At 36.4% G+C, this 72089-nt stretch overlaps 5 protein-coding genes across 6 annotated transcripts in view; 3 read left to right on the top strand and 2 right to left on the bottom strand.

Moving 5' to 3' along the window:
• LOC130717777 (methionine gamma-lyase) overlaps nucleotides 1-430 on the top strand; it is a 3992-nt gene extending 3562 nt beyond the window's left edge. Inside the window, exon 2 of the mRNA XM_057568139.1 lies at nucleotides 1-430. This exon is cut by the window's left edge and continues 273 nt beyond it. Coding sequence (XP_057424122.1) covers nucleotides 1-305 — 305 coding nt within the window. The 3' untranslated portion in view covers nucleotides 306-430.
• A 26080-nt stretch (nucleotides 431-26510) lies between these two features.
• Nucleotides 26511-30869, top strand: LOC130720654 (probable lysophospholipase BODYGUARD 3). The gene is made up of 4 exons (XM_057571331.1): nucleotides 26511-27595; nucleotides 27689-28017; nucleotides 28199-28401; nucleotides 30291-30869. Exons 1-4 carry the CDS (start codon nucleotides 26980-26982, stop codon nucleotides 30619-30621), a joined length of 1479 nt encoding a protein of 492 aa, XP_057427314.1. The 5' UTR covers nucleotides 26511-26979; the 3' UTR covers nucleotides 30622-30869.
• Nucleotides 30870-32078: 1209 nt separating this feature from the next.
• LOC130721451 (uncharacterized) lies at nucleotides 32079-39909 on the bottom strand. Of its 2 annotated transcripts, XM_057572246.1 has the most exons (8): nucleotides 38615-39906; nucleotides 37705-38069; nucleotides 35532-36665; nucleotides 35260-35418; nucleotides 34783-35131; nucleotides 34297-34367; nucleotides 34069-34191; nucleotides 32079-32760 (listed from the first exon to the last, which is right to left on the bottom strand). In XM_057572246.1, the coding sequence occupies exons 1-8, from the start codon at nucleotides 39588-39590 to the stop codon at nucleotides 32419-32421; spliced, it is 3519 nt and encodes a 1172-aa protein (XP_057428229.1). In that variant the 5' UTR covers nucleotides 39591-39906; the 3' UTR covers nucleotides 32079-32418. The 2 variants fall into 2 exon arrangements, 1 of the variants encoding a protein (XP_057428229.1); XR_009013451.1 differs by lacking the exon at nucleotides 32079-32760 and having other exon boundaries at nucleotides 34806-35131; nucleotides 38615-39909.
• Nucleotides 39910-52491: 12582 nt separating this feature from the next.
• LOC130716856 (ubiquitin carboxyl-terminal hydrolase 9-like) lies at nucleotides 52492-63596 on the top strand. The gene is made up of 14 exons (XM_057566874.1): nucleotides 52492-52688; nucleotides 52776-52961; nucleotides 54458-54712; nucleotides 55173-55317; nucleotides 56872-56931; nucleotides 57043-57138; nucleotides 57393-57779; nucleotides 57903-58043; nucleotides 60102-60272; nucleotides 60700-60957; nucleotides 61046-61191; nucleotides 61904-62452; nucleotides 62555-62825; nucleotides 62941-63596. The coding sequence occupies exons 2-14, from the start codon at nucleotides 52810-52812 to the stop codon at nucleotides 63055-63057; spliced, it is 2748 nt and encodes a 915-aa protein (XP_057422857.1). The 5' UTR covers nucleotides 52492-52688; nucleotides 52776-52809; the 3' UTR covers nucleotides 63058-63596.
• Nucleotides 63597-65543: 1947 nt separating this feature from the next.
• On the bottom strand, nucleotides 65544-67063 carry LOC130718563 (metacaspase-6-like). Its single transcript, XM_057569169.1, has 2 exons — nucleotides 66581-67063; nucleotides 65544-66394 (listed from the first exon to the last, which is right to left on the bottom strand). The coding sequence occupies exons 1-2, from the start codon at nucleotides 67011-67013 to the stop codon at nucleotides 65796-65798; spliced, it is 1032 nt and encodes a 343-aa protein (XP_057425152.1). The 5' UTR covers nucleotides 67014-67063; the 3' UTR covers nucleotides 65544-65795.
• Nucleotides 67064-72089: the final 5026 nt, after the last annotated feature.

The raw sequence follows: 72089 nt of genomic DNA on the forward strand, positions 1-72089 counted from the left end.
ATGGCGGCATCCTCTGCATTGACATGGAGACGGAGGAGAGGGCGAACAGGCTGATGAACCACCTGCAGAACTACGCGCAGTTCGGGCTCATGGCGGTTAGCTTGGGATACTATGAGACACTCATGTCGTGCTCTGGAAGTAGCACCAGCAGTGAGATGAATGAAGAGGAGAAGGCATTAGCTGGGATCTCACCTGGTTTGGTGAGGATGTCGGTTGGGTATATTGGGACTTTGGAGCAGAAATGGGGTCAGCTGGAGAAGGCACTTACCAGGCTTCAGGAACATGGGTTCCCTAACAGGAAGTGATGATGATTGGTCAATTTGTGGAAATGCTAGATTGTGTTGTTGTTGTTGCTGATGATGATGTGTAGTAGTTGTTACTGTTTGGATTATTTAATAATCTATGTTTTGGATCAGTATGTTTTAGTTTACATGTTGATCTTAATGAATATTAAGGACATTGAAAGAAAAAAAGCTCTGGATTTTTTTGTTTGTTCATTAGGGGGAATTTATGGTTGATATTACCATAAGTTGCAGTAAAAGATTTGAACAGAGGGAAATAAATGAGCCTAAATGAAATTTTAAACTCAAATTTATCAAATTTTAAATTGTGGTTGTGGTGCGGTAATTGCGGAAAATTGTGCATAAATGAAGTTGTTGATTTTGGACTTCCCCAACCCAACCTACGTGTCTCTTAATTCTTACTACTGGAGCTATCATTCCGGAGTAATTTAGTAATTATTTTCAATCTAATAAAACGCTTTTTTTAATCAATAAAACACTTGAAACATGATTCAGCCAAGATATTTTCGTTTTTGGTCAACAGCTAAAGCATTAAGTCTAAACATGTTTTCCCATTTTTTAAAGAATGGGCCCGAAGAGGCCCAACCTTTATGTATTTTTATATAAAAGAAAAAGCTTTCTTCTTTTTATTTCTCGAACCTCAAGTGAGAAATTGGGTTACAACTTACAAGGCCCAATTGTTCAGCAAGAACTCTATTTTTAATGGTATTAGTGTTGTTTGACAAAAAAATAAAATAGTATTATTGTTGACCAAAATATAAACGTAAAAACAGAGTATTATTATTTTGATAAAAAAAACAAAGTGCTATTAATAATTCCTAATAATCATGAGCGGATCTACATTGAGGCTAGGTGTGGCTTTAGCCACACCAATTTTTTTTTTTTTTTATTTAGAAAAAATTTATATACCATTGAGTGTAGTGTTGCAAAATAACAAACCCAAATTCTATGTCACTGGAATTGGACCAAAAAGGCTATTAAAGCTCAGATCCAATCGTTCTAATGTCTCCAATTTACCAATACTTGCAGGAACTGCTCCACTTAAGTGATTTTTTTCAACGCGAGAAAGCTAAGCTTCCTTAACTTTCCCAGTTCAGTAGGTACACTCCCAATAAGCTCGTTATAACTAAGCTGCAAAACTGTATCACTTAACATATTAGAACAATTTTGAGCTATCTAATCTATAAAACAAAGAAATGAAGAAAGAAGTTAAGACTGTACTTTTACAACTTGCAAAAAATGAGACAATCGAATATTCACATGACAAGAACAAATAGTAATGCATCAAACTAGAGCTTAAAACAATGGTAAATGAAAATAATTATTAATACACATTGAAAAGGGGAAGAACATGAGAATTTGGGTTTGTTATTTTGTTATTAATTATTTTTCACTTTGCTTCTTTTGTTATATTTCGTTGTAAGCCTAGTCCTTCTTGGACTGTAAACTCTTATATTTCTATGAGAAACTTTCTCTCATGGTTTTATTTATAATATTTCTATTTTTTGAAAAAATATATTTTCAATACATTTTAGTCTATAATTTATTTTATGTTTAGCCACACTGATATAAGGTCTGGATCCGCCCCTGCTAATAATAATTGTTTTTAATGACAAATCCTAATACTTGTATAGCGTTTGAAATCAAAACTAAATCCTAGACTTACATCTTCTGAAAACGTCAGGAAAATATGTGAAACATTCTACTGCTATTATGAAATTTCACATTTATTTGATGTAGTTGTCATGCTTTAGTGACTTTAATATTAATCACGGTTGAAAATTAAAACTTTTATTATTGATAAAAACAAGCGAAAAAAAAGTATTATTTTACTATCCACCCTCTATATATTTAATTCGAGTATTTAATCTTGAATCCCATGAAATCATGTCATCAATTTTCTCCTCATGAAAGTGAGGCATATATTTCATATTTAAATATAAATCAAATCAATTTTATTATTTTTAAATATATATTCAATAAATCAAAATTATTAGAGCATCTACATCCATCATACTCACTAAAATATCTACATTTCATTTTTCATAATTCCCCATAATGCCACATCATCTACACCACTTTACTAACTTTTTCCTCCAACCCAACAACTCTTAAAAGTTTCTATAGTGGAACTCATCATCAACATCACATTTGTATTTTTATTATTTATCTTCATTTTAATTAATTATATAATCTAATTATATTAATTGTAAGTGCTTGTAATAAATACAAGCACACTTTTCAAGTCTAGTGTAGAGTATCTATTCCCACATACTCATCTTTGCCATGTTGGAATTGAATATGTACTCCAATGGTAATAGATACTCAAATGAGTATGTATTTAACATTAGATACTACCATTGAAGATGCTCTTAGCAATACTTAATTTTTAAATGATTATACAATCACACTTAAATTAATATTAAATTTTGTTTTTGGTACATCGGAAAGATAAATTTTGTAACACCCTCTAAACCCCACGTAATTTTTATAACATAAATCAGAGTAAAATGCATAACACAGAGGGTGTCACACTTATTCTCCAAAAACATAAATCAAAACACATGTCATGCTCAAAATAAATATATAAATTTCCAACTTTAGTGTCATAACATCTTATGCATAACACATCGGATTTATTTTTCAACTCCAAGATAAAACATCATCCAAAGAGAGTTCATAAAATAACTCTTTACATCAAGGTACAAAACTAAACATTTTCCCCGGTGTTACATAACAGAGCATGACTCCCCTAACTAAACCATAAATGAAAGACTAGCTCCTCCAACTAACCCTCGCGAGAAGCTCCACTATCCTCAGTACCTGAGCGATGTCGCATAGAACATCATTCCAACAGAAGGGTGAGAACTCATATCATATGGATAAGCATAATAATAAATAATGTAAAAGCTTATCTATGTTCCACATAAATTCTCCACACTTTACTAACAAATAATAAATTATGTAATTTAATATAATCAATCAATCTCACAGTTATGACAATACTCCATAATTCATAGCATCAAGTAAGCAAATATTATTGTCTCCAATTACCACAACATCAAATCTCAAAAAATATCACAACTATCATTAATTAGCATCAACTGCTCTCTAAGGCCTAACATAGCAATTTTACAATAACAAATATGACTCCAGTGAGACCCGTGCAAATGCCTTTGGTACCAAAGTTGTTATCCTTAGCGGTAACACCGCGTCCACTCCAGACAGATAACCACCAATAAAGTCCTCGCTCTAGGCTTCAAAACCACTCCAGTTTTGGGACAAGTCACCAGCCTCCACGAGAACTAGCAAACATTGTCTCTTGACAACTATGCAGTGTATTGTGCAAAACTCAACTAACATATGCATATGCAGACCATCTCCAAGTCTTAATTATTTTAGCATATTCATCACCAGCTCAACAATTCACATCATCTCCAATTTCACAAAACACACACTTACATGTTATCAATCACACAACTTGCAATCACAGTAACTTAGCAAATTAACGCATAACATCAATTCAGAAACAACATCATATAATGAACTATTAAACAGATGTAAATTAAACATAATTCATATATAACAGGTTCTGCAACTATTATACAAAAACTGGATTCTTCCTAATTTTCCCTAAAAACTCGTCATCTCCCTGCACCATCCCCCTCATGCACGCGCTACCGCGCGCCCCACTACCTACATGCGCCACCTCCCTCGCGCGCAATCCTCGCCATGGCCGCGCGCCACCATGCCTTGCACATCACCACGCGCGCGCACCACATCTGTTTTCGAAAACAACATTTGTACCTAAAATGACTCATTTTGTTCAAAACGGTTATATAAATTGTACAGCAACCTAGGCGAATTTTTAAGTACCTCAAATACACTAAGAAAAATCCAATAATTTTATCATGGTTCCCTATACACGTTTTGTAAATCCCTGTAAATTTTCAAGTCGAAATTCTAAGTACAAAATTCAGGAAAAATCTAACACTAACAGCAATTCGTGAGAAACGGGACATCTTAACCTATCCTCACTAAAACGCATATAGCTCGAGTTACAGACGTCGGAATGACGTGAAACCAGCGGCAAAAGTTTTATAACAGAAAGGGCTACATGTTTTATGAAGACTACTTCTTCATATTCGGTCATTAACACAACTCGAAATAGGGTTCAATAGCTCGTAAATTTCTACAGTCTCATGCGCGACGCGCTACTTCTCTCTTCCACCCACAATTCATAACCCAAAATTCAACTATCCACCTTCAGTTTAGAAAAAAATGCATCTTAGGGTTCCTAAATCAAGCTTTCTATCATTATCCCCTATCATACCAATCTAAATAACATGAATTCAAACCCTTACCTCTTGAAGATCAAAGTCTAGGTTTTCTTCAATTTTCTCCCCTTCTCTCTTTCACGCTTCTTTTCTTCTGCTCTGCTAACTTCTCCGATTCTCAAATTCGGATTTCTCTCTTTCTAATTCACTCCTAACCCTTAAATAGTCTTACAATGGGCACCACTCCCAACTACTCACTTAAAACCTAAAACCCTTATTTATCTAAATCTTATACTATATCACATAAGATTTAAATAATAATCACATATACCACTCATATACAATTTAAATAATTTACTCACTCCATATATCACATAATCACTTAATTATCTAATAAAATCATATAATTCATCAAATTACCATATATCATAATAATAATTAGGCTAAAAAGCATTTTTGACCCCTGAAGTTTTAAGTTTGTGCAAATTATGCCCCTACTCTATTTTTGTCGATGTTTCTACCCCTCATGTTTTCAAACAGTGCACTGTCTACCCCTCCGTCAGTCAGGCTTTCTCAGGAGAGGTCCCTTAGTGGATTGGAGAGATGAAGAGGCGTATATGAAGTTAATGATGATCAAGGAAATGATATAAATTAAATTTGCTTGATGTATATATCAATTATGTATGTAATTGAACTGGTTAAATGCATGTTTTGCTACTTACAGGCCTTGAGTTTGAATCTCTCTTGCCCATTTTTTCCAATTTCACTTGTAATTTCCACGTGACAGGTCAAAAAAATATATATAAAAAGCCACATCAGCTCATTCCGTTAGTTTTTTAACGTCTGACCGATGGAGGGGTAGACGGTGCACTGTTTGAAAACATGAGGGGTAGAAACATCGATAAAAATAGAGTAGGGGCAGAATTTGCACAAGCTTGAAACATCAAGGGCCAAAAGTGCTTTTTAGCCTAATAATTAAAATAAATTAATAAATGACCTAATAATGGAAAATGGGGTGTTACAAATTTCAACATCTATGGATTGATCCCTGGACCTCCTCCACCCAACCTATCTATCATTAAAAAATATTATATTTTAAAACTTAAAATTAAATTAGAAAAATTTATGTATTTCAATTTAATTTTTGAACGATATTTTTTTTTATGAAAGATTTTTGAACGATATTAACATGGAGTGTATTGTAATTTGCAAATGAGTGGACCATTATTTTATGGATAAATTTTAGTATGCACTATGCAGTTTCAAAAATTTAAGCAATTTTTTTTGTTAATAATCAATGGTAATTCATTAAAAAGTTGGGTCAAGCCCAATGGTGTAGAAGAAACCCAATGACTATTTTAGCAAAAAAACAATGAACGGGTTGGACCCTTCATCACTTAACAAAGCGGAAGGTGAAAACTATACAATTTGCTAGTTAACACAAACTTGGCAGGTGCCGTTCGGTAATCCTAAGAACATAGAGTTGTTCAAAAAAAAAGAACATAGAGCACCCTAAATTAGGCTATGTTTGGCATGTCATTTCAGCTAGCTTATAGCTTATTTGACTAGCTTAAAAGCTCTTCAAAAGTGTTTGGTGAAGGAGCTTATTTTAGTGGCTTAAAGCTTTAAGCTATAAGCTATCTCAGGTAGCTTAAAGCTTATAGCTTATTAAATTTATTCTCATTTTTATTCTTATTATTTTATTAAAATTCTACCATTACCCTTATATATTTATAAAAACACTAAACTTATTTTCCCCTCACACTTGCGTATGCAGTTTCCGCCACCATTCCTGCCACACCGCTGCGCACCACAAGTATTATAAATATTATATTAATAAAAATAAATATTATATTTTTAAGATGATATATAACTGTAGCTAATAAAAATATTTAAAGTGATAATAATTTTAATATTAATATCATATTGGTATTAATGTGAAAATAAAGTAATGTTAAATATAAAAATAATTATACAAGTATGTCCTTTTATGTCATTTTACAATTTCAGCTTGTTTAACAGCTAGTTCTACCAAACACTTTTGTTTCAATCACGTAGCTTTTCAGCTTTCAGCTAGCTTATCAGTTTTCAGCTATCAGCTAGCTTATAAGCTTTCAGCTAGTTTTTCAGCTTTCAGCTAGCTTATCAGCTAAACATGTCAAACATAGCCTAGTCTTTTGTAAACTGGGTTCTTGAAGAAAAAAAAACTTAAAATGTGGGTTGATAATAATATCCTTCCTACCCAGCTCACCAAAATTATAGAGCAAGGTAGATGCATGTTTATTTTGTCAACCTTAATTGAATAATTCTAAACTTTCCTATTTATTCCTCTTAATAAGTACTCCTCCTATTGAAGTAATGAAAAGAATTATTAGATGCTCTCTATATTTGATTATTTTTTATAAACTGATAGAAATGTCTTTAGGAGGACTTATAGAAGGAGAAACATTATTCACTTCCTCTGTTTCTCTTTTAAATGAAGTAATCATTTGTATATTTATACTTGGCATTGCAAATTTATTTGAAACATGTCTTTCAATATGAGTAAGATAATAAATGTATTTGAAATATGGTGATGATTAATCCACATTCATTCCAGATATAAATTTCTTTAAAATATTTACAAATACCAGACATAAAGGGAGGGTTGGCACATTGGAGTTCTTGAATGCAGTAGTTGAAAGTAGTTATCTTCATCAACTGTTTCATGATTTATTAATCCACGAGTTGTATTTTAATTGTAAGAGCGAGCTGGAATCTCCAACTGTACCAATAGCGGCGTCCATGCATGGCTATAGCGGCGTCCTCGGCGACTGGTGGTGTTGTGCAGCCTCGACGTGGTGGAAGACAGCGTGCAAATAAGGGAGAACAATGGAAAGCACCGGTTCTAGGGAGGATTAAAATTTAAAACCAGGTTGATGACTTCTAAGAATGTAAATCATAATATTTCGAGACAATTAAGTTAGATGTCAGGATTTCAGCTTACGTCATATTTAAGGCGCTACTTAGGGGTTCCTTTTTTCATAAGGAGGGTGACCTCTAGTACTTCCCAGTTTATTAATTCTTCATAAAACCCAATGACATCTTGCTTTTTGGAGGGCTATATTTCTTACCTTTGCAGAGTGATTACCTTACAATCTATAAGCAGGTTCTAGTTGGTTGAGACTTCACCTGTCACGACCGGATCAATTGCAATGTCGGCTACGGGTTAGTTCAAGGGGAAATGCATATGGTCGGATGTGGCGGAGTGTGCAGAAATGACTTTTCGGGTTCACTCGTAATATTGGAGTAGGCACTGTTCTTCAGGATGAACTTTGGGTGATTCTTTCAATGTTTCGGCTGGTTTGGGATAGATGTCGATCATCATCAATTTATTATCGAAAGTGATTCGAGAGTTGCAATTAAGTTGGTTAGTGAAGGTTGTGCGCAATGCCATCCCTTCGTTTCCATGGTTAGCCATATTCGTTTACGGATGCGTAAGAGCTGGAGTACTGTTTGTCACTATATATGTTCAAAGGGAAGCCAATCAAGTCGTTGATTACCTTGCTGAACAATGTTTCTCATAGTTGGTATTTGGATTTTCATGTTTTTTTATGTCCCTGTTGTAGGGTACGAGAGTTTCTTTTTTTGAATTGTTCGAGTGCCTGTCTCTCGAGATCTATCCTTAATCGTTTGAGGTTGTCTTGTTGGGCTTTTAGCCCTCTCTATTTCAAAAAAAAAAAAAGAAATAGGTGTGTTGCGACTTTTTTATGATTTAAAAACCCGAACTAAAATTTAGGGTTACAAATTACAATTCAAAAGTAGATTGGAAATGCAGAATAATAGAAACAATACATGTGACCATATCTCTGGTTGTCAAAAGCCAAACAGCTAACAGCCACATGCCAATTATTGACCAGGTTTTAGAGTAGCTAGTAACACCTTGCCTAGCTCGTGACTCGTTCAACCTGATCCAGCGCATAGTTTCACCTTGGTTAATCAATGTTCATGGTTGAGGAGATTTGAATAAAAAACACTATATATAGCTATACTATTTGCAAGAGTGAGGATGGCACCATGCAATGCATCGCAATTCGCAAAGCGAGTTGAGTTATTAATTGATGGAAGAAAGTCAACATGCCTCGATCGGTCATAAACATAATGTCTTTGAATAACTGCTATCCAGCGATTTCACCAATGAAAGCATGAAACCTTAAACAGTGTCTTCTTTGCAGAGCTAGCATTGAAAATGCAAAATCTTAGGTGGAGGACCATGATGTTTTCTGTGTCATTACAATTACCTGCATGCTCTTGAGCGAGTCCAACTGCATTTGTTTATTTTTCCTTTGAAGTCTTCCACAGAATTCAATGGAATCATCTCACTCCACAAAGTAATTGAAGTCAACAGGGTGCAACTATTGATCTTAAATTTGGAACATATTGTTAATTAGAATAATTCTAAACATTCTTTTTAGTTTTCCCAAATATAATTTTCTTATTTAAAGGAAGATGTATAATGTCCTTTATCTTTTCAAATAGATTGAGTGTAAGATCCTTAAATTTTTAGCTGAGAGTTTAATTACTAAATGGTGTGTATGAACAATGATTTATTGAGAGAGTCTTACTTATTTAATTGATCTCAAAGCTTCGAGAGGATTAATGATCTCATGATTGCCGACTCTAAAAATAGCTTGATGTAAAAAAAATAGTTTAATTAAGTGTATTGCTTTTTTTCATTTACTTGTGTTTTGTAAATGGTAAGTGGAGAAATTTTTAGAAAAAATTATTGAAAGATATAGTAATGATCGATGTAATTATTACTCCCATTCCTATTTCCTTCATGCTTTAAGCCGGACACATGGATTCTTCTTTAGTTCTTTCTTTTTCCGGGAGGGGGGTGGAAGGGTGGGTTTTCGCATAGGCTATTATATATTCATGTGGGGGTGGTTTGACTTGTTCACTCTACAATTAAAGAATTGCAGATAAAGTTGGTGGCCTGAGTTGACCATTCCTCCTTTAAAACCGTCGACATGCAGTTCTCAATTAATACTCCCATGATTCAGAAACAAACTCCATATATGTCATTTTCCACTAAATTAAATTGAGATGCAGTGAATAATACTATTCTTATAAGCGCTCGCGTTAAGCAGTAAACATCTGATCATAAAATGTGTTTCATTTTTATGAAAGGGGATTGAAATTTAGGCTTCATGGTTAAAGGATATAAGTGAAAAATCACCACAAAATGTATTTCATTCTCATCATATTTAAGATTTGGTTGTTATGAGCATGTAAGAAAACAAAAGAAAGTAAGTAAAATAGTAATGCTCAATCAGAGCACAGAGGCTTCAAAGTTACTATGGTATTAGTCTCAGCCGTTCCAATTTATGTTTTAAGTAATAAATCCTACCTATAATAGCCAATTATATACTTAACAAGTTCTCAAATTGGAAACAAACCGTTAACCAAATGACAATCTTACCTAAACCAACTACTAGCAGCAACTGTTAGTAGGCGTGTCAAAGTGAATAGGCATGAAGCGCTGAGAAGCTGCTTATCGAACATTTCACGACTCAAAGACTAATCCTAATATCCCCACCAAGAGTATGTTAATGGTAACTCTCTTCTACTTATTTCTCTTTCAATTCCGTAACTGTCAGAGATAGCAGAAAGATAGAAGAGAGAAAGAAAAATCTATTTCTGTTTTTCAACCTTAATTTTCTTCATTACTCAATAGGATACTTATACAATATAAACCCTCACACTTTGACAGCTATACAGGTCACGTGACACCTCAACAAACTAACAACTTTGACTAACAAACTAATCACAAGTTTAACAGACTAATTACAATTCAATTATATATCTAACACTCTCCCTTAAACTAAACTTGTTCTATTAACAAGTCAGTTTACAGCACTAGCACTACACATGCCCAGTTCCTTTCTAAACTTCACAAAAGCTTCAACCTTCAAAGGCTTAGTCATTATATCTGAAACTTGTTCTTCTGTGCCACAATGAATCAATTCAATCTTCTCATCTCTAACCAAATCCCTTAAGAAATGGTACCTCACATCAATGTGTTTACTTCGGCCATGAAACACAGGGTTCTTGGACAATTTAATAGCTGAGTTGTTGTCACAGTAAATGGTGGAACACCCGCTTTGAGAGAAGCCTAAAGTGACAAGAATTCTCCTAAGCCAAATGCACTGGCAAGCACATAAAGCTGCAGAGATGAATTCAGCTTCAGTGGTAGAGAGACTTACCACTGCTTGCTTCTTTGAAATCCAAGCAACAGACCCTGTTCCTAGCAAAAAAACATATACAGATGTGCTCCTTCTATCATCTAAATCCCCAGCATAATCACTGTCTGAAAATGCAATCATCTTGCCATCTCCTTTGCTGCTATACAGTATACCCAAATCTGTTGTTCCCTTCACATACCTCATAATCCTTTTCACTGCTTGAAGATGTAACTCAGTAGGATTCTCCATGAAACGACTCACCAGACAAACAGAAAACATAAGATCAGGGCGAGTAGCAGTGATATACATCAAGCTGCCCACCATTTGCTTATAATGGGTAGCATCCACTTCCATTCCTCCTCCTTGCTTAGTAAGCTTTGTACCAGGAACAACTGGACTATTCACTGGATGAGAATCAGTCATGCCAAATCTGTCTAAGACTTCTCGAGCATATTTACCTTGGCTAATGAAAATCCCAGCAGAAAATAACTCATTCGACCCAGATCACTCATGTCAAATTCTTTCTGCATAGAACTCTTAAATGAGACAAACATGGATTCACTATTTCCTGTGAATATCAGATCATCCACATAAAGACTAATGATCAAGACAGAACCATCTTCACCATTTTTAACAAACAATGTGTGTTCAGAGGGGCACTTGATGAAACCCTCCCTCTGAAAGTAAGATTCAATCTTACTATACCATGCCCGAGGTGCTTGTCTAAGGCCATAAAGTGCTTTGCTAAGCCGGAGCAAAGACCTCAGTAAAATCCACACCCTCAAGCTGTGCATATCCTTTTGTGACCAGCCTAGCCTTGTACTTTTCCACCTCCCCTTTTTCATTATACTTTGTCTTGTAAACCCACTTAACACCAATAGACTTGGCCCCTGTTGGAAGAGTAACAAGTGTCCAGGTGTGATTCTTCTCAATTGACTCAATTTCTAAGTCCATTGCCTTTCTCCATTTCTCACTTTTAACAGCCTCTTGAAATGTGAATGGATCTGGTGTGGCAGCAAACACAGACAAATTAAAAGCTTCATCTTCTAACTCTTCACCAGTAACATATTCCCTCATCCAATTAGGAGGTGTAACATTTCTTTTCATTCTCCCTCTCACCTCATCTTCCTCTGTCAGATTTCTGGAGTCCTCATTATAATCAGAAGAAGAAATACCTGCAGCATTTGAGGAAGTTCCTACTTCTTGTGAAACTTGTGCAGATGTGGGAATAGGATCTGAATTAGCAGTGAAAGTGGAATTTGGAGCAGTTGCAGTTATATCTTCTAATACACTTTGATCTTCACCCATATCTACTAACCCAAAATTATCTTCTTTTCCTTTATCCCAATCCCACTTACTAGCTTCACTAAAGACAACATCTTTGCTGATAATGATTTTCTGAGCTATTGGATCATAAAGCCTATAAGCCTTTGATTCCTCACTCACTCCCAAAAGCACACATTTAACACTTCTATCATCAAGCTTTTTCCTCAAATGCTCAAGGATATGCACATGTGCAATGCAGCCAAAAATCCGGAAGAAATGTACCGATGGCTTGATCCCACTCCAAATTTCTTCTGGAGTAAAGTCTTTCACAGCTATGGTAGGACTTCTATTCTGCACATAAACTGCCCAGCTCACTGCTTCTGGCCAAAACTGCTTAGGAACCTCCTTTTCAGATAGCATGCTTCTAACCATGTTCATTATTGTCCTATTCTTCCTCTCAGCTACCCCATTCTGTTGAGGGGTATAGGAAGCAGTAAGTTGTCTCTTAATTCCATGATCAGAGCAAAGCTGTTCAAAAACCTTGGATGTGAACTCGCCTCCCCTATCGGTTCTCAAACAACCAATCAACTTTCCACTTTCCTTTTCAGTCACAGCTTTGAATTTCTTAAAATAATCTAGAGCAGAAGATTTTTCACTCAAGAAGTAAACCCATGTCTTTCTACAAAGATCATCAATGAAGGTAATGAAATACCTTTTGCAGCTATTAGATTCAGGATTGATCGGTCCACATATATCAGCATGGACAAGCTGCAATTTCTGAGAAGCCCTCCAAGTGCTCTTCTGTGGAAAAGAGTCTCTATGTTGTTTTCCTTTGGTGCAGCTCTCACAAACACTCTCCAACTCTTGTATCGCTGGCAAACCCTTTACCATAGATTTCTGAGAGAGAACCTTCAGTCCATTCACTCCCAAATGACCATACCTCTTGTGCCACAAAAAAGTGGTATCTTCACTGGTCATCTTCAAACATTTAGGAAAAACAATTGTGGCAAGTACTCCAAACATTCGATTAGATGACATCTTGGACTGAATAATCAAGCCCTTCTCATCATGATAAACTCGACACCATCCTCTACGAAACACTACATCTAACCCTTTTTCTTGTAGCTGGCCTACACTGAACATTCATTAAACAAACAATTCTTCTAACTTTGCCATGAACATTCATTCTTGAATCATCTCCCAGTTTCACAGTAGTATTAAAAGACTCATCTAACTCATGGAACCATTCTTTTACACCACACATGTGGTTGCTACAGCCAGAGTCAAGATACCATACCTTTCTCTCAGGAGAACTCTCTTTCGCTTCTAACTTTGCCATCAAGAGCAATTCTTCTGTGTACCATACCTTTCTCTCAGGAGAACTCTCTTTCGCATCTAACTTTGCCATCAAGAGCAATTCTTCTGTGTCTTCTTGAACCTCTGCATAGTTGGCTCATTCTTCCCAGCTTGGGCACTCATACTGAAAGTGTCCAAGCTTATGACACTTATAACACTCGATACTTTCCTTGTTGAAAGAAGATCTTCCACGGCCACGACCCCTATTGCCTCGACCCCTGCTTCTTCCTCCACCTCTCGCAGAGTTGCTGCCAGAAACCTTCAAAGCTTGCTCTTCCTCTCTGTACCCCTTCATTCTCTGTTCATGGACAAGAAGACTGCTTTGGAGTTGATCCACAGTGAGAGTACTTACATTGTTTGATTCTTCAATAGAACAAACAACATAATTGAACTTTTCAGTCATGGATCGCAAGATCTTTTCAACGATTACTGTCTCAGACTGAGTTTCACCTTGAATCTGCATCTTGTTGGCGATAGCTAGGGTTCTGGAGAAGTAATCGTTAACTGATTCTCCATCTTTCATCCCAAGAACTTCAAATTCTCTCCTCAGAGCTTGCAATTGTGCCCTTCTGACCTTGGTTGATCCAAAATACTTGGACTTCATTGACTCCCATATGTCTTTGGCAATGTTCTTGCAGAGGATCGTCTCCATGATGCTTCGATCAATGGTCTGGAAGAGGTAATTTTTGGCCTTGAGATCCTTCAACTTGCCTTCCTCATGAGCCTTCCTCTGTTCTGGGGTAGGATTCTGTGCTGGAAGCTCTGGTATTCCCACTTCAATCAAACTCCAATATTCCTTTGATCTGAGCAAGTTCTCCATCAACATAGCCCAATGATCATAGTACCCATCAAACTTTGGGACTGAAGGTTGAAGAAAACCATTTTTATCTCCCATGGTGATCAATTTCTCTCACTTTCCTCACACACACTCTCTCTTTTCTTGAACGAAACTGCGGTTTCTTGGTTCAGGCCCCTTTGGAGCTCTGATACCAAATGTCAGAGATAGCAGAAAGATAGAAGAGAGAAAGAAAAATCTATTTCTGTTTTTCAACCTTAATTTTCTTCATTACTCAATAGGATACTTATACAATATAAACCCTCACACTTTGACAGCTATACAGGTCATGTGACACCTCAACAAACTAACAACTTTGACTAACAAACTAATCACAAGTTTAACAGACTAATTACAATTCAATTATATATCTAACAGTAACACGGTCGATCATGGAGAAAAACCAATTAATAATGAAAACTAAAATTTGAAACACAACATCTATTACACCGCAATCTCGATAGAGGATGCTTAACTATTCATCATAAACATGAAACACAAATTCCTAAGCGAAGTTAGAAATATGGAAGCAAAAGAAAAGATAATTAAACTGAATCATCCACATGTTGTCTTTTCATAAGCCCCTCTATATATGATCTTCAGTCGAAGACTATAAAGTACAGACACCTCTCATATATAGAGTGTCCAGGTATCAGACATCGACATTGTTGGGGAGACATGGGATCTCATGGGCCGATGAGTAAGACACCGAGAGGTGTTGACGCCACATCTTAACCCAAAATCTTAAGGTATCAGGTGTATGAGTCACATCTCTTATAAAGTCTTCTCCTCACCCACACTTAACCACTCACACTTGAATTATCAACAATCTTCCCCTCAAGTGCGAGCCACCTCCACATTATCATGGCCCCCTCCGCGGAAGCATATCCACCCTTGTGTCGTCGTTCGCTGCTCAACGGAACTTGTCGCCTAGCCACACTACTAGGAAGGCTTTGGACACAAGGAGCTGTTACCATGGTCACACAAACCATCAGCTTTGATATTACTTGTTGGGAGAGACAGGGGAGCCCAAAGGCCGAGTAGAAAGACACCAAGAGATATCGACGTCACATCTTAACCCAAAACCTTAAGACATTAGGTTTATGTGTCACATCTCTTATAAAGTTTTCTCTTCACCCACACTTAACCAATGTGAAACTCTAACTCACACTTGAATTTTCAACAGACACGACAACGAACTCGTACGACACCTACACGACACGCGTCTGTCACTTTTTTGTGGTGTCTAATTAAAAAAGTATTTTTTTTTTGCGGCTCGCACACTTGAGCCGACACTTCTTCTTGGTTGGACACCTCTAGGACACTTGTACTTTATAAAACATATAAATTTTAGGCTTAATTCCATTTTGGGCCCCTGATCTTTCAAAAATGAGCGATCCGGGCCCCCTATGTTTAAACGTAGCGGTCAGGCACCCTAACGATTCAAAAAGGTGCGTTCCAGGTCCTTCTGTTAGTGCCGTTTGTTTGACCAAACGGAGCCAGTGACGTGGATTTTCTTTTTCATTTTAACATTAATTTTTTTACCCAAAAATTCCCCCCCAATTCACAAACACGGTTCCCCCCAATTTTTTACCCTATTTTCATCCTAATTTAGCAAGAGAAGAGAGATTGAGAGGATATTCTTGGTGCATTCTTGGTGCGGCTTCAACCCCAACCCAACCTTCATCCACACTCAAGCACAAAAACAAAAACTCAGGAAATTAAGAAGATTCATAATAGAATGTGAAACAGGGAGGAATGGGGTGTTCAAGTTGTCGAAGGTAGGAGGCTGGTGAACACCAATCCCTAAACCCCAACCCAGATTCAACCTCCTTCCTCCGCCGCCCCACCAGCCACTGTCGCCACCGCCATCATTTCCCTGGACCCCGAACTCACCAATATCCCCCAGCAAAACCATGCCCCAGCAACCAAAATCCCCCTCCGCCCACGAATGATCCGGAAGCTCTCTCATGACCCGACCACCACCACCTCTGAATCCCAATCAGAAACCCCAAAACCCTCCTCGACCTCCATCGCCACCCTTCACCCTCTCCACCGAGCCAGAAAAACAACAGGGAGGAGAAGGAGGGATCGAGTAAGAGAAAGAGAACCTGAAATCAAACCAACAAACCCCAACCCCCATGAGACTCAAAGCCCCAAGCACTTCGTTCCCGCCGCTTCGTTCTTAAATCTGAACTTTCATGCCTCCAAACACTTCGATCTCGTCGCCTCAATCTCTTCTCCAAACACTTCATGTTGCTTCGAGGGCTTTTTGTAGAGGTTACTCAGATCTGGCAACAGCGATAGTGTTTGGGCGGTGGGGAACCCTAAGGGGTCGCGAGGGAGAAGAGGGAAAGAGTGGGAGGAGAAGGTTGGGTTGGGGGAGAATCGTGTTTCTGATTTGGGGGGGGGGGATTTTTGGGTAAAAAAAATAATGTTAAAATGAAAAAGAAAATCCACGTCACTGGCTCCGTTTGGTCAAACAAACGGCACTAACAGAAGGACCTGGAACGCACCTTTTTGAAACGTTAGGGTGCCTGACCGCTACGTTTAAACACAGGGGGCCCGGATCGCTCATTTTTGAAAGATCAGGGGCCCAAAATGGAATTAAGCCTAAATTTTAAGAGTGAAGCATAAAAGAAATTGTTAGTTTATCACTTGAAGAAACAAAGTCAAAGGTATTGTCAATGATGATGATGAATAAGGGAGTGAAAACCAGTAGATTGATTAACTCTTTTTGCAAACAAGTTAGCCTTTTTACAGAGTTAACATCAAAGCAATTTCCTAAGCTTTATGACAATTTCCTCATGAGAAATTTTCTACCGTGATGAGGTTTTAATTGATCATATCTCTAGTCAATATGGAATATCCAACACAATGGTTGATTAAGGATGGGACACTTGGTGGAAAATGGTGTGGCAATGGCCAGGTAACCAACATGTTACACGTATGCGATGCTTCCTGTGGGTGATTTCTAACACTTTTAACTAATAGTCTAAAGAGGGATACAGATTTATGTATAGATGGTAGGTATTCACTTTGCAGTGTCCATGAATTCCTACTCCACTTGTAGGATTCCCCGGTTATTTAATTTTAGCATGTGTAGCTTCGGTTCATCCGAGTTGGTCCCTCTTTTGCATGCAGGAGCGCTGAATGAGTAGTTCATAAAAGTTGATCTACTTGGGGTGCAGAAATGATGACAATTGCTATCTCATGGATTTTCTGCAGCCATTTTCTCTGAAGCTTTCTGCTGTAAATTCTTGACCCTTGATTCTTGTCTTAAATAATTCAAATTGATTAGTAAAAAATTGATTGATTAAAAGTTTTAAACACTTATCATTTTGCTCCTGCCCCGAATTCGTGTTAATTGGATTAATTAATTAAAATTGACTAATCCACCGGCAAGCTAGAAACTATATTGACTTTTAGCCTTGAAGGGGACGGCCAGTTCAAAATAAAGAGGGTAACATTGCTGCAAAACAAATTCTTGTTGAAAGGGAGTTTCCTAATTGTGATGGTTCAATTCTTAATTTCAACCTCTTGAGCAATATAAGTCCTGTTGTGGTACTTGCTTAGGGATGACTTTGGAAAGTGAATTGTTGATTTTGCTTAGAACATTTGGCTCATCTATGATCCTCATGCCAAAATTTGAAAGATTCTTAGAGCTTAATTACAACAATAATGCGACAAAGACTTTTGAAACGTGATTATTGAATCAGATTATTCGGTTGAGTTACATCTCATTAAAGTGGTTACTATTTAATTATGGCTACATTATCAGTGAAATGTCATACTCGCTCATTACTTCAGGGGAGGCAACATATGGTTGTGGATTGGATTGCTAATTATTGTTCTTCACTCCCTTAATAGTCTTCATCATCTTCTTTCCTGTTCCGACTTAATTCTATGGTGGTTCTTAATTTCTTAGCCCCGCAATATTTCTTGTTTAATTTGTCTTTTGTAGTCTGGTGCTTAGCAGCCTCATCAGTTTCAACAAAATAATTATCGGTGGCAATAAAAGTTTATAACATAAGTATCTGACGATCGTGAACTTCTCACAACCCATCAAGCAAAAATAGAAGGAAATAAATTGATATATGTGGTAAGAGCGTCCAATTCTGACATGAGTGATCGGCTTGCTAATCTCAATGTAACTAAAGTGGAGAATATACATGCAATTTTTGGAAACAATCATGAATTCCAAATCAAACTAATTATGCAAGTTATTAATGCCTGGGCTTCAATTCTAATCCTTTGATTGGAATGTTCTTTATGAGTATTGCCAATATCCACCACGACATTGATATTAATGGTTTCAATTTAGTTGTAGACATTTTTTGTTATTCTAATTTCCCTACTAGGGCACCTTGAAGTTCAGACTGAGGTAGTTAATCTTGATCAAGCCTTCCGTGCTATAATAACTATTAACTAGTGTAGGAGGTCCTCATAATTTCTTGAATCCTGACAAAACCATATGTTAGCCAGCTATAGAGTGAGATTTCTAGTTCTAGTAATTGTTGCAGAAATACTGAAAAAGAAAAAAATTCTACTTTGTCAAACATTCATTTTAGAACCACATTATGATCATACTTATTCATCTGGTCAACACCTTCGATGAGCTTCATATTCGGTTACTGTATAGAGGAAATGTTCTAGTACAAAGACAAGCAAAGTGTTCTAGTAGAAAGACAAGTAATAAAGTTTGTACATCTCTAAGCAGGTGCCCCAATGGAGGTAGTTTTCGCGAAATCACATTCTTGATTTGTTTATCCATACTTCACTTGACTTGTTGCAGTGAACTGCAGTTGTAAAGTTATCGTGAATATTTGAATTGTTTTTCAGGACATGAGAATGGACGTACGTCTGTTAATCATACGAAAGAGTTGACATAGGAAATGTGAAAAGAATGAGATAAGCAATAGAATTGCTACAGAAGACGCTCTTAGTTACCTTTTTTATCAACTATAGTTTTAATTAATGTTTGTCAATGTGTAATATTTTTCAAACGAATCTTAGTACACAATATAATAGAAAGAGTTTCTGACATATGGCTTGGAGATTACAAGTTCAAGCCATGAGTTAGCCTAGTAAAATAACCTGCAATAAATCTGACTGTGATGTTTTAACCTAAACCTTAACATGATGAAATTTCATAACGCCAAGTTAGCTCTTAAATTGGATACATTTTGTATGATTCACTCTATGTTTTTCTCAACCAACATATATACTTTTCATTAACTGATAATGGCATACAAATAAGAGAGCAGAGTGAAGCATTCCATAATGTGTATAGTCATGTGGATTGTTTAGAATTTTAGTTTTCTTCTATGAGTGATATATATAACTAACTGTAACGCATAATGTAGTCATGCAATGATGCAAACAATGTACTGTGATTGATACAGGCCGGGGCATAATTATTCTTTCATATTAAAGTCGTGCAACTAAGTTTGACAGAGTCTTGAAAACAAATGTCATTGATAAGGGATTGAGAACGGTGGTGGTGGTAAATTTAATTAGTACCGAAAGGCATGGAGCTCATGTGGCAGAGACAGATCGCATTAAATACAACACTTTTAATTCAAACAAGAGAATGCTATGAGAACAGACTTCTGGTTTTTTCTTTCTAATCACAAATATTGGTTAGTTTTTCACTAAACTACTTTTGCAACTATAAGTTGAGTGTAGTGAAGATTAAATGTCTCAGTGTGATTCTTGAAAGTCGAATATTAGAACTTGAGATTCAAACAATCACTCTTTTCACACTAATGTATTCTCAAAATTGATAATTATGAGAATAATCTCCTCAAAACTATGAGATCACATTAATCTGGGGTAAACATGCATTTCTTAACAAATTATTTTTCATACACACCGTTAAAGATCGAATTATCGATCAAATACTTTAGGAATTTAACTATCTACTACTTACATTCTAAACCTTGTTGGCAGTCACTTTTAACCACTGCGCGACACGTTAATACGATAAAAGCAAAACATATATAATAGAGACAAAATATGTTTTTTTTTTTTGAAATGGACAAAATATGTTTTTCAACGTTAATTGTTATGTTTTTGAACGTTAATTGTTATGTTAAAAACATAAAAAACTCAAGATGAATTTGTTTAAATGATGAAAAGTATTTAAGAAAGATATAAAGAATGATGCACCGGGTGTAAAGTTTTTTTTACACCGTCAACCAATTAGATTTCAAATATGTGTCACGTCAATTAATGAAATTAAATAAATAAAAAAAAAGAGATTTTCTCAAATTCTTGAAATCTGATTGGTTGACAGTGTAAAAAAAAAGACTTCACACCGACGTTGCATAGAAATTAAACTTTTTTTTTATCTGTGAAATTAAACTTTTTAAGAAACTAGCAAATGTAATGTTGTTAATTTATGTAACATTTATAGGTTGCTCATTAAAACGCACTCATTTGATAGAGAATTACCGAACCGTGCACATAAATGAGGCCGGTTTTCACGTAATGCTTAATGAGTTAGCAACAAAGCAGATGAGAAAATGGTGCCCCTAATTTCGTATGGGCAAGAAAGTGACTTAACACATACAATTAGGCAACAAAGACAAGCTAGTTTACTTAAGAACGGATAAATGGCGCTAGGGTTTTCTCTTGGGCGGCGTGCTTTGACGGCGGTGTTCTAATCATTGGCCTTCACTGACTTTGACCCCTCACTTTTCAGTGCGTCTTGGATCGTGTCTCCTGAAGCAATCCCTGCTACGTATTCAGTTCTGTTTGGTGCACCTTTTGCCTTTGTTTGCTGGTTCCCTCGTTCGCGTGTTACTGTGCGATTGGCTTGGTGGGCTGCTATTTTTGGCTTTCATCTCTGCGGTTACTTCTCAGACATGGCGGAGTATGCTGGTATTGAATTCTTTGCAGAAGAGAATGCTGTTATTGACTTGTCTCAGACCCTTCCCGATGCCACAACTTTCTCGGAGGCGTGGCTTGTTGGACGGGTTCTGAGTTTTGGTCCCGTGAGCATGCGGGGGCTGCGATCAACCATGACGCCGCTGTGGCGTACGAATCAGAGGCTGGAGATCCGTGAGTTTGGGGAAAACTTGTTTACTGTTCGCTGCTTCAGTTCTGAGGACAGGGACCGTATTCTTGACTCTGGACCATGGAATTTTGACAAGTTTCACATTGTTTTGAGTGTGCTGGAGCCTGATGACGACCCAGCAGCAGTTCCCCTGAATAAGATACCCTTTTGGGTGCAAGTTCAGAATCTGCCCGTGGGCCATCGTTCAGAAGTGGTAGCACGGGCTATGGGGTCAGCTATAGGTGAATATCTTGGCTGGGACTCCCATGACAGGAGCAGATTGGGGGGTTCCCTTCGTGTGAGGGTGAATGTGGATGTCTCTAGGCCGTTGCTTCGGAGCAAGGTCTTGGCTAGGGGTGCTAAGGCCCCGTTGCGAGTGGTTTTCAAATATGAAAGGTTGTCTGCATACTGTTTCAGGTGTGGCGTCCTCACCCACCAGATTCGCGAATGTCCGGTTCCAGCTCCAGAGATCGTTGGTGGGGTGCAGCCACCTTTACCGTTTGGGCCTTGGCTGCGTGCAGACTCGTCTAGGAATGGCTCTTCTTATGGCGGAAGGAACCATGGCCATGATAATTCCTCTGATTTGCGTGCGGGGTCTTCACACAAAGACCGTTCCCCGCGTCCTTCTCCGTCGGTGGCTTCCCATGGTGGGGGTGGTGCGCCGGAGGATGTACCAAGAAATGAACCAGCGGTTGTATTGGCGACTGTGGATGCTCCTGATCATGGGGAGGAATCTGGTGCGGGATCGGTATCCATGCCTTTGTCTAAGAAGCGCAAGCAAGATGAGGCTTTGGGGGTTCTTGATGATGGCAATACTACTGTGAGAGAACATGATGTTTTACCAAGGTCAGGTGCGGTCTTAGGGGAGGCTGGGTTGGACTCTCTACCCCCTAGGAAGATTCTTTTCGATGCAATATCGGCGGACGCTGCGGGACAGCGTCGCCGGAAGCAATGAAACTATTATCGTGGAACTGTCGTGGGCTTGGGAACCCAGAGGCAGTACGGGCTCTGAAACAGCTCATCCACTCAGAAGGTCCCGATGTGGTTTTTCTTATGGAGACTCGGAAGACGGTTGCGGAATGGCAACGTGTTCGTGGTTATTATGGTTTTCCTAATCAGTATGCAGTGGATTGTAGAGGTCCAACAAGAAGTGGAGGTTTATGTTTACTTTGGAGAGAGGAGGTTGATGTTTCTATTTTATCCTCTTCTCCAAATATTATTAATTTTCATGTTCCTATGGATGATGGAACTACGCAAGGGCAAATTTCAGCAGTGTATGGCTATCCTGATTTACCAAGGAAACATTTGACGTGGGCTTTGCTTGATTCTTTGAAACCTGCGGAGGGTGTTCCTTGGCTTTGTTGTGGAGATTTTAATGACGTGTTGTCACCGGCAGATAAGGTGGGGGGCGCCCCGGTTGATGTGGTGCGGCTTCAAGAAGTTCATGCTTCTTTGGTTCGTTGCTCATTGGTGGAGGTGGGCTTCTCAGGGCCCCCGTTTACATGGTCGAACAAGAGGACAGAACCAGATGTTATTCAAGAAAGGATTGATTTTGCTCTTGTCAACAAAGCTTGGAGGGAGACGTAGTGCCAGACTAGGGTGGTTCATCTTCCCCGCCACCAGTCGGACCATAATCCTATCCTTGTTTTTTGGACAGCTAGTCCCGGGTTGGATGTTAGGCGTCAGCGACGTCCTTTCCGTTTTGAGCAGCTTTGGCTCGAGGATTTTGAGGATTGTGAGGAGACTGTGACTTCTGCTTGGGCTCAGGGGTATGGCTCTTGGATGGAGAGAGTTGGATTCCTTGGTGAGAACCTCCGTGAGTGGGGGAAGGCGAAATATGGTCATTTTATGCGTGATATTAAAAGTTTGAAGAACAAATTGCAGGCTTTGCAGAGCATGAACCAGTCTGAGGAAGTGCTTGCTGACATTTTTAATACTGAGAGGGAACTTGATGGTTTATTGCATATGGAGGAAATTTGGTGGAGTCAACGATCCCGTGCATCGTGGTTAAAGCATGGTGATCGGAACACTCAGTTTTTTCACCGGAAGGCCTCACAGCGCCAATCCAGAAATTCTATTGTGAAGATTAAGAATGATTCTGGTGCATGGGTCAAAGACTTGGTGGGGATTGAGCAGGTGCTTAAAGGGTATTTCGTGGACTTATTTACTAGCTCTCGGCCCACTAGGGTTCAGGAGGCGACTGATTTGGTGCGAGGTCGGTTAACAGACAATCACAGGCTGTTCCTCTCTGATCCTTTTACAGCTGAGGAGGTTATTACTGCACTGCGCCCGATGCACCCTACAAAGGCTCCAGGTAGTGATGGTTTTCCAGCTTTATTTTACCAGAAGTTTTGGCATGTTGTTGGAGATGGTGTTCTCCATTTGGTACTTGGGATTCTGAATGAGGGTGTCTCCCCTGAGTTTATTAATCAGACTCTGATTGTCTTAATCCCAAAGGTTAAGGAACCGATGTATGCGAGTCAGTTTCGCCCGATAAGTCTTTGTAATGTGGTTTTTAAGTTGGTTACGAAGACCATTGCTAATAGAATGAAAGTTGTGTTGCCTGATATTGTGGACGACACCCAGAGTGTCTTTGTCCCTGATCGCCTAATCACTGATAATGCTTTGGTGGCCTACGAATGTTTCCATTATATGAAGAAGAAGGCCACAGGGCGTCAGGGGACTATGGCTCTCAAGCTTGATATGTCAAAGGCTTATGACAGAGTGGAGTGGGATTTTTTAGAGCAGACACTTGAGAAGATGGGGTTCCCGGATCATTAGGTTACCCTTATCATGGGATGTGTTCGTACGGTTTCTTTTTCTGTCATGCTAAATGGCAGGCCTACTTCGTCATTTAGACCGCAGCGGGGGCTCCGCCAGGGTGATCCTTTGTCTCCTTATCTGTTTATCCTGTGTGGGGAGGTCTTCTCAGCTATGTTGTCCCAGGCATGTTCTGATTCAAGGCTCCATGGTTTGAGGGTGGCCCCAGGGGCGCCCATCATATCTCATTTGTTCTTCGCTGATGATAGTATTATCTTCTCTCATGCCTCCGCGGAGGAGGCTGCCACTATTTTGTCCATTCTTGCTTTTTATGAGGATTCTTCGGGTCAGAAGATCAACTTGGATAAATCTCAGCTTTCCTTTAGCCGTAATGTGCCTACTACCAGATCTATTGAGCTTTCAAGGCTGTTGAATGTGAAGGCAGTGGAGAGCTTTGATAAGTACTTGGGTCTACCGACGATTATGGGGAGGTCTAAAACACAGATTTTTGCTTTTGTAAAAGAACGAGTTTGGAAGAAGCTGAAGGGTTGGAAAGAGCGTGCTCTCTCGCGTGCAGGCAGGGAGGTGCTTGTGAAGTCCGTTGCTCAAGCAATCCCTACTTATGTGATGAGTTGTTTTGCTCTACCTGGGTCTTTATGTGATGAGATTGAGAGGATGATAAATCGGTTTTACTGGGGAGGAAATGTGGAACGGAGGGGAATGAACTGGGCTCGTTGGGATCGGCTTGCTCAACCTAAGGATTCTGGTGGCCTTGGGTTTCGTTCCTTTAAGTCTTTTAATACAGCTCTTTTGGCTAAGCAATGGTGGAGGCTTATGAGAAAGGATGGTTCTTTGTTGGCAAGGGTTTACCAAGCATGCTATCATAAGAGGTCGGCCTTGTCTGCAACTAGGTTGGGTTCGAGGCCAAGCTACACATGGTCCAGCGTTTTTAACGCGAAATGGGTGATTGAGAAGGGTGGTTTTTGGAGGGTGGGTTCTGGCCGAAGCATCCATATTTGGAACGATTCCTGGCTTCCTTCTAGGGCCGGTTATCGGATGTTTTCAGGTTCCCAGCACCAGAACCGGGTACAGGTTGTGGCCGACTTGATTGATGAGCAACGTCGAGTGTGGAATGCTCCTTTAGTGAAGTCTATTTTCTCTGCTCATGAGGCAGCTTTGGTACTTAGTATTCCTCTGTCTAGCTCGACAAGGGATGATGCTTTTGTTTGGGGAGGTACAGATGATGGGAGATACACAACCAAGTCAGCTTATGAGTTTATCATGCAGCATACTGCAGAGTCTTCCCCTTCCTCTTCAGGCTCTGATATCCCTCCTGGGTTTTGGGACCTGTTGTGGGCTTCCAAGGCAATTCCGAGGTGTAAGGAAATGGTGTGGAGGGCGTGCACCGGGGCACTTCCATCGCGGATTGCTTTGCTCCGTCGAGGGGTGCCTATCGATGCCGCTTGTCCTTTTTGTGCTACACAAGTTGAGACGACAGCGCATGTTCTAATGGGCTGTCCAGAGGTTCGTTGCATTTGGTTTGGCTCACCATTATCGGTGATGCCCCCTCTTGATGTTTCTGGGTCGGGTTCCCTCATTGCATGGCTCTATCAGTTCTTTAAGCTGAAGGATGAAGCACTCACGGAGCATGTTATCACTTTGCTGTGGGCTATTTGGGCTAGGAGGAACAGGTGGGTTTTTGAGCAAGTGAAGTTTTCTGCCGAGCAGACTTGGCGATTGGCTTCGTCTGTGCGGGTTGTGAACACTAGTGGGGCTGGTAGGGCGGGGCGTAGAGCTGGAGCAGTGCCTATGGTGGGATGGAAGCCTCCGTCGGTTGGCACGGTGAAGATCAATACAGATGTGGCTCTTCTTGGGTCGGGTACTTGCGGAATGGGGATGGTGGCCAGGGATTCCCGGGGCCGTGTGCTGGCTACTGCTGCTGCAAGGGAGTTCCATTGTCTAGGCATTGCTGTTGCTGAAGGACTTGCAGTTCGCTGGGCAATTCGTTTGGCCTTGGATTTGGGTTACCAGGCAGTGGTGCTTGAAACGGATAACTTGGCAGTTGTCAGAGCTTGGACCACTTTTGCTTCTAATTTCTCATATTTAGCTTCTGTTATGTCGGATTGTGTTACTTTGTCTTCTAGTTTTTCATCTTTTAGTTTGGGTCATGTTAGTCGCGGTGCCAATAAGGCCGCGGATTTTATGGCAAAGTATGCTTTGTCTGGTCAATGTTTTGTCTGGATAGATGATGCTCCTCCGGGTTTGGAGAGTATCCTGTCCAGGGATGTTGCTATTTCTGAAGTTTAATAATATCATTGTCCTCTTTTCAAAAAAAAAAAAAAGGCAACAAAGACATACTCACACTCTCTATTTCTCAATATAAATAGTGAATAATGGTAAGAGGAAATGAAATAGCTTTGTTAGCTTCTTCCCTGGAGGGTTCAACTACCAACTACTTTTATTTTTCTTCTTGGCCAACAAATGCTGTGTAATGAACAATCAATAACTCCATTTCTCTGTTCCTTCTCTCTCTCTCTCTGCCTCTCTGGTTTTGAGTTAAAGTTTCAATTTAAGAGAGGCAATCCCACACGCTTTCATCAAAACAAACATAACTATAAGCAAGACGAGAGAGAGGGTACTCTAGTCTTGTCCACTTCTCCACTACTATCTATAACCCTTAACCGGGTTATATGACAAAATCTCTTACTGCATTTCCTTAGCAAATTTCTAGTGTCACAAATTTTGTTGATCTTCATCCTATTCCTTATACATGGTCACATTTTCATATTATTATCAGTATCACCACCAGCAGCTGCCTCTTATTGATAAAATTTTCTGAGTTTTTCGCCGCGAAACTCGAATAACATTACTTTTTCTTGCTTGCTTGCTTTCAATCTGCATGCAAATTGGTTTGATCATGGCCAAGATCAGATCCGTTTTAACAATGTGTGGCAGGGCTGTGAATGAAGCTGTGAGCTTCATCGCGTTCTGCGCACTGGACCTTATTGATTTTCTTCTTTGCTTTCTCTTCAAAGCTGTGGATTTGTTGGTGGAAGCAGAGTTGAGACCCTGCTACTGCTCTTCCACAAAGGAAGCAATCACAAGCAGTGGGAAGATCTTGGTTTCGGAACATGGTGGGGAATCGAAAATCGTTTCTTTGAGTTCCACAAAGTTGCAATTAGAGGACATTTCAGATACCCTTTACTCTCGTCCTTCTCTGGTTTCTGAGGTTTCAAGGTTAACGCTGAATGAGTTGAAGAGGCTCAAGCTAGAAGACCCTGTTTTGCAGCAACAATCGAAGAGATCATCAGGAAGCAAACTTTGCTCCACATTCACAGTGAACAACACTATAGTGGAAATGCTTCAGGGGAAGATTAGGAGCAAGAAAGTGAACCCAATTCCAAGATGGTCTGATTGTGACTGTGAATTCTGCACTGATTGGATCTCATCTTCATCACCACCAAGCACTACTTCTAAGGCTACACTCTATGTAAAGGCTCAATGCCCGACCACAGGTAGTTAATGTATTAAGTTAATTGCATGATTTATTGTTACCACACACATAACAATGTGGTTATATGATTAATTTAATTTGTGTAACGTATTAGGCGGAGCGCAGGAGGATGTGTTGTTCATACACGGATTCATTTCATCATCATCATTCTGGACAGAGACTCTATTCCCGAACTTCTCAAGCGCGGCGAAATCAAGTTACCGGTTTTTCGCGGTTGATTTGCTCGGTTTTGGGAGGAGTCCCAAACCGAGTGAGTCCTTGTACACGTTAAGGGAGCATTTAGAGATGATAGAGAAGTCTGTGTTGGAGGCCCATAAGGTGAAATCTTTCCACATAGTGGCACATTCCCTAGGATGCATCTTGGCTCTTGCTCTTGCCGTCAAACACCCCAATTCCGTCAAGTCCTTAACCTTGCTTGCCCCGGTAATTTTATATTTCTATGTATGAAGTATCAAATTTGTCCCTACAAGATTAGACGTTAAGTAAGTTATTCTTTGATTGACTAGGGATTAACTAGTTGACGCTTACACTTTTAGGGACGAATTTGACTACTGACTTTGTATGGTTCATCGGCATCATTCATTTATTTATTTTTTATGTGCAGCCTTTCTATCCGGTGCCGAAGGGTGAAACTCAGGCGACGCAATACGTGATGAGGAAGGTTGCGCCTCGGCGCGTGTGGCCACCGATGACATTTGGAGCGTCATTGGTGTGCTGGTACGAGCACATAACTCGGGTGATATGCTTGCTAATTTGTAAGAACCATCGACTGTGGGAATTTCTAACCAAACTCATCACTCGAAATAGGTAAGCTCACTCGCGTCTTCTTTTGTACAACTTGTGTGTGTTTTTCACGTCTTAGCAAATTCTCAACTGCACAACTACCCTCTTCATCTGTTTCGTCATTCTCACCTAGATTTGTTCATGTTTAGTTGTCCCATTTTTTTACCTTCGTGTTTTCTTTCCTTTTCGGATTTTTCTAACTTAAATAGCCAAGTTTCAAATAAACTAATTTTAAATAGACGAATGTATTTTAAAAAATATTTAAGTTACACCCACTTTTTATACTTGAATTTATTAATCATCTATATATCATATTCATGTGCTACTTTAGGTAAAATAGATAGTCCTTCCTTTTTCTTTGTATTTTGTCATACCTTGTACGTAACTCAGTTTTAACCTTTTTCATGTCAGAAAACAGGTTACCTAATTTGATTTCTTTATACGAAATGAAGTATAATGTGAATTTTATATATTTAAATATTATACGTTTCTACTCTACTAAGACTCTTTAATTTTACGGTTGGACTACAGGCTACAACAGCTGTTTGAAGCTGTTCATTTCTTTAAAAATATAAGAAATACTTTTATTGTTACATTGGACATAAAGAACAACGCAGATTTGCTGAATATGGCTTTGAGATAGAATTCTGAAGAATTATTTATATTTCTGAAAATATAAGAAAATATAATACTGGCTAGTGAGATATTTAGTTACTTGTTATTTTTATCATAAATATTTAATAACTAATCAATAATAATTGTTTGATATTTATTGTTAATATTAATATCCTTACAAAAATACGTATAATGAGGTATTTTTTTAAACATGAAATAAGTATATCATGTGAATTTCTATCTATAAAAAATGGTACAGTTGGTTTGAGCCACAAATTCTTGTTGGGGTCGGTCGGTCCTGGCAGTCCTTTTCATTAAAACAAGAAAAGATGGTGCTGTCAATCTTTAAGCCACGGCTTTCAAGTTCTGTGTTTCCTGAAATAGTTTTAAGAAGTAGGGACTGAAATTTCAGTCAGAATAATTTGAGGGGCACACACATGAAATCATTTTTCAGTCAGAGGTTACATTTTTTCAAATATGTGGGTTCACAATTTTGAATTTTAGTTCTTATAAGACAATCATTTATAACTTATGTACTGATGTCTCTGTAGTCATGACATTGATACATGTAAAAGTTACCATGTTAAGAGTACCTATTTCTTTGTGAACAGAAGAGTACCTATTTCTTAAATCCACCTTTATTGGTAGATAGCTATAGGCACACCCATATACATATCTTATTAATTTGAGCATTTATAGCATACAATGTTTGAGAGTCATTTAGTAGGAGTAGTATCCTTCAACTCTAACATTCTGTCATGTCTTAAAGTTGTAAATTTTGAACTCAAAGATATGGACAATGAACTCACAGCAACTCTCATTTTAATGTTTCAGTATTATTTCCCCTGTTTTTATTCTTTTGATTTTTTTTAGTTTGTTTGTTTGTCTAAACCACATTAGTGGTTCAATAATGGTTGAATTTAATATTCTTGCCCCTTTGGGGAGCACAATTCAAATGTGTCAGTGTCTGATCCTGTGTAGTAGATGGACTCAGATGGTTGAATGGTTGCATTAATTATAACTCTTTAACTGATTCTGTGTTTGCTGGTGAGGTTCAATATTTGGTGTTGTGTTTACTAGTTACACTTTTTAGCTGGCTGGTGTGAAGCCAGTCTTGTTATACTCTTTATAAATATTTATCTGTTCATATGTCTAGTTAATGTGAGGCTTATGAACAACTATAACTCGTTCGAATGTGCAATTGTGTGATCTTTTTAATCTTCGCAACGGTTGTGATCGCTTACTTTACTTTCTCTCGTCAAATCATGATATTAATACACTCCAACAACATGTAACAGGGTCAGAACTTTCTTGATGGAAGGATTCTTCTGCCACACTCACAATGCAGCCTGGCATACCCTACACAACATTATCTGTGGAACTGCAGGGAAAATTGGATCATACTTGGACGCGGTGAGAGATAACCCCAATTGCAAAGTGACCATATTCCATGGCAAGAAAGATGAGGTTATCCCTGTTGAGTGTAGCTATGAGGTGCAGAGAAGAATTCCTAGTGCACAAATCAGAGTCATTGACAACAAAGATCACATCACCATTGTTGTTGGAAGACAGAAAGCTTTTTCTCGAGAGTTGGAAGAGATTTGGAGCAGTACCAACAACAACAACTAGAGTAATTGAGCTGCAAATGAATGTGCCAATATGCACAGTGCTTAATTAATTAAGTTTGTGTTCAAACTTTTCCTCTGTCGTCAACAACTCAAGTATATTGTATCTTTTGCCATAAATTAAGTATCACTTGCTTACCAATAAAAAAAATCACATATCACCCACTAAAATCACATATCCCCTATCCACAGCAAGTCCTTGACAATTAGTTTGTAGGTGATTTAGTATTATATGTATTCTATGGTATTTTTAAAATTTAAAAATAATATCAATTTACAACTTTAACAATTTTATATAAATGATGCTAATCATGGAGTTGAAAGGTTAATTTGTATGTTATTCCATATTTTTTTATTTTAATGAATAATATGTTATGACAAATATAAATAAAAATCTGGTATTAAATTTCCTATAAATATCTAAATTATTTAAATTTGTATGCATAATCACTAAGATAATATAATATAATTACTCACTTTTCATTAAAAAAAAGCTAATGTCATTAGATGTTAACATCTTAAGCCTAAAAGGGGACACTTAATTCACTAAAAATTGGTTTCTCTCCACTATTTTGTTTAGTTGATTGGAGAAAAATACAAGGGGAAAAGATAGAGACGATGAGTGGAGAAAACATGGAGAAGCTTTTGCGAGAAATAAAGTAGATTTTGTATATTATTCAATATAATAACTAGAAAGAATGAAGGAAATAAAAAAGTTAATTTTCATACTAAGTTACATTTTTATAGAATTGTTTTTCTTGCAGCCAAAAAGATGTTTCTAGTCGTTTAGAACCGCAAGAAAAATTCCTAACATGTATATGTATAAGTACGACTGTACTGGACCCGAGTCTACACAAACTTGTCAATAGCGCGTGAGACGCTTTCGTAGCAGAGCAAGATAGTGCATCCCCTTGTTGTGACAGTGTCAGAGCAATTCAAGGTCACAGGCATTGCAACCTAGATCACGTTCAATTTTACGATTATAGCGGTGTCTTCACAGTGTTACAAGGATGAAATGGGGAAAATCCTAACACCCTCACAATAACATTAGGATAGACTTTAATGGATAATTTTGGGTTGTCAGAATTTAGATTTCTGTTAAAAATAAGATACACTCCTCTGATTCACACTCTATCACTCACTGACCAAGCCACCGCCGTCCCTACACCAGACAAAGACCATCGAGGCTCCGGTGAGCTTCTGCCTTCTGGCAACCATGTGCAACCCCAAGTGGGTCACTTTTATTGGGTTTTATTTTGGATTTATTAATTCACTCCTTTTTAACATCTCGCTGGTGGCACTTATGATTTAAGTCACCTTTGACTTTTTGGAATTAAAATTTAAATATTTTTATGATTTCAGCGTTCATGTATTAACTATTAATAGTGTAAAATATATTAAAAAAAATCAGCATAACGAACTATAGTGTTTTAGTTCCTCCACTATTGACAACAATGGTCATGCCTATGTATGTGTTTTACACTAACTTCATATAGTCAAAACATCCACTTCGAACCTTAGAATTCGTATTACTTCCTAGTAAAATACAATCGTACATTTTTTTTCTTGCCCTCTAACTGAATCGTTTAGTCATTTATAAGTTACAAATTCTACATAACCTACTCGTTCAGCCCACGCATAAGAAAGGTACACCATACTACAGGAAATATTTACACTAGAGATACATTGTAATCCCCACAAGACAGGCTCCCACAGACAGAATACCTAAGTTCCAGCACAAGCCAAAAAAAGTCTACATTCTTGCAAGAGAAAACCTGTTGAGATATTTGACCACCTGAAATTAGGCACTACCTGCCTCATCTGATGTACTTCCTGCTGGGCCTGTTCTGCCATTTTGAATTTCATCCTCACTAAATATGCTCTCTTCACTAGAATTGGAGAATGGGCCCACATCCTCATCAGTTTGCGAGTCAGCTTTTTGTCTCCTCCTCACGTCGTTTACTGCTCGTCCATGAAGAGCTAGGCGCCTGCGCTTTCTTGCTTTACGCTTGCCTTTAGGGAACTCTTCTTTTTGCAACTCAAAGTTCTTCCCTTCCACCTCTTTTGCAGTTCTTCCTTTGCCATATCCACTGTCATCAGATTCTTCAGCATCCAGTTTACGCCTTTTCCGATTTGTATTTGTCTGAAATAAGGATACATGTTCAGATTGAAAATTTAGTATGCAGTTAAAACTAAAAATTGTAGCAGTGTCACACAAAGTAAATGAACATAAAAGCAGGCAAGGCCACATTGTAAAGGAATGACCAAATGAGTAAAAGAGTGAGCTCATCGCTAGTTTTTTTTGGTACAGAGCTCATCGCTAGTTTGGTTCAGCTTTTGGACATCAATTTTGCTTCCAAAAAAATTCTAGCAAGAAGCTACAGCCTAAGTGCACTGGCTTTTGTGTCCACCACTCAACCAAACATACACTAAATCATATTAAAAGTGAATGCAAATGAACCAGTTAATATTGTATAGAATGTAAGACAATATTTCACCACCGAGATCACAATCATCAAATCTTCCTCCTGGACTTCCGGGGTTTTATCACAATTAAGACCACATATTTTCTTCTACACAACTATTATCAGAACCACCCTACACCTGGTCAGTCTTGAGGAATAATAGATTACCAAGGTTACATAGACTCCACAAGGTACTGATTCCAACAGTTAAAAATGTCAAAGAAGGTTCTCAAATTGGTCTCAGACAACAAGAATCAGGAAAAACATAGGTATTTGAAAAAAGTGATAAGTTTAACCCCCTATTTTTTTAGGGATCTAGATAACTATCTCCGTGCTCTATTTACTGGCTTCCCCCACCCCCCCCCCCCTCCCCCGGAAATCCTGTCTCTTTATAAGAGTGGAGTTTGTATTCTATTTTTCTGTATCAATTAACAAATACAAGCTATCTTCTTACGAGTAATAGCAATAAGTCAAAAGAACTTGTCTAAATGAAGCCAAATCCTTCAATAGAAAAAAGCAGGAGATCTTCAAACTAATGGGTCACAGAATCATACAGCAGGTTACACATGACAGACACACAGCTTAAGGTCGCCCATCAGTTAGTCCTCATTGGCCATTTCCTATAGTCAAAATTCATGAATAATAATCTGAAGATAGACAACTAATGGGACACAAACAGAAAGGAAATAGAGGTTAATCTCAAAAGGCCAGAGAATATCAAATATAACCAACGTAGAACCTCCCATCTATATCAAACGCTTTATGTGGCATTTAAAAAGGAAGGGCAACCAAGATTCCAATTGTTCACAAAAATTATGTAACCACAAGTTCTACAGAAAATTTGTTGGGATAATTTGGTAAGGTTGTAACACATAACACAATCAACCCCCCCTTGATTTGGTGGGGTTTTGGAAAATGAAATCTTCACTATGACTAAATAAGCAATACACAGTTGAAGAGTGATTATCACAAATACATGTGCATACCTTTGGACCACGATCAACCAACCTTGCCCATTCATGCCGGTTCCTCAAACAGTCAAGAACAGCCTGAGAATGACTTGAGTATGCATAGCGCTCTCCATTATGCTTCCTCAAGTTGTGCCAGTGCTGTGACAATATAAAAACAAGCATGTTTATGGACAACAAATTTCAACTTGTGGGGCAACAAAAGAAAATCCAGAAACCCTAAAAAACACAGATAAAGAACCATACGGGAAGCACAGCATTGCAGAGTTCTTCATATGTCATACGCTTGCCGGAGCTCATAATATCATTGATTAAACCTGCATTTGAATATATATGCATAGAATAAGAAAAGTACCCAATAGAAGTGCCAGTTCTTTTTCTTTTAATTTTTTTAGCGAAAAGTTGAAAATAAAATTCAGAGACTCAGTGTTTGCCGGCCTACAAATTGAAAAAATTGATCATGCCCACTTGCCCAGATCTAAATGCACATATGGTAATGTTTTGTGATAAAATCTGTTGCATATTTGTCAAGGTACTTGAAACTGAAACGAAGCTTAGATTAATGCATGAGTTTCAAAAGTCTGGAAGTACAATAAATATATTTTCTAAAACCAGTTTTGTTAACCACTAGAAATTGATCCTATATATCTAGATAACAGAGGAACGAAAAATTATTTAAAAATAAGAATAAACACAAAAGGAACAGTAAATATTTCCCTGACAGGGAGCTACCAGGTAAGGTGTGATGAACTGGCCTTCCAGCAGTTGCGGTGTCATCATCAGATATATTCCTGGGGGAGTTCCGTATCAATGAAAAACTCTGCTCCTCTGAAGGGGAGTGTGGACTGCTATTTGCAATGGCAGAGGTGGCAGAAACAACGTTGTTTGTGATAGTGTTTGAAGCTATCACTGATGCATGGCCTCCTTCCTTTACAGAAGTATCTTCTACACATTCCATATTTTGTTTTCTCTGATCAGATGAGGATGGACCCTTCTCCTTTTCTATTTTAGCTTCATCCTCAGGCTCACGGGAACTGCAAAACCCATCTCTAGATGCATCCTTGTATTTTCTTCTAGATACCTGTATAAATTACAGTGAGTTAGTCACTATTACAAAGCCAAATTGACCATCTTTATTGGGAAAATTTGCAAAAATCTAGATACAAAATTGATGTATTTTCAATTTTAATTGTTGGCACAAAATCCTACCAAATAGTGATCCTTTCCTCCAGCCGATGTTGTTCGCTTCATTAGCATGCTTGTAGCACTAGTAGAATTCAATTGTGGCAAGCTACCCGTATTGCGTGCACGGGGCACCCTAGGTACCCGAGGTGAACTATTTAGTTCTTGATGCAATAGCAAAGCAAGCTACAAACAAATAAAACACAAAAGGATAGATTAAATGAGAAAAATAAACAACAAGAAAGGAAATGTAAGAGAAGCTTTTTTGAAACTAAAAAAACTAGAAGTCCAGCTCAGACCTCTTCATCACTCAGCATTGAAGAATTTGATGTTGGAGAAGGATTCACTGTTGGCACATGGTTCTGATTAGACTTAGAGGAAGAATGTATATTTGTTTGGTTAGCCTTTTCAACTTTCGGGGGCACTGAAGAAATCTTATTCTGCACTTGTAAAGCCTTTTGCTGGTGCAATGATGCATTAGTTTCACTAGAACCTAAATTAGTTGAAGTTTGATGTCCCGATGATGCTTTAGATGACGAACAATGAACAGAATCTCTAGCCTCTGAACTTGCTTGCTTTGAAACAGAATCCCTAGCCTCTGAAATTGCTTGCTTTGAAACAGAATTTTGCAAACTCCTGCTTGAATGTAATCCTTTTGAATTGGAATGCAAAGAAGATTTTGATCTCTCTCTTACAAACTTCTTGGGATTTTCATCCTTTGCAGCATCATGTGGACTACTTTCATTCTTTACAGGAATGTTACAATCAACCATCACACGTTGCTTAGTAAAAGAATTTTGGATTTCAGCATCTTCAGAGTTGAAGTTTTGACTCAAAGATTTGGAGTTCATGGTTGATGAAGCTGGAGATGACTTTCCAACACATGTTGGCATTTTTTGCAGACATCCAAGTGCTTCAGATTTCGATGGATCCTTAGCAGAATCTGGACTATCTTTTGTTTCTGAAAATTCCTTGAGTGTTTCAAAGGAACCTTTAGACCCCTCCACTTCTTGTTTTCCATGACAAAAATTACCAGGTAACTCCTTGGGTTTATTGCTATGATCATCAGGGGCTACTTCTGATGATATGTCAACATCACCCACCTTATTTTTACACGACGATAAACTGGGAACCACAGCCTCATTCACTTTAACAATATCAGATGAGTGATCAGCTGGCTTTTCATTGATTTTAAGATCACTAATAGGAGAAGAATGAAAATTGGAGAGCTTAAAATTATCACCGTCATCTTCTCTCTTCACCCTAACTTTGCGTTTTGCAGAGCAAGGACGCAGATTACAGGCAAGATCTTGAGAAACTTGGTTATCCATAAGTTTGGAAGCAGAACCACAACGACCTTCTCTGTGAGGACTCTCAGTGCTTCTTCCTACTAAAGTATCATCCATATTTTCAGCTGCCAAGCAATCTCCATCCTTGTTTGTAGAAGCAAGAAATGTCATCACAATATAGTGTGAGACGAAGTCTAAAGGCATACAAGACAAGACAAAAATCCATAAAGCTATGCTTCATATGCCAGCTAAAAAACTGTATAATGGTACTTAGGAAAAAAAAATCAGTAAATAACCTGATGGCTCCCAAGCTGAAATTTGAAGCATCACATATTTAGGCAAGATTACAAGCTCTAAGTATCAAAACAGATGTATTGATGGAAGATCCTAGTCCTGGGAGACGGGACCATTTTTTGTTAGTAGTATTCACTAGATATAATAAGTTTGCTTGAATTTATTTTTTAATTCATCTACCAAGCCTTCTCATTACAAATAGCATTCTTCAGAATTTTATCCTAATTACTCCCAAACAATACCAAAAAGGCAATCTATTGTCATATTTTGAAAACTCAAAATCTAATTATTAATCTAGATATAAGGTCGACTATCTGTTTCTTTAATACCCACAGATCGCTTAATCCTGGCCACAAGTCTTCATGCCTTGCAGGTCCTCTATTAGTCCATTTTAAAATTATACTGCCTTCTTTAAACCTAAGGTTGAAGAATGGGGTAAAGGTTACTAGGAAATGCACACTGCATCAATAATAGTTTTAATCTTAATTCCTAAGATCTTAAAAGTTAGGGCTGCTCAGTTATTTACAAACTATCATCAGATACTGAGCACAAAAACTATATCACACGCAGTCATAGCTCTCAATAGTCATTTACCTTTTAGCTTATTATCATTAGATACTGAGCACAAAAACTATATCACACGCAGTCATAGCTCTCAATAGTCATTTACCTTTTAGCTTATTATCATTAGATACAAGTGGTGAAACAGTTGCAATGATACTAGAAGCAAGCACAGCATAACCATTATTGGTGCTACCTTATCGAATATAAAATATGGCACATATCACAAAAAGCACAGGAGGCAGGGAATCATTAATTGGCACATATCACACAAAGCATAGAGTTTCATTTGCCAAAATTCGATAGAAGAAATGTCAGTAATACACACCTTCTCTTTAACTGACGCAATTTCAACACAATTATGATTTAGAGCTGACGTAACAGCATCATCAGTCTTAGAAGACATCTCAACAGATTTACGGCCGGTCTTCTCTTCTGCTAATGCATCTCCATCAGAAAGACTACGTCTTGCCATTTTAGGATATAAAGCTTCTGAAGACTCCTCAGTAGCAGTCAAGTTGTTGCTTGGCTCTTCCACAATGGTATCCACAGTAAAATCATTAGAAATATGTTCTTGAACCACTTTGTCTTTCAAGTTCTTATTCTTTAAGCTCCGGGTATCGGCCTTTAAAATCTTCGGACCCCTGTCCTCATAAAATTCCATTTGTTTTGCATCTCTGGTGGGTGGAAATGCTAATAATAAAAATGAGAAGGAAAAAAAGATAGAGTCAGCAAGCGCATCTCAAGAAGGGCAAGATGTGAAACTCCGCCATAGTTGATGGCGTCGCCCACGGGCACACTCAAACAACGACAGATAACACTTTTCCCATTAACCAGTAATAACAACCGTAACATGACAGAAACGCTACGAGATCTTGATGAAGATATGCACTTTGAAGGGAAGTTCAATATCTAACACATGCAACCAACCAACACATTGACTTATAGTATACTTGGAAACAACACGTATCCATTTTAATTGCTAATATCCATAAGCTACTTTTAGTAGTCTTTCCTTATATTATGCGATTATGGAGTAAGTCAATGAGAAAACAAACATGGAGTTAATCAACGTCATTTTGTTATCTTGTTTTAAAAACTTATGGCGATAGTGTCCATATCTAGGGCAGGCAAATCATATGTATACAAGTCAGCAATTCGTCAAAATAACAGTGAATATGTACAAGCATACAAATAGGGCATATATAATAGAATTTAAGCAAATCAAATGAAATAACCTGGTTTAGAAGAATGTGAACTCCTCCTCCTAGGATCAAAATCTTTGTCAGAAGTCCTAACCCGCTTCTTCCCACTTTTGTCTTTGGAATTAGAATTCGCAAAGTCCTCTTTCCTTTTCTTACTGCTATGAACAACAAGAGGCCTCAGCCAGCCGCTCTCCTTCTTCATCGTACTCTGGACACGCGGAGCGTCCTCCCCGCGGCCAAATTTCCCCATTCCCATATCCTTGAACGAGCCCGCTTTCCCGTGGCTGGATCTCATATCAACCAAAGCAGCAACAGGGGAATTCATGATAGCACTAGTTTCTTTCGAAAAAGAGAACAGAACCCCAGCCCCATTATCATTCTCCTGCGTACCCTCATTCTTCTTCTCATCATCCCAATAGGGGAACTCCCTATACTGAAAATTAAACTTCTTCGGAACATAACCGGTGCACTTCCACAACTGGGGACCGAAAATCGACGGCACAGCCTTACCTGCAAACAGAGAAGGGTCACCACCAGGGATGCCCTGAACATGAACCTTCTCCTCCATGGGCTTCTCTGCCCATAGCTTGAAAGGGCGGCGAGATCGAGACGCGACGACTTTCGACGCGGAGAACGAACTGTTGTTGCTGTTGTGGTGGAGGTTATGGTGATTCTTCTCCATAGACATAGTCTTGGTTGGAAGCTCAATCAGCAATTGAGCAACCTCGGTTTCCTCGGTGATGCGGTCAACCCGATTGTTGTTGCTGTTGTTGTTGCTGGTGGTGGTTTTACTCTTGCTCTTGCTCTTGCACTTGTCGCAGGAGAACGTGTCGTCGCCCTTGACGTAGCGGGAGCAGCGCGTGTGGACCCAGACGCCGCACTCGTCGCACTTGACCATCTCTTCGCCGTCGTCGAAGGTGACGCCGCAGACGCAGTCCACGGTCCATGAACCGTCGACCCAATCGTCCGGCGGGTCGGAACTCTGAGGGCGGTGCGATCGCCCCTTCATTTTCAGCGCTGCGATCTGGTCTGTTCTCGCAATAGTTTGTAAACCTAATTCCGGGGACTCAATTGAATCCTGAAATTGAGGGTTTGCGGTTGGGGAAGGAAGATAAAGGTACCTGAGTGATTGAGAAGGGACGGTGGAGCAAAGCGCAGCGTTGCGTTGTTGTCAGAGACGGAGAGGGTGGTGGTGGTGGTGGTGGCGGTGGTGGCGGTTGGAGGAGGATCTCCGATTTTGTTTGTGTTGTGTGGGTTCTCTATCCACGCTCCGAGAGGGCGAAGGTGAAAAGTGAAAGCAAACGCGTGATTGCGGGTTATGTTGATTGGATTGAATCCGGTGGGTAGTATATTAGATATACAGAATGTTATGGGCGGGTCATCGGACACAGCCCAGCCCACGATGAACAAAGGTCTATTTGTGGGACTCCAAATTTATATGCCCTCATGGTGGAAAGAGTTTTACACATGCATATAATAATATCTCTTCATTTCTCATTTAAATATTTTTTAATTTAATTTTAATTATGACATGGAGAATTGATGGATTTTAATTTGACGACTATGCAAAACACTTTTGCACTGCATTTAAACTCTAAAATAAAATAGATGTTTTAACCTGCATGGTTAAACTTGCATTAGTCGTCGACTCGGCTAGGTTGTTGGGTTGAGTCAATGATTAAACTAATGAGCACATTGAACTCGTTTTATAAATATAATATTTATAAATTATTTTTTACATTACAGTTTTATTTAATCATATGTCTAAACTTTTTTTGGATTGAGTGGTTAAGCCTTGAATGACGAGCTAAACCAATGGTAAAGCATACAAATTCCAACACATCCTAGTGAATTAACCTATGACACTCTCTGAAAGGAGAATTAGCATATGAACACCAAAAGGAATGTTGAACTGGAAGAAATTACTTAGGATGAGTGTTTGTGTACCTCTTCCCACGCTCGGAGGCTTTTAGCTTCTTTCTCTTTACTTTAGTAGCTCGTGCTTGTAATCAAGGTGTGTGTTTAACGAGCGAGAAGAGTCATTTGGCTCATAACCATATCACATATTGGAACCGAGGAAATAGGATGAATTGAGATGGTATTTGGTAAATACATAATTATCTTGAATATAATTACAATTTTTTCTTTTCCGGTCGCTTGGAAAGAACAAAAAAACAGATTGATCGGAAGAACAACTCAAAAGATGAAGAAGTATTGTTAAATTCTTCATGCTCGTTCCAAGTTCTAAATACCATTTGTACAAACAAAAATCTCCACCATTACATGATTTCTTCTTCATATAGATAAAAACATATATAGGATCTATGGAACAATGACTTACCACCCCCCGATTACAACATTCTTTTCTAGTGCGCCTAAAATTAATATTTTTGCTAATATTTCACGTGTTTCTGTTTATGGTTTCTATGGAACTACATTGCAACAAATCTTTTGTTTTTGCAGCATCTATATCTATATATATTAGAAAAGAACAACTTCTAGCATGACGTGTCGCTCTCACAGGCAAAGTTAGTGACGTGTCGCTCCGAGATTAATTCTAACTTAATTATTTGCACGTCAGCTTTTCCACCTATTAATTCTCATTTAATAATTTACACGTCAGTTTTTCCACCTTGGCCCTATTTGCCCTTACCTTATTTCTCCTGATATTTTAAAGAGTACATTTTTAAATTTTAGATTTGATTAGCATTTAGGTTGTTTATTTCTTGATTTTATCTTAATTTATTTTTGATTTAATTTTAGAGTATTAATTAATTTTTATGGTATTTTTATTGAATTTTCGGATTTTTAATTAATTCAAGATTTTATGAGTTTTTATTGTGATTTGCAAGATTTTTGTAGTTTTTATCTATATTTATTTGGTACCTTTTTAAATTTTAGATTTGATTAGGATTTTTTAAAGGTAATTTTAAATCTGAATTTTTTTTCATAAAATATTAAAAATTTAAAAGATTTGCCCTAATTATCTAAGATTTACCTATATTAAATAAAAAACTAAAAATTCAATAAAAATACCTTAAAAATTAATTAATAAAAACTACCAAATCATAATAAAAACTCATAAAATCCTTAATTAAATAAAAATTTGAAAATTCAATAAAAATAACATAAAATTTAATTAATACTCTAGAAATAAACTTTTTCTTCACCTAAAATTTATTTATCAGAAAATTAGAAAACTATGAATGTGAGAAAATCAGTTTGTTAGACAATTGATGAGCACATGCAAGTGCTGTCACGAATCAGGTGAAGAATTATAATGGTCCCATTACAAGTAAATTCTCATAAAAAATACATTTTTAAATTTTAGATTTGATAAGGATTTAGGTTGTTTATTTCTTGATTTTATCTAATTTATTTTTGATTTATTTTTAGAGTATCAATTAATATTTATGGTATTTATTTGCTAGATTATGATAGTTTTTATCTACATTTATTTAGTACCTTTTTAAATTTTAGATTTGATTAGGATTTTTTAAATGTAATTTTAAATCTGAATTTTTTTTCATAAAATATTAAAATTTTAAAATATTTGTCCTAATTATCTAAGATTTACCTAGATTAAATAAAAAACTAAAAATTCAATAAAAATACCTTAAAAATTAATTAATAAAAACTACCAAATCACAATGAAAACTCATAAAATCTTTAATTAAATAAAAATTCGAAAATTCAATAAAAATAACATAAAATTTAATTAATACTCTAAAAATAAATTTTTTCTTCACCTAAAATTTATTTCCATAACAAATCTTGAAACCGATTTTTTAAAGTTAATTTTAAATATGAGAAACTTTTTCATAAAATAATAAAATCTTAAAAGATTTGCCTTTTATCTCAGGTTTACCTAAATTACTTCTTACTAATACTGCATGAGCCATCTCCTCCCCTACATGTCTCCACTGTGAACCGGTTGGCATGGAGGAAAAATGAGGAAGATAACTCGAGTATGCAACTTACTTTATGTGGTGCTGATAATTGTGTAAGTTGATAATTGTGTAAGTATTTGGCATAAATGTTTATGTTTCACTTCCTAAAGGTTATTTTTTGTTTATGAATTTGATTGACTTAATTAGTGAGCACTATATTTGGTAGTGTTGATTCAATTCCTAAAAGCTATGACCTTTAATTTTCTCTTAATTTGTTCTTTGTTCCCTATTTTGTGATTGTTTTGTTTAATTTCATATATGCTTTAACATTTGTTGGTGGTTTCTGTGATGCTTCCATATCTCTTAAATAAACTAATGTCGTGATGCTTCCTCTTATGCAACCTTTATTCTGAATGTACTTAATCGGCCAATTGATAGCAGACTTACATGCTTTTATCCTTCCCATTGCAAGTTTATTTAATTTCATCATTGTCTTCCAGTTTTGGCTGTCAAAACTTCATCTACAATGTCAGTATCATGAAGGCAGAGAAACTTTTTCAGAAGAAGGGACGTCCAACAAATTTGACCCAGGATCCCAATTAAGGAAATGAGATTTAGGTAAGATACTTATTCATATGTTTACTTTCAATTCCAGATTTTGCTATTTTTCTTATTAATTAATTTTTTTTGTTGTCAATTGTAAATCGCTTTTAGACATAGCTATAGTCTCTTTTATTTTGCTTTATTCCAGAACTGCATCCTTATACCTGTCACATGCATGGGTATTAGTTGTACCCATAGCTGCATCTTTATAACTCATAAGTTATATTTAGTTTGGCTTCATAACTAATACTTGAACTTTTTCTTAGTGGGAAGCAAGCCTTAACACAATTAATGAGCTTAATGGAAAGGGGATGTGGGTAAGGAGAATGAATCATATAGCTACTAATTTGTGTTGATTTTGGATCTTAGAATTATGAATCTGATGCAAATAACTAAATATGGGCATGTATAAGTAAATCCTTCTCCTATTTTGACACGTGTTACACTGAAAATTTTAAATAGTGTCATGTATCAGACTCTACGAACAATGAGCCAAGGCCAAATAGCATGCAAAGGTAACATCTTCTTTTTCTTTACCTTTTGCCTCAGGAACAATCTATTTCACAATATTTATGTGATTTTATGAATCTGCCTTTCACTTACTGTTAAGTCTTTGCAGCTTCTTTCCTCATATTAATAAGATGTCATTATTTTACTATGTAACTTCATATTAAACATGTTCTACATAACAAGGGACAGATCCATAAATTTAATGTAGTGAAGGCAATATATACATATACATATAAATTCGTAAAAAAATTAACATATACTATTAGAAGTGATGACATTTTTTTACAAATGGACCATAATAAACCATATGCTTTTACTCCTCAAGTGAGAGTGTTTAGCAATGTGGGACACAATGATGACATATAGCAATGTAGGACATAAGTGAGAACATTTTTTTATTAAAGGTCTCATAAAAAAGCATATACTTTTACTACTCAATTTTTTTTAATGTTTTTCCTAAAAATAAGTGAGAGCACTTGCCCTCATACTATATAACTTGCATCCGTCCCTGTACATAACAATATTGTTTATTTTTATTTTATTTTGTTCAAATTATAAGGCAAAAAGCTCATACGGGAAAGAACATTTTAGCATAGAATTGCTTTAATGTCAAGTATAATAAGAAAATAACATTTCATATATGATTTAAGTACATTGTTCATAGTTTTTCTAATGATTTTAGGAGTAAATATACATAAAAATTATGTGAGAGTTCACGAGGTCTATGGTATTTCATTTGTGTTTAAGCAATCTTTTTATTAATTTTTCAACTGTACAAATTTCAATCTATTTTTTTTTATACATCGGAAATATAAATTGCACCCGTTAGGAATTGATCCCTAGACCTCCCCCATACCCAACCCATATGCCCCATAGCTCCTACCACTTGAGCTATCCTACAGGGATACAAATTTCAATCTATGCAACAAAAGTTTCAATTTAAGACTTTTTGCCCAATTTGCTCATCATTTCAGACTCTTCTATTTCATTTGTTGTTTATTATATTTTTAATAATCAAAGTATTGATTGATGTATCAAAATACAATAAACGTATTTCCCGTGCAACGCGCGGGTAAAAAACACTAGTTGTTTTTATGATTTTAGGAGCACAGGCCGTCATGACCCAAACAAAAGTAAAGAAGACCTCTAGCTCATAGTTCAATTGGACACGTAGTTTATATTCATACTGATAAATACTACTCTATTTTGTTTTGGATCTTCCAAATCATTCTCGCAAGCAAGGTTTTCAAACTCTCAAGTTGAATATTATAATCTTACGATTCTACATGTAACACCCCCTTTTTCCCATTGTTTTATTTAAAAACGTTTATTAGAGTTTAAAAACATATCAAGGGAGTATTACACTTCTTCACGAAACTCATTAAAATTAACACTGATTGTGTTTGAAAATTTATAAGTTCATATGCTTTTCAAAAAAAGAATTATTTATGCCAATAAAATTTCTAAACCAGCCAGATAATCCCAAGATGCTTAAGATCACTTATTTAAATAGGTTTATCTTCCATGATATTCCAATAAAATTCATCATACTCAGAACTGAATTTCATAAGCACTTCGGCCAACAGTACGACATCGCCATAATTTAGAAAATCATTCAAAAACTTCCATAAGGAGAGGTTATAAAATCCTCTCAACAAAAATGTAAAAGTAATGTAAAATATCTACCCAGTGTTACATTACAGAGCAAGACACTTATTTTATAATAATAATAATAATAATAATAATAATAATAATAATAATAATAATAATAATAATAACAACAACATAAGCTAAGTGTAAGACCTGGATTTTCAGAACAAGCTAATTTCCGACTCACTCGTAGAATCAGTGTAAGCGTGACAGGAGTTTGATATTTGAGAAAGATTAATGAAGAAGAAAGTTCAGGAATTGCTTGAGGAATGTTGCGTAGTCATTTTAGGAATTAGAGCGAGTCGTCTGCACACCCGCCTTATGGCAAGCGTGTCCAGAATAGGCTAATTTCGCTTTAGAGCAACGTTTTAAGTGAGATTTCGAATCCTTGGAAAATTTAAAGATTTTCTTTATTTTTCCTTCGACCAGCGTTTCATTTCGGAACTCTAGACTGTACGCACGATAGTATTCACTTTTCGGAAGTCCGACGACGCTAATTTCCTTGCTTCGAAACCCTAGATTCGAGCGATGGATGAAGACTTTTTCTATTCGGGACTTCTAACGAAGTTTCCGTCCGCGTGGACAGATTTGTTTCGACATTTCCAATCTTTCTTCAGAAGGAAGTTTTGTCGTCTGAGCATCACAACAAAAAGTAGTTTAACGGGACAGATTAACTTACACCGCCTTTGGGATTTTAGATATCGTTTTTCCCAAATCATAGATAATTGTTTTGAGTTCTGGAATTCTGACGCCAGAATCTCTCTTAGAATTCCTCGGTGGACGTGCTGCAAAAATCGGAATCGCGAAATTTTCATTTTCCCGCGATTTCACCTGCCTATAAATAGCTCGAAAAAGCAAAATCTCTTCATTCTCACCCATTCAAGGCCGCGAGCAAGGAGAGAGGAGGAGAGGAGGAATTTTCGCGAAAACTTGACCAATCTTCGTGCAGTTCGTCCCTACTTCTAGGTATTGAGGTAACTAGCATGAATCCTACCTCTGTTTACTGTTTCTGTTGCGTTTCTGAAGTCGTTTCTGTGCTCACAGTTTTGAGCTTTTTCTAAAATTGTCCGATTTCCTTGATTTCTTGGTTGGGTTATGTTCCTTATGTTCCCATGAGTCTAAAACCTCTGTCAGTAATCGCCGATTGCGATTCAGTTGTCCAAGATCTGAAAAATTGATTCAAAACCCCATTAGTCGCACATTTCGAAACTTTATTGTCGAAAAGCTGTAATCTGACTTCGTGCCTTTAGGATTTGTTGTCACGGATGTCATGAGGATCAATGCTGTCAAATTTGTTTTCCGAACTGATAACTTTGAAGTTTTGAGCCTTTATTTTGGACCAAAATGCCCCTGGATAGTCGTATTTCGACCCGATTGTCCGAAAATTGTTCCGACAATTTCTTTGCCTTAGTTTTACCCTAAAACTACCTTGTGAATTGATTTAGATCGAAGAAAAAGTTCGAAAACCCTATTTTCCATAGTGGCCGAAACCTAATTGCTTGGGTACCGTGTCCAAAAATAATTTTTGGGTCTCTATGACCTGAGCCATTGCGTAGCTCTTTCAATTGTCGAAATTTTGGCGCCGGTTTCGTGTCATTCTGAGTTCTGTAGCTCGAGTTATGCTCGTTTTAGCGAACGAAGTCTCCGTTGTCAATTTGTGCCTAAATAGGAACTCTGAAGCTTTAGAGGCTTTCTTTACGATTTCGATTAGTATTAGTAGATCGTGTTGCTCCTAGTGAAGCTTGTGTTGATGATTGTGTTTTCTTTGTTCTAGGTTCGCAATTTCCATGCCCAACTTCTACTCACGAAGGTAAGGGTAACTCGGTTTTAGAGCGTCTTTGAGTCTTGCATGCTTTTATCGCACTGCCTGTGTTTGAGATGAAGATGTTTATATTGATTGGCAGATGATTATGATTATTATGCTGAATTTGGAAAATGTTTTCTGAGAGGCTTCGGCCGTTTACTGGTTTCTGTCGTTACTGCTTCCTAGTGGATGGAACATGTGATTACTTTGGATTGGTCCTTGGGTGGGCTTTGTTATTGTCTGACTTGGCATATAGGGCTTGAGTCAAGTGGCGATGAGGAGGTGTGTCCTATCATTGTCCCATCTTGCGAGGTGCTAAGTGGCGATCAGGAGGTGTGTCCTATGATTGTCCCGTCTTGTGTGACGTTAAGTGGCGATTAGGAGGTGTGTCCTATGATTGTCCCGTCATGTATGACGTTATAAGTGGCGATGAGGAGGTGTGTCCTATCATTGTCCCGTCTTGAGAGACGATATTGATCGATCCATTTTGTTAGCAGCATATAGTTGCATTATAGGGAACTAACACCTGACCCTATGTTGTTGGATTTTCGTATTGGTTTATTGATATCTGATTTGATGTTACATTGTTGAGGTTATTATTATCTGAGTCCGATTTATGTTTAAGTTGTTGATATATGAGTTGAGTTATGTTGCTAGTTATTTACCATGCCAGGTAATTAAATTCGAACAGCATGATTTTTCTCTTTTATACATGGTAATTGCATGGAGTTAACCCTTTCTATTTGCTACTTGTTGTTTGGGCGCTTAACGCTATTAGGCGATGGAGATCCTTCCGCCGAGGCATAGCTACTCGAGTTGGAGATCGAGTTGTAAGCGGTGGAGTAGAGGTATGAGAAGCAGCTTTGCTTCTCTTCTTGTGGATTATGTTGGAGTCTCTTTTACTTTATGAGAACTCTGTTATTAAAGTCTTGCTTCCGCCACTGTTAAAGTGCGCATGTTTATTCTGAACCTTACTTATGGTATTGTAAACTATTATTACTGTATATCGGGAAACAAGTTATCTAAATAAAGTTATGGTATGTTTCCAACCTTTTAGCCGAAGTGTTTAGTTGTTTTACAGAAAAAAAATTCCCTTGGTTTTTAGGGATTGCAGATTGGTCCTTAGACTTTGTTAGGTTACTAATGTGACTCCTCAGTTGAGAAATTGGGGTGTTACACTAAGACTCTCCGAAGCTACTCCTCATGAGCCACATCTCTACCTCCAGTACCTGAGCGATGTCGCATAGAACATCATTCCAACAGAAGGGTAAGAACTTACACTGTATAAAATATAGCATAACAAAGAGCAAGTAAACAATTCAGATTATGCTTTATAAACTCTACACCTTTTCTTTAAAATCTTAGTGATTATAATATTTGCTCTCAAGACAGTTTCACTATTCTTATTAACATTTCGGAAAATCATAAGCTTTACGAAGAATAATAACTCAACTTTACCACAACAGCAAAACAATTCACCAACAAATCACGAAACACATAAAACCACTGAAAACGTGAAACTTAGTGTGTGAGACTCTAATGTATGCATGTGGTACCAATTGTTAACCTTAGCGGTATCACCGCGTCCACTCCAGACAGTTAACCACCAATGAAGTCCACGCCAGACTTCCAGAACCACGCCAGTTCTGGGACAAACCTCAGTTTTCCGATGAAAACCGACACGTTGCCTCTTGACTAAATGAAGTGTATTTCGTGCAAAAACTCATAAATTAAAACATGCAATTTGAGACCACTCCAGCCCCAAATATATAACATATTTTCTCACCAAATTCCATAACGGAAATCACACCAAAATTGCACAAAATAACACTTCAATATAATTATCAAATCATTCACTATTCCACCGATAAACTAGCAACACAAAATCATCAAATGTCTCATATCAATTACTAGAATCAGTTTCAGAATCAATCCCAGAAATAAGCAGAAACATAGCAAACTTGCATATAATCCTGGTACTAAATGAGTAGTCCAAAAATTATGAAAATTTTACCAAACATAGCCTTATACGTTAGCTTTCATATAAAATTGGTTTCACCCAATTTGGAATTCTGTAGAGAGAGTTATGCTCTCTATAGCACATGTTGTTAGGGTGTCTGCGAGCAGAAATAGAGTTAACTTGCAGATAATTCTGGTATTGAACCAGCAACCTAAAAATTACGAAAATATTACCCAATATAACCCTATGAGTTAGCTTTCATACAAAATTTGTTTCACTCAATTCAGAATTCTTTAGAGAGAGTTATGCTCTCTACAACACAGACTGCTAGGGTGTCTCCAGCCAGAAACAGAGTGAACTTGCAGATAATTCTGGTACTGAACTAGCTATTTAAAAATTATGAAAATATTACCCAACATAACCCTATGAGTTAGCTTTCATAAAAAATTAGTTTCACTCAATTCGGAATTCTTTAGAGAGAGTTATGCTCTCTACAACACAGACTGTTAGGGTATCTGCGGGCAGAACAGAACATAACCCAATTTTCCCCAGAACCTCAATTTCGCTCAAAATCAATTTTGCTCACCACATGTTAACACTCAACACAGTCTCTCAGTTCTGAATTTTCAAAGAAGATGGGGGTTCCTTCCTGTTAAACTCAACCTCTGTTATTCTACAATTATACAAGGTAAATTCAAACCCTTACCTTCTATGACACCCGTACAAAGCCTCCTTGACCCTTTTCTTCTTGAAGATCAAATTCTAGGTTTTCTCCACTTTTTCTCCTCTCCTTCACCTTTCACGTGTTTCTCTGTTCTGCTGCTTCTCTAATCCTAATTTTCTGATTTCTCTCTTTTTAATTCTCTCATAACCCTTTAATAATCTTACAATGGGCTCCACTCCCAACTACTCACTTAAAACCTAAAACTCTTATTTATCTATATCACATAATAACTTAATTATCTAATAAAATCACTTAATGACCTTATCATCTAATTAAATCACATAATCACATAATCATCTAATTAAATCGCAAAAATTATCAAAATACCATATAGCATAATAATAATTAAGATAAAATAATAAATAACCTAATAACGAAAAGTGGGGTGTTACATTCCTATGTCCCTAAAATGAGTCAACTCGCACGTAAACTCTAAAATTTGTGCAATCGAGCAAACTCTTGTTGACTCGGTAAACTTGCATAGACTCGCGATTCCACACCGAGTCTACCAGTCACGGAGAAAACGATTTTTGCACTAAATCCCCAAATTAAAAAGGGTAATTTTGGGTTTTCATATAAATCTTTCAACAAAGACTGAGAGAAAGATATGGTTTCTCATTTTAATCAAACATTCTCATTCACATTTGAACCCCATCAGAATCGTCAAAGCATGAGGGAGAAGCCACAAATAATATGATATGAATTTTGAGCTATCATTAAGACTATAACATGAATTATGCACTCTTAGTACTTTGAGTTGTTTATGCACTTTGTTGAACTTTGGTTTATTTTGAAATTGAATGTTAAATATTCGGATGTCTCATTGATGGTTGTATTATGTGTTTTTTATACCTCATGACATGGTTTTATTAAGTTTTTGTTTTTGGTAGACTCTTACGAGTATACGAGTCAACTCAACTAAACGAGTTTACCTCCCCAAAACGAGTTTGCGTAGACTCTCGAGTCTGACAACGTTGCCCACAAGAGGTTTCGACCCATTTTTCATGACCCTTCGATAAAAAGATTCATTCTCTTGTACTAGTGCACCTACACGTCTTCATCGAGGTTGTTTTTTCAACTAGAAGACCACGAGCTAATTATTGAGACCTTGAATTATTTGGACACATACTTCGTGAAATGATTTATGAATGTTTGTTACAAATGGAGCCTCCCCCCGCTCTGCACCTCGGTAAGCAGTTACGCTCGTTTTGGGTTACATAAAAACTATTTCAATTCATCATTATATTTAATAATTGCACACTGCAATGTAAATGAAAAATAGAAAATTAATAACGAAGATATGCTAATATGATTTTCTTTAACACATTTTTTTACGATACACACCATCATACCATGATGCACTAAATCAGATGGGTTACACTCCTCATTTAATGCGATATATATGAATTTAAATTAGTAAGATAATATATTAAAAAGAGAGTGTTGGGGAAATTACTGCAGACATTCCTCTATATGGCGAGTGTTGGTGGCTAAAAGTGGTTTTTTGTACTCATAGGTTATAAGTTTGTTCTTAGCAACAAATCCATCACCACCAAAGTCGAAATGTTTCAATTATCCATTTCAAACTTTCAAATATAAATATAATTATGACATATCAAATACATGCATTCTTTGTTTTTTTGATACATTGGAAAATGACAAAAACAACAAAACTAAGAAATGCCTAGTGCATCCTTCAAAATGAAAACTTGTAGCTCAGGAGCAGGAGCGTCTACAATGATTGGCACTACCGAAGTTCCAACATAGCTTTTCCTCGCCATCCAATCAGCGGCCTTGTTGATGATTGTGTAAAACTTTTATACAAAAATAATTAAGACGCCATTTGTTTGCAATTTTGGAAAACGGTTATTTATTTTTTAAAAATTTGTCATAACTTGCTTTTAGAAACAATTTTTATTTTGAAGCAAAAATTTCAAAACAACTTAGTGTTGTTTTTTGTTTTTGTTTTTAATTTCAAACTAAAGATTTTTTTTTCTTAACATTATAAAACATTTTATTCAAACGTTTTTTGGTGCTTGGCTTGGGGTTTCTATGCGGGTACTCTTGGAGGTGATGCACTTATAGCGGAAATTTAGTTGTTAGGGGACATAAGAGTTGAGTGTGATGAAGGGTGAATGATCTAGGGTTCGAACCCTGAGGATGGACTAATTTAATAACATTACTAACAACTAACATTTGCCTATAAAAAATGATGAGTCTTTTGATGACTTGGAGGAGGAACTTTCGATGGGTCGGATTGTTTGGAGTTGGTAGACACATTGAAGTGGAATCAGTATAACTTCCATGTGTATGACAGTGCTATGTTGGACTTGCATCTTTGCCTATCACGGGATTGAGACCTTCGTATTCAACATGTGTTTCGTGAACATGCGAGCGGATTGTCTTGCCGAACTTGGACTCCCCGCCACCTAGTGTCTTACCTCTTTTAGCCAGAAATATATTAGCTTTGTAGTTTTCTTCTCTCTTTTTTTTCTGAGGTCTAGTTTTCTTCTCTCTTTTCCCATTAAAAAAACATTTTCCCCCTTTTTGTTGTGAAAAATAAAATTCAAATTTTTTTCCTAAAATATTTTAAAGTACAGAAAATCAAACAAAAGACAAACAAGCCAACTCTCATTTATTTATGTTAAACAACAAATCCTCAAATCATCTCAATAAAAGTTTTTTAACAAGTACCATAGTAGTCCAAAATTTCTAAATTGGTCAAAATTAAACTCACACTTTGGAAATATAAAACAGCGTGCGTGGTAGAGAAGAAGAGGCAGTTGAAAATACGGTAAAGACTAGCGCAGTGAGATCAAAACGTGAACATTACATTACATTCACATTCACCCCCTTCGCTGTCCCTGTCCCTGCAATCTAGGGTTCTCGGAATATACTGTATCGTTCCTTTCTTTGCCTTCACATTTCTTCGTCACTACGAGTTGGATCGATTCTCTTCAATCGAGGTATGTATCGTGCTTCACACTTCTTCTTCAAAATCGCTTTTCTATGAATCGATTCAACGGTGATTTGATCATTGACACTCGATTTAGGCTTTAATCTGAGATCTTCGTGGTAAAATCCACCATGACAATCGCCGATTCAGTTTTTCCGATGGACAATGGTGCGAGTTGCGTTCCGCTTACACCAGAGGAAGAAAACCGGATCGTATCGGAGTTGATCCAGGAATCGGAGCTTAATTTGAAAGAAGGCCAATTGTTCTACGTTATTTCTAACAGGTCTTAATCTTATCTCCGTTGTTTTGCTTTTGATTCTATGAATTTGGGACTTTTTTTTATGCAATCAATTAATTTGCTTCGATATCGTGGAATGAATGGATCCCTTAGTTGTTGTGCATATGCATGATATAGATATTGTGTTACTTGTGCTGTTTGCTTTTGGTATGTGGTTTTTCCCTTCCTAGTCTCTACAACAGCTAGGCTAGACTTTTGAAAATCTTATTAGGATGTTGCTCTTGTGATGATAAGGATATAGCTACTTTACCTAGGGTGAGTTGTCTAATAATCATCAATTGCTGGTTTGATCATAAATATCAAATAATGCGTTAAATGCGATTAAAGCAATTAGTGCTTGAAAACTTACATTGCGTATCGGTTCTGTTGAATAACAAATATGGGTACCATAGTAATCCCAACCTTATTATTATTATTATGGTTTACCCTTCTTAGAATAGTTCGTAGCGCGACGCGACATAGCATCACATTGCGTTCCCTGGCTGTGATGGAAGTGGCATCACGTTGCATTTTCTGTGGAGTGTTGATAGCAGACTGAATTGCAGGGAAATGGTGGTGGACAAGTCGTGGTTGTTATGGTTAACAAAAAAATTAAGACCCTCTTTCCCCCCTTTTTGTTTGACAGACTCTTCAATTTTTAAAATGATTTTTGACACATTTCCCAATCAGAATTAAAATTAAAATAGGATTTGAGACGCTTCATCTTTCCAAGAGTTGTGCACTAGGTTGCTATTCTATTCCTTCGTATCACCCATCTCTAGCAGTTAATGCATTTTCTGGCTAAGCCATTGCTTGTATTTGCAAGAGACTGGTTCATAACTTGAACCCATGATCTCCTAGTCACACTTCAATAACTGTAACACAACCATTGCGTCAAGGCTCCCCTCAAAACCCTATAATGTTTCTGAAGAATAAAATGCACGAGAAATAAAGAGACCATAAAAAATGTAGGTCAAAAAACTCAGAAATCCATAGAAATGTGGACTTTTTAGCTCCAATCAACACAACAGCCGCATATGCGATTTCAGGTGTTATTATGGTTGCAACCCAGAAATGCAACACATATGAGCTCATTTATTGGTTCCCTACCATGCCACAATGTGATAGGGCTATTGCGTCTCTTTCATGTTCGATTGATAACTCTGCCAAACATGTGTACTGTTTATTCTATTAACATATATATGTTATTTTTGTATTGCATTCTGATCCTGCCATAAATCTCAAACAACCAACTTGTGACTGCTGATATTGCATTTTTTTGTTTATTAATAAAAAAACACTTTATAGTTCAAAAATGTGTAACAAAATTTAAGATAATTAGATAAGTTCAAGTGCTTTTCTGAAAATCTCATAAACTAACATGAATAGTTTTTAGGAAACAAGCTGTATCATCAAAGCGCTTTTGTCAATAGCTCACCAAAATGCGTCTTACATTTCACTTGTAGCCATTTTTAATCAAGATAATTTTGCCACCCATGCAGATGGTTTTCGAGGTGGCAGAGGTATGCTGGGCCTTGCGTTGGTATACTTTCAACTGACAACCAATCTTCTGATGGCCAACATGCCAATACTATTCACTCAGAGATTGGAGATAGACCTGGGCAAATTGATAACTCTGACATTATTTCAAATGGAAATAATTGTGATGGAAATAATTTTGATATTCATCGAATGTTGGAAGAGGGGAAAGACTATGTTTTAGTTCCTCAAAAAGTGTGGGAAAGGCTGTTGGAATGGTATGTTTTTTTATCTGGAGAAAATTAATAATCTTGTGGCTTGTAGCCTTGTAGATTAAAAGAAGATTCTGATTAGCATATATTTTGTTGATCTAAAAAATAGCTATAAAACCATCTTCTAATATGTTTGATAAGTATGAAGATGGATATAGTTCCACAAAATAGATTTCGAGAAGCAACTTCCTAAATCTTAATTGGTTATTTGAACCGGGTCCGGAACATGTTGAAACATGAGCCTAAAACATGTTTAAATTTAGTTTTTTTAATTGTTCTCTCTCTATCGACATGGGTAGTATAATTTTATTTTGTGGCAAATAAGTCTGGAAAAAGCCAGCCTTTGTATGGTTTTTGAAAATGTCTTGGTATTTGGGCAGTGGAATAAATACATTATTTCAATTTGTCATCAGATAGTTTAAAATGCTAGTTTTGTGTAAACAGATTTTTGTCTCACAATATCTAGGTACAAAGGTGGACCAGCATTACCACGGAAGGTGATTTCTCAGGGTGTAGGACAGAAGCAATACAGTGTTGAGGTTTACCCACTTAGTCTAAAGGTGACTGACGCGAGAGATAACAGTCAGTCAATTGTGCAATTAAGCAAACAGGTACCAATGGATTTCATTGTAGGCTATTCTGTTCTACTAGTTAGCTTCGCAGTAATTCCAGTGCTTAGAAGATGGTGCAAGTGTATCTACTTGTATGTACTGTATGAATTATGATTGGCCTTTGATATTAGTATATATTATTTAGTTTGAATAAATGTTAGTATTACTACACTGTGTTTCAAACGAAGCAATTTGTATTTCCTTTAATAAGGTCATCAAAATTGGTATTTCACTTGGTCTGGGTGGAGTGAAATGTTTTGTGTTTATTTGATGAATGCCCTTAAACTTTTTAAAGTGAACTTTAAAACTGGAAATCCAAACCATAAAATAAAATGTTAATTTTTATATATGTATATTGGCATCTTCACACATTATGTTCTAGTCATTCTGCATTCTCATTTTATTTTATTTATGCTGTTGAGAGAAAATAAGAGTCAGCATGCTTTAGGGTTCTAAATATTAGGGGTCTCCAAAGATAAAGATAGACTTAAACAACTAACAGATAAAGATAAACTTAATCAAATAAACTAGACCCCTAACAACATGTATTCATGAACTTTGGACAGTAATTTTATTCTTTTTGTTCCCGAAGAGCTAAAAATTTTGTTTATTATATTATTATATATGTTAATACATCAATTAAATAGATAGAGTTATAATTGTTATTGTTATTAATTGTTATTAAATAACTAAAATAAGATCATCTTATGTAACAAAAAAATGACTAAAATAAGATAATATTACTTGTGATGACTGCCACGCTCTGCAATATTTTTAAGATTTTTTGAACTTGCTTAGACTTTAGAGGTTGTGCCTTCATGCAAGGTGCTTCCACATTCGTTAATTTTTTTAAACACGCTTTCATATAAATATATTGTGACATCTAATTTTAAATAATGCTCCATGAACACATAATATTAACTTTTTAGGATCAGTTGACTTTTGTGTAAAAGAAAATCAAGCATATACCATTTAATAATTTAAATGATGGGTTTCTTACGAAAAAATTATTGTTGGATCAAAGTGTCCCTCTTTGTAAATTATGCTACTAGGTTTCATGTTAAGTCATAGTGGGCTTGCAGTTTATTGGTTTATCTTTTTTATATGAATTATACTTTCCTAGCATAATAAGTTACTTAGTGCTTGATTACATTCTACTGATTTGCAGTTTTTCTAAAATTTGGCATGAGAATCAACATGATAACTACCTATAAGAGCTTTTTCAATGGTGTAAAATGAATGTGGAATTTTTAAATGACATGTAAACCATTGATTCTTCTGACATGAGAATGACATAATTCCTATCAATTTATCAACATGATTTGCTACTGTAAGTAACATTGATATATTTTATCTATTAGCCCATGTTTGAAAGCCATTCAATTTTCTACTATGATTCCAACTAAAGAAATTTACTCCCCCCCTGCCCCCCACATAATATGGGTTAGCAACGAAGTTGTCTGCAGCATCATATAATCTGGTGATTGAAAGGTGAGATGAACCACGACCACCATTCTGATTCTTGTTTTTCTATTTGGGTGATATATATTGTAGGCTACCATAAGGGAACTATATGAGCTAGTGTGCAAAGTTAAAGGATTAGAACAGAACAAGGTGCTCTTCTCTTTTTCTTTTCTTATTTGGTTTTGCGTTCTCTTCTTCATTTCTATAAATCTCAAACTCCTCCTTCTGTCCTCTTTCTTGTTGGTTGTTTAATTATCTTAGGCATGTCTTTGGGATTACTTCAATTTGAACAAAGATTCAGTTCTGGAGGTTTCAGATCAGACATTGGAAGATGCGAACTTGTCGATGGACCAAGATGTGAGTAACCTTGAATTTTATTCAATTTAAAGTTTAATTGTTTCGAAGATGGGGATAAAACTACAAAGCTTTACTGGGACCTTCTTTTTCGTACAAACGAGTTATTATGAAACACTGTAATTATGGTTTTCCATTAGAAGGAGGATTATGCCAATATTTTTATATATTCGTTAGCTACCAAGATGTCCTAAATTTTGGTTGGTATTGTTTCTTCTGTGGAATCTTGATGCTCCTAATTTATCTCTTGCTCACAGATTCTTCTAGAAGTATCACTTGATAGTGACCATTCTTCTCATTCTGGTGTGCATTCAATGGGAAATGAATTAGCTTTGGTACCATTAGAACCTTCAAGGTCATCTATGTCAATTGCAGGGGGACCTACCATGTCAAATGGTCACTCAGCTGGGTCTAGTTTTAATTTGTATCAGGGAAGTTCTGTAAGTTCATCATTGACTAATATGGATGATAAACATGATGCCTATAGAGGTGAAAGGGGTGGCTTGGCAGGACTGCAGAACTTGGGGAATACTTGCTTCATGAATAGCTCTCTTCAATGTTTAGTCCACACTCCACCTCTTGTTGAATTTTTTCTACAAGATTACAGTGAGGAGATCAACATGGATAATCCTTTAGGAATGCGTGTAAGTGACAACTTCCATTGGCATTTATTTTTCCCCAGTCCGGACTTTATCTATAATTGATGGCTCTACTTTGAAGGCAGTTTAAATTAATTTTCAACATTTTAACATGTTTCTGATGCGCAGGGTGAGTTAGCACTTGCATTCGGTGACTTGTTGCGGAAATTGTGGTCATCTGGGCGAACTGCGATTGCTCCCCGTGCATTCAAGGGAAAATTGGCCCGATTTGCTCCACAATTCAGTGGTTACAACCAGCATGATTCTCAAGTAAGTTTGTGCAAATTGTCTTAGTTTTAATTTTTGAAAGTGCTGTCAAGTAAGCAAATGCAAGTCCTGTCATTACTTATTAAAAGATCTTTGGTTCCTCATGCAACCTTAGGACTTAGGAGAGCTTTAGGCATTCTTCCACAAATCCTTCTGTAATATAAGTGCCTTTTGTTGAATCTGTCCGCAATTCATTGTTTCCGTAGGTTATGTGAATTGGGAAACCATCATCGATCACTCATTTCAACCTTCAGTTGGCTAGCATTTTCAATTATACCAATACGGAGCAAATGCTTGTGATTGTTCTCTATATCAAATATCAAATTACTCTTTCGGCCACATGAAATTATATTTGGGGTTATTAGATGATCAGCTAGTGTAGCTGTACATTCGACATTTAGCTGTTAGGTTTAGCATTGCAAGCTGGCATTCTGTTAGAGGATCTGTTACTAACCAATTCTGTTAGTAACTCTTCTCTCCCTTCTCTAAACCTTAGTTATAAATATATCTTTGTATCAGTTTTCGATTAAGATCAATATACAGATTATTTTAGATGTTTCTTTCTCTAGTTTTCTTTATTATTGTTGGAGGATCATCTGGCAATACTAAACCTAACAGCTAGCTGTCGAATGTACAGTTAATCTAACTGATCATCTAATGCAAACCCCAGATTCAATTATACACTGTACTCTAATAGGTCCCCTTAATTTAATTTTTCAATTCATGTAAAAAATTCACTTTTCAGTTGGTCTAAAAGTATTTGTAACTTTGATTCTTTGATAAAATTTGGCTGCCAGAAGTTTCTATTTTCCATGTATCTAATTTTCAGGGACCTAAATGAAAGATCATACATTTTTAAGGGAATCAAAATGTAATTTAACCTTATTTTTGTTCGGTTCCAGTTTTGTAGTGACTAGAACTTTAAAGAGACCTTGATTCTATGGTTTTTCCATTGCAGTGTAGATATTTACGTCATGAAGCTTAGGGTTTCTTTCATAAACTTTTCTCTATTCTTAGCTCTGGTGAATGACATTTTTATATTAGAAAGGTGCTACTTTCTGCTATTTGGTTTTTGTTTTAGACTAGGTGGAGATAATAGTTATGGGTTCATGTTTCTTTTGCGATCATTTATCACACTCATTGAAGTTGTCCATCACCAATATTTTACATCTACATGGCCCCTATTTTATGAGTTGTAACCTTGAGTGGATGTGTCTCTATGCGTATAAGTGTTTGTCGAAGTAGAGCTGGTTTTTTGGCATTAATTCTTTTCCCTTTTTACTGGCTTTACTAAGGACTTAAATCTCAATGTTAGCAAATTTATGCCTGGAAACATAGGCTTGAACGGATCATTTGCAAGATACAGTTTGAAATGATTAGCTGTTAGCTATTGTGAATTTAGGATATTATGTAAAGCTACCATCTACAAGTTAAAACTAAAGGTTACTACTGAGGATGTTATCATTTGAAATTGTAGGGCGAGAAAATTTTGCTTTTGCTTGAATTTCTTTCTGTGACATTTTTATGATTAACCTTACTGTACTAAATAAAAACCATTTGATAAAAATATAATATAAAATCATTCATATGTCTTCTCCCAACGGTTTAAGCTTTCGAGATAATTGGTTCATGACATGGTATTAGAGCCTCATGGCCAACTAGTCTAGAGTACAATCCTTGCTGCAGTAAAAAAGTTGAATTTCAGTAGAAGGTAGGTTGACCTGTGCATTGTCCACATTTCAAGCCCAAAAAGCTTCTGCATGAGGAGGCATGTTATAAATATAACAAAATCATTCAAGTGTCTTCAGCCAACATCTTAAGCTTTTTTTAATAGCTGGTTCATGATGCCATTGAACTTCTTGTTATAAAATCATTCAAGTGTCTTCATCCAACATCTTAAGCTTTTTTTAATAGCTGGTTCATGACGCCATTGAACTTTTTATAAAATCATTCATGTGTCTTCATTTGACATCTTAAGCTTTTTGGATAGCTGGTTTATGACGCCATTGAAGTTCTTGTTATACTTGATTTTTCCCTTTGATAATGGGTTACGTTCTTTAGGAATTGCTTGCTTTTTTATTGGATGGACTGCATGAAGATTTGAATCGTGTGAAACAAAAGCCTTACATTGAAATGAAGGACACAGATGGAAGGCCAGATGAGGAAGTTGCATATGAGTGTTGGAAAAATCACATGGCCCGTAATGATTCATTGATTGTTGATGTATGCCAGGTGAGTACTTAAGAAAAGAAAGGAATTTGTAGTTATTAAATTATATTTGTATACTGTTTTTACTCTCATTTATGTGACTGAGAGGTCACGGGTTCAAGTCCGGGAAACAGCCTCTTGTATAAAATACAGGGTAAGGTTGCGTACAATACACCAACTGGTGGGACCTCTTCCCGGACCCTGCGTATGCAGGAACTTAATGCACCAGGCTGTCCTTTTTTTTACTCTCTTATTTATGCTTTATTGAATTTTCCCCCATCTCTGTAACCCTTCTATGATATTTATCAATTCTTGAACTTGGTATTCTATATTTCTATTAAAGCTTGACATGAACTTGGTATTGTATAAAAGCTTGACATAATCGGTTCAATTACATACTTGGTATCTTTACTAAGCATAGATTTTGATTTTTCTGCGATAAAATGCTCAGGGTCAATACAAATCAACGCTGGTTTGTCCTGTATGTGGCAAAATTTCAATCACTTTCGATCCTTTCATGTACTTATCATTACCACTGCCTTCCACTGTCACTCGGACAATGACAGTGACTATCTTTTATTCTGATGGGAGTGGTCTTCCCATGCCGTACACCGTAAATGTTCTGAAGCATGGTTGCTGTAGAGATCTTTGTCAAGCATTGGGCATTGCATGCTGCTTGAAGAGTGATGAAATGCTTTTGCTTGCAGAGGCAAGTCCTTCTCAGAAAAGTTAGATTTACTAAGGCTTTCCTTCTTGGCATTGATCTCTGGTTGATGTTTTCTACATGTGTATCTCAGGTTTATGAGCATAAGATTTATCGATATCTAGATAATGCGTTGGAGTCATTGACTTCAATAAAGGATGATGAACATATTGTGGCCTATCGACTCAAAAGTGGAGCCCGGAAAACAAAAATTGAAGTAATGCATCGATGGATGGATAAGTAAGTTTTACCTCCTTTAGTCTGTGTTGTCAGGTTACAGCGAAAGGCACACAACTCTGTTGAGTAATGGGGCCTAATATGAGTTTTCATTGTCTAAGATGACATTATAGTGGACTTGGTCCATAAGTTTTTGGTTAATTTATTCTCAAGGTTACGTTTTACTGAAGTAGTCCTCTTTGCTTGAATTTTGTTATAAAATAAACTTTGGTTAAATGGATTTCCCCCCTTGTAAGTAACTGATTGGAGGCCGGTATTTTCTCAAGATTTTCTGGTGTTCTTAACTTTCATCTACTCATTAATCTCTTCCAGAGTACCCTGGAAATCATGCAGAAATTGGTACTGGTGACTAATGCCACCTGTCTCTTCAATTCCATCATTTTTTATAATCCAAAACACCAGAAATTAATTTTCCTACAGTTTCTCTGACACTTTGGTTATTTTCTCCATTATTGGGTGTTTCAACTTTCAAGTACTACTGAATTTTGCAGGTATCAGTCTAGTTGGTACTTGGTACCTGCTACTTGGAGTAGTATACAGAACCATTTGTTGTATGCTAGCATAGGAAGATTGCCATAGCTTGATTCCACGACTGATTATGGAAATTTCACTGAAATGTTTCGTGTGCATTCATTGATTTTGAACATGATAGTGCTTCAATTTCAATATTAATGGTGAATTTGATATTTTTATTACCTTGGTGCTCACTGGACAGAATGAAAGGTGGAGAGAGGAAGCTCTTTGGGACCCCCTTGGTTACTTATTTGGTAGAAAACCCTCAATATGGAGCCGACATTGAGGAATCTGTACATAAACTGTTGGCACCTTTAAGAAAAGCATACTCTTCAACTAAGTCTCATGATGATGATGAAAAGGAAAATGGTTTCATCTCAGCTGGCAGTGATGAGCAATCAAACATCTCAAATACTCAAAGTGAACCTAGGAATCCTACAATTGGCAGCAGAGAACAAGAGGGTACATCCTCTGGGGAGTCATCTTTCCAACTTGTTTTAACTAACGAAAGATGTTTGAGCTGTGAGCCCTTTGATAGGGCTTCTTTTATAAAACCCAGTCAACATATAAGGGTCTTTCTTGACTGGACTGACAAAGAACATGAATTATATGATGCCAGCTACCTGAGGGATCTCCCTGAAGTTCACAAGACTGGATTCACTGTGAAAAAAACCAAGCAAGAAGCTATTTCTTTGTTTTCATGCATGGAGGCATTCTTGACTGAAGAACCTTTAGGACCAGATGACATGTGGTAAGATTGCTTTGGATTTTTTTGAAATGTTCTTAATGCTAGACTACCATGAAACTATGTTGAAAGATATTACCATTTTAATTTTTTTTTTAATTTAATTAGGTATTGCCCTAGATGCAAGGAACACAGACAAGCTACCAAGAAACTAGACTTGTGGAAATTGCCAGAGATTCTTGTTTTTCACTTAAAACGATTCTCATACAGCAGATACTTAAAAAACAAACTCGACACGTTTGTGAATTTCCCCATTCACGATCTTGATTTGACCAAGTATGTGAAAAGCAAGGATGGACAGTCCTATAAGTATAACCTTTATGCAATCAGCAACCATTATGGTGGTCTAGGTGGCGGGCATTACACCGCATATGCTAAGGTAAGTTCATATCATGTACAACTAAATTCAGTTCTTCATGTTATGCAAGCCTTGATTTTGCAGTTTGTGAACTCTTTCTGCTGTTTATAAGCTTGTTTTCATTTGTATTGTGCAGTTGATCGATGAGAACAAGTGGTACCATTTCGATGACAGTCATGTCACTCCTGCTGACGAAGCCGAAATCAAATCTTCAGCTGCGTATGTGTTATTTTATCAGAGAGTTAGAAGTTAAGCCTGCTGGAAGGAGAGTCATCTCAGGTTCTTATAGAAAATGATGGGTCATTTTGTTGTCTGATGCCTGAATTATATGCTTAGTAGAACCCGGAGCTTGCATCCTTGGTAATTATTTTACTTACAGCAAGCTAAAGGATGAAGACACAATGTCTTGACGGCAATTCGGCAAAAATGTTTTAGGTCAGGCTCTGGAAGATGTTCATTGGGAGTATCAATTGTCAATCACTACAAGAATGATATCATTTTTTGATAGAGAAATTTTGGCAGCCTAGAAGTTGCTTAGATACCTGTGTTATTCGAATTTCATTCGAGGTTATAACAGATAGTCATTCATTCATCATCATTTTCGTTTGACAGTTTTATGTGTCATAATGTGCGTACAGGGAGGGCGACGCATGTGTTTTGTGAAAGAATTTGTACTCCACCTTCCATTATGTTCGTTAAGGATTTTAGGACCAATATCATGCAAGTATTACATGAAATGTGTGCAAGAGACTCTAAACAGCAGCTGATTATATTTATTTATTTTTTAAATAATGGTTTATTCCCCTTGGTCCTTAGTCCTTACTGTTCTTCTCCTTCTAGGCCTGTACAGTAGTCAGGTTCAGATCCTAAAGATCATCAATCTGGCCCAAACTGAGGAGAGAAATGTCTTGACTGGTTTCATCCGGTTTATAATTCTAGTAGCGGTTAGGGCGGTTGACTCAGTTGTGGTTTGGGCAGTTAACACGGTTGGGTTTTGATGGACATGTTGACCAAATAATAATATACACTTTAGTAATCCATTCTCCTCCACTCACACTCACAATCAAAGATTGTTCTCAAAGTCAACAGATTCTCTATTACTGCAACTTTCTCATTCCCCCAATATAAGTACAACACCACCCTCCTTCCCCCATTACTAAAGACACTTAATTTCTCCATGACACACAAACAAGCATGACTCAGCTGTAATTGCCATTTTTTGTGGCATAGATGACTATTTTATAACAGTCATTTTAATTGTAGGGTTTGTTATGGCTATACATAAACATGTTGTTGCCGGATAAGGTATATCCTTTAACCATGCTTCATTTGGTCGAATAAAAGCTATAGGAGAATAACTCAGAAGCTGAAGAGGTAGAAGTGCAGAGGCAAACATTCTAATTTAGCCTGCATATATACACATTTTCCAAATTCTTATTGCTAAGAGTAGAAGGATGAGGCATGAGTCCTAAATTAGTATTGTTAGGAATTTTATTTCACTGTGTTTGTTTCTGCTATTGTTTTCTTTTGTGTTTCAATCTCTAGATCTCAACTTCTTCATAGCTCCCTTATAATAGCTTTAATTAATTGTTGTGTTCTTCTTTCAAATATATTTTGTTTAATGACCTTCGGTTTGCTAAGAAATGGTAAGCTTCATTTCTTTTTTTTCTTATATTTGTAAGTTGTGCTTTCCTTTTACCTTTTACACAGTGGAGTATTCTTTGAGTTTTTGTTTATTTAAATATTCTAAGAAAATACTCCTTGGAGCCCAATAAAAAATAATCTTCTGGGACAAATTTGGTTTAAGATAAGTGACTATTGCATTCATAAGTTGTCCAACTACCTGCTGAATGTCTACCAAATCATTTATTAGATAAATATATATACTACAACAAGATAAAGGGATTCAAATCATTTATTAGATAAAATATATACTTTTTTTGGTTGAAAGGAGGGTCAAGCTCAGATAAAATATATACTACTCCATCCATTTCTAATTATAAGACCTAATTTTAGAATCAAGATATTGGGCAAGATTAAGGATAGTCTGTGAAGAAAATTAAATAGAGTAATGAAATCAACACAAGACCAATCCTTAAGCTTTAAACTAATACACCATAACAAATCCTCAAGTAAAAATGTTGAATGACACCTGGAAAACCGGAAACCCAGACTTTTTTTTGCACTTTGTATGCTCCTAATTTATGCTTTGATTTTAATTTGCTATCGCTTATCCATTGACTTGTGAGTAAAATACTATTATAGATTGTTGTTAACAGTTCTAGTGCTATAGCTTACCATATAATTCAGACATTGCTTCATTGTATCCCATAATAATGTACAAGTCGATATAAGGCATCCTTTGAGTCAACAAATTCTGTTCCACATTCCTATATATATATATAGGATCAGCTATAGGAGAATATAAACATAATGGGATGGGGAAAGAGTGAGAAAAGGAGGGTGTCGTTTGCTCTAAGGAAGACTTGTTTAGTTTAAGGACATGTATGTGAGTAGTAAACAAGCACTCGTTTAGTTATATTTTGATATCTCAATTTAATTTATGAAAGATACAACATTTGAATCTCATCATCAGTCATCAAATCAGTAGAAGAAATTATCTTATTTGGGAAATCAAGATAGAACATGTCATCTAGAATATCAGGAAGTTGTGAGACATGGATCACATTCCGTCAATGAGACATATAGGAAGCTAATATCCAAACATATTCATAATTTACGTCAATGAGACATATAGGAAGCTAATATCCAAACATGATTCATAATTTACAATAGGCCGTTAATAGAATAGAATGTGTGTGTACATAATTCAAATATGAAAGTTAAACAGCAGAAAACAAGAACTTAAATCCAAGTCTCATAGTTTGTTGGATGCAAACCGAACTAAACATAAAGAAACATGAACCAATTGAACCCAACATGAACCGAACTACATATATGGACTTGAAAAGTCTCCCAACATAAGATGGATCAGCACAGAAAAGAAGCATAAGCATGGTCCTGGGAATCGCATAGGAGACTAGGTATTTGTCCTCCAAGTTTCCCCATAGCCTTTTTAGCAAGGTCCAAGTTTGTAAGTTGGGCGTCATGAGTCTCTTCGATTACATCAAGTATGGCTTTGGTAAAACCCCCGTATAATGTGCGGTGCTGAGGAGAAGAAGCTCCAGCTCCATTTGGTGGTGGGCAGAAGAATAATTCAGATGCATGAACGTTGGTGGCGGCGTTTGGATCACGTGTGAAAGGCATCAACAGAATTACACGATGATCAACATCTTGAGTAGCTTTGTTCTTGTCATTGGAGTTGAGGATATTGACAGAAGACAAAGAGGTGGGTCCGGTAAATGAAAAGCCAATAGTGACTGGTTCTGCGGGTGTGGAAAGCCTAATTGCTCGTGCCTTTTCTAGTTCCTTTTTTCTTTCCTCCAAATTCATTTTCCCCCAAGGTTTGCGACCTAATGGGTTTTTAGGACAAGGACACTTGGCAACAGGACTGATTAGGCAATCCGATACAATTGTCAGATTAGTTTTGTTTTGGCGGGCTACATATATAAGTCCCCTGAAAAAATTATCTGTTTGTTGTTTGCACGCACACAAGCAGAAAAAACAAATTATGGCAGCAATATATATATATATATATATATATATATATATATATATATATATATATATATATATATATATCATGAAATTAAAATCAACCACCAGTCCATGTCCATCCATAAAGAAAAGAAATTAAAACAAGTGAGGGTACGTACCAAAGACGTGTTCATTATCAGCAGTGATAATACGGCCATCAGAACAGCCATAGGCTATGAGGTGGATGAAGACGATGTCACCGCTCCAAGCAGATAGAACCAGTGAGCATAGCGTACGACTTATGTTGAAATCAGTGGGTGTGTTATCCGGTTCTTCTTCATCCTGAATCATGAGGGTGATGTTATCCTCTGAAAACCCACGCAGTTTCATGAGGTGATTTTTCATCCTCAATATCTGCCCTTTCACATCGACAGTGTTCATCTGCGGGTCTGGGTGCTTCAATCCAATCAACACGGCCTTCTTCTCCTTCTTCTTACCCTTCAACATCATCATTCGATCTATCTCAGCCTGCTTGATCGCCTTTGAAATCATCATATCCGTCTCAGACATCGACTGCTTCTCAGCCTCCTTCATCTTCAATGGTGGTTCCATGTTATCGAGACCAACCCTAACAGACGCGCCGTGCTTTGCTTTGATAATTGATAATTGGCGTGCTTTTTATATTATTATATACACTCACAATTCTTTTTTTTTTTTAACAAAATATCTTGCGTCAGATTTTTTTGGTTAATAGATAGGGTTTTCAAAATTAATTAATAATGCATAGAAAAGCTGTTGATTAGAAATCAATATCAATCAATATCAATATCAATCAATCAATCATCAATATCAATATCAATATCAATATCTATCTATCTATATATATTAGAAAAAAACAACTTCTAGCATGACGTGTCGCTCTCACAGGCAAAGTTAGTGACGTGTCGCTCCCAGATTAATTCTCACCTAATATTTTACATGTAAGCTCTTTCTCCTTGGCCCCACTTGCCACATGTGCCCTGATTTTTCCTTACCTTATTTCTCCTTAATAAAAAAAATACATTTTTAAATTTTAGATTTGATTAGGATTTAGGTTTTTTATTTTTTGATTTTATTTTAATTTATTTTTGATTTATTTTTAGAGTATTAATTAATTTTTATGGTATTTTTATTGAATTTTCGGATTTTTAATTAATTCCGGATTTTATGAGTTTTTATTGTGATTTACTAGATTTTGATAGTTTTTATCAATATTTATTAAGTACATTTTTTAATATGAATCAGAGGAAGCAGAAGATGGGGGGTTTAGGAGGCCTGTTGTCATCAAGAACCGTAAGCAACTGCAGCAGCAGCCAACTGTGGATCCTATCACGGGGAAGAAGATCCCTAAGAGTTTTGTGTTTTCACGAGGGAAGTTGCCTGCTCCTCTCAAACAGCTTCATATGGACCTCAGAAAGTTGATGCTGCCATATACTGCTCTTAACCTCAAGGTGAATAGTAATTTGTTTTTCATGTTCGTTATTCATATTTGGATGTGCTATGCCCTGCACTTATAACTTGGTTTTTGAAAGTTCCTTCAATTTGAATGTTTTCAGTGTCCTTTGCAATACAAGCTAATAAAATGAATTTCCCAGCAGTGCACTCTGGTTTCAGGAAAGATGAATTACGGAGGATGAAGTAGATGTTGCATATGTTCGAATAATTCCAAGGTAACCCTCTTGCTGTATCTTTTGTTCCCCATCACTACCTAAGTGTTCCTTTCCTAAATGTTCCATTTGTAGGTTACTTTCTATTACTTAAAATGATCATATCTTGCTCATTTATCTCTCTGTCTCTCCAGTATTGCACAGTTTAAAGGAGAGTTTTGACCAGGCTATACAGAGAGATGATGTCAAGGCAATTGTTGTTACAGGTATTGCACTGTGCTTTCCAATTAAACAGCTTACAAATAATTTGGAAGGGACGACACTTAGGTTTGTTCAATTTAATGAGATAGGCTTGGTAATTAGATAGGATTTGATGTCAAAAGAAGTGCTATCTATTAGGTTAATCATCATGAATTATCTTTGGATCTGTTTATCTCATTAGGATAATTTTTGTTGGTGGTCTACCAAGTCGTTTTTCGCTTTCTGTTTGGTGGTCGCAATTGATGAGTACTTTATTTTCCTACCTGCATGCTTGGACAGGGGATTGTTTTGGGTCTTTGAAGGGGGACCATGTCTCATTCAAGAAGCTCAAAGCTTAATATAACATGATTAAAGACAACATATCTACAACGTTTTCAATGCTGGCTTCTTTTATATATAATGATTTTTTAATTGCTCTGATTAAGTTTTTTCAGTTTCATCGCTAGAATGTTTTTTTTAAATCATGTAAAATGGATAAATGATGTGTTTCATTATAATATGAATGATTTTGGGTTAAAATGGTTGAAATGATTTGTCTCATGACATAACTCTGATTTTGTATTCAATACTTTTTTGAATGGTTTGGAATTTGTACTAAAATCATGTCATGTCAATTCCTTCTGAATTAATTCTTAGGACTGGAAGAAGAGACCAAAGTAACTGGTTATTTCACCTCGAGTTCTATCATATATAGTTTTGATAAATTATTTTAAAGTACTATATAAAGAATATGGATCTGCTTTCTACTCATCATTTGTTCTTATTCATTCTTCTCATGAATTAGTTATTGTACAGGTTGTTGGAAACCTTTTAGTGGAGGCATTGGAAACCTTTAAGTTAGTTTGTGTTGCAAATGTGGCCAGCCTTTATAGTGAGATGAAAAGGAGGACTAAAAACATTCAGACCTATGCATTTTGGGTGTTAAAGCTGAGATATAGTGATTTAGGAGAGAGAGAGAGAGAGAGTTAGGAAGTAGGGGAAATAGGTTGAGATTAGAGTGTATCGACTATTGAGACATTCACAGTAGAATGACCCTGAAGGAGCAAACACCATCAATCTGCAATTTGCAAACTAGATAATGCTTGCAGTCATGTGAAAGGTCTCTTCTACCTGTCCTCTTGCCATGTCTTTCCTCCCTGATTATTTGCCAAGTTTGTGTTGCCTTTCTTAGTTTTTATTATGTTGGTGATCTGAGCTATTCTCAACTATTCTTATGATGTTTTTAATGTTGGCTTCTTCTATATGTATATGTAACGTGAGATTTTATTTTATATAAAAAGCATCATTATATTCTAAACTAATTGATTGATATTATGGAAAAAAAAATATGAATAATGTGAAAAAAAAAATTATTTACCAAAATAGGGTTAAAAAAATGATATTTACCAAACTGGTGTGTTTTTAGAAAAAGCCACAGTTGTAGGGCCACGGTCAATAAAGCGTGGCCTAAAGTTGGGAAATGCCACTGTTTCCCAAAGTGTGGCCTTAACACTGGTTACTGCCACGGTTGGAGAAGCGTAGCCAATAATTTTCCTTTTTTTAAAAGTAGCCTATAACTTCTTCACATTCACATTAAAATTTACTTTCTCCAAAAAATTCGTATAAATTATTTCCACTTATGAAAAAACGAATTGTTATATATTTGTATAATTTCATATGAGTTTAATACATTTATTTGTGTTCTTTATAGATATTTATTTTAAAGAACAAAAGTAAATATGAGCTTTTCATTTATTTAAATGTTTAAAATAAATATTTTTACTAACATTGTTATATATTTATAAAATTTCTAGACGCTAGTCGCTAGTTTCGTTTGCGTGTTTAATTTTCCTACTGTAACCAAAAATATTTATAAAATTTCATGAATTTAATTTATTTATTTTTGTTCTTTATAAATATTTAAATAAAGATCACAAATTTAAAAAAGAGCACATATTTAAATTTCACGAGTTTATTATATTTTAAACCTTTAAATAAATAAAAAGTTCATATATATTTTTGTTCTTTAAAATAAATATCTATAAAGAACATAAATAAATATTATATACTCATATGAAATTATAAAAATTTATTTCTTATAAGTGAAAATAATTTATACAAATGTTTTTTGGAGAAAATGAAATTTAATGTGAATGTGAAGAAGGTATGGGCTACGGTTCTTTAACCGTTGCTATAACTGGTGTGTAGGCCACACTTTACGAAACCGTGGCATTTCCCAGCTTTAGGCCACGGTTTATTTATGGGGCCTAGCATCCGTGGCTTTTTCTCAAAAAACACACCAGTTTTGTAAATAAGATTTTTTTAACCCTTTTTTGGTAAATAATTTTTTTTTCACATTATTCATATTTTTTTTCGATATTATGTTAAATTTCAAATAAAATCAAATGGGATACCAACTGAATGCATTCAGTTATAAATGGAAAGGAGAAATTTCTGCACCTAAAATTTATTGCCAAAACAAATCTATGTTGGCTAATTTGAAATCTATGCAAAATTATTTTTGTCGGTTTAAGGTTCGTAAATTTTGTACAAAATCTGATATATTGCTATTTTATGACTTCAAATAAACAAAATGATGTCATATTTTATGATTTATCTTTCACAACCATAATTTGTGCTACTATCACATTCTTTTTTTCCCATGATTAATATGTGTTTATCATCTGCTTTATTATAATTGTTCTTACATTCTTGGTATGTTAAATTTTTTATAATTTAAAATATGATCGATGTATCAAATACAATAGACTCATTCTTTTTTTTCCATGATTAATATGTGTTTATCATCTGCTTCATTAAGATTTTTCTTACATTTTTAGTATCTTAAATTTTTTTATAATTTAAAATATGATCGATGTATCAAATACAATAAACATATTACCCGTGCAACGCACGGGTAAAAAGAACACTAGTATATTAGAAAAGAAGAACTTCCATAGTGACGTGTCAGCACCAGATTAATTCTCATAAAAATTATTCCACGTGTCAATTTGTTAGAGGGTAAAATTTTAGATTTGATTAGGATGTAGGTTGTTTATTTCTTGATTTTATCTTAATTTATTTTTGATTTATTTTTAGAGTATTAATTAATTTTTATGGTATTTTTATTGAATTTTCGGATTTTTAATTAATTCAGAATTTTATGTGTTTTTATTGTGATTTGCTAGATTTTGATAGTTTTTATCTATATTTATTTAGTATCTTTTAAAATTTTAGATTTGATTAGGATTTAGGTTGTTTATTTCATGATTTTTATCTTAATTTATTTTATTATTTATTTTTAGAGTATTAATTAAATTTTATGGTATTTTTATTGAATTTTCAGTTTTTTAATTAATTCAGGATTTTATGAGTTTTTATTGTGATTTTCTAGATTTTGTTAGTTTTTATATATCTTTAATTAGTACCTTCTTAAATTTTAGAATTGATTAGGAATAAATTGTATATGTAAATAATTTCATATTAAAATTAACTAAAAAAAGTCAATATATTATAAAAACTCAAGTAAAATAATACCTCATTCTTGTGAGTTCATCCACCTCCCTTGTGTCACATCCATGAGCACAGCCAGAGAAGACCAACATGTCCATCTCATATCGAGGATGAAGAACAAGGAAAGGTCCCCTTTCCCCCAAAATCCTCACTATCTTTCTACCGAGTTCCTCTATTTGTGGAGTAAACCGCAAAGCTTCAAAATTTTCTTTACATCTCAGCTTTTGAATCTCAAGAGGTAGTTTATTCTTCGCGAGGCGAGCATCAGTTCTATTCAGGTGCATGACCT

The sequence above is a fragment of the Lotus japonicus genome, chromosome 5, assembly GCF_012489685.1.
Source record: "Lotus japonicus ecotype B-129 chromosome 5, LjGifu_v1.2".
In the NCBI taxonomy this organism is placed as follows: Eukaryota; Viridiplantae; Streptophyta; class Magnoliopsida; order Fabales; family Fabaceae; genus Lotus; species Lotus japonicus.

Coding starts and splice junctions, on each gene's coding strand:
- LOC130720654 (XM_057571331.1), top strand. CDS start 26,980: ATGCAAATTGGTTTGATCATGGCCAAGATCAGATCCGTTTTAACAATG. Junction 28,018..28,198: donor CCTTAACCTTGCTTGCCCCG/GTAATTTTATAT, acceptor TTTTATGTGCAG/CCTTTCTATCCGGTGCCGAA. Junction 28,402..30,290: donor AAACTCATCACTCGAAATAG/GTAAGCTCACTC, acceptor AACATGTAACAG/GGTCAGAACTTTCTTGATGG.
- LOC130721451 (XM_057572246.1), bottom strand. CDS start 39,590: ATGAAGGGGCGATCGCACCGCCCTCAGAGTTCCGACCCGCCGGACGAT. Junction 34,192..34,296: donor TCTGCAATGCTGTGCTTCCC/GTATGGTTCTTT, acceptor ATATTGTCACAG/CACTGGCACAACTTGAGGAA. Junction 32,761..34,068: donor TGGTTGATCGTGGTCCAAAG/GTATGCACATGT, acceptor TCCTTATTTCAG/ACAAATACAAATCGGAAAAG.
- LOC130716856 (XM_057566874.1), top strand. CDS start 52,810: ATGACAATCGCCGATTCAGTTTTTCCGATGGACAATGGTGCGAGTTGC. Junction 55,318..56,871: donor TTGTGCAATTAAGCAAACAG/GTACCAATGGAT, acceptor TATATATTGTAG/GCTACCATAAGGGAACTATA. Junction 61,192..61,903: donor ATGCATCGATGGATGGATAA/GTAAGTTTTACC, acceptor CTCACTGGACAG/AATGAAAGGTGGAGAGAGGA.
- LOC130718563 (XM_057569169.1), bottom strand. CDS start 67,013: ATGGAACCACCATTGAAGATGAAGGAGGCTGAGAAGCAGTCGATGTCT. Junction 66,395..66,580: donor TGATAATGAACACGTCTTTG/GTACGTACCCTC, acceptor AACAACAAACAG/ATAATTTTTTCAGGGGACTT.